Raw genomic sequence first — 72,089 nt, 5'->3', positions numbered from 1 at the left:
AACCAAAACATATATATATATATATATACACCCCAGAAAGAAATTCTACATTGAAAAATATAAATAAGTTTGCTAATTGCTATCTGTGTAACTTTCATTCTTGAAGAGAGGCTCTGCAGGGAATTTTTGGGAGAAAGACAAAGATGTGGTACTTCTAATACACTCTTTACCTATCAAATTCTTATTCTTCAACAGTCAAATTAGCTACTGCTTTGAAATAGCCGTATTATCCCAGCATTTCATCTGGTTATTTGTGTAGTTTCCTACATTGCTTTTTCACCATAATGGAAGGATTTATTTGCCATGAGCATGAGGATATAACAAAGTACTGGAAAACAGCATCTGAAGCTCACATGTGGTGGTAATAGTACACAAGCCTGGTTTAAAGGCTCTTTGGTGCGTACAGAATGTCTGCATGGCACTCAGTTGTGACTGCAGCATATGGAGCTCTAGCAAAATAGCAGAAGCCCAGGTTTGTTGATGCCAGTAAGAGATAATTATCAGTCAGGATTGGGTGCATGATGCTTGCACAGGGCAAGGACAGCCAGCCCAGGCCAAAGCCCTCAGCACTGGCAATGCTGGTGATACAGGCTTTAAGTGGATTAGAGCTGGCAAAACTTCTCCTGTTCTCTGTGTTTTTACGCTTCTGCTTAGACCAGGGACATATTCAATGCAATGCATGTGTGTACACAAACATATATATGCATGACCCCAGTGTCACTTCCAAGATCCTCACTGCCAGGTTGACTGTCAGTATGGTAATGTTATGATAATAGCAGCACTGAAAATGCTGTCAGGATTTATGGCCATTTTGATTCCTGTTTTGTTATACCATAATATAACAAAAACTTTATCCTCACTACTTTCAGATTTTTTTGTAGATCATTATGCAAGCTGATGGTGGGTCTCTTAACTAAATTTAGAGGTTCCTTATGTGGGTATCCTAAATTTTAAAAGGATTATTTACTTATTAACTGGTGTAAAGGGGAAAATATTGAAAGTAGACAGAATGTTCTGGATTGAAGTGATGGATAAACAAGAAATCAAAAGACTAAAACTATTCATGGGTTACAGATGAAGTTTCCTGTATTTAATAGAATAAGAAAGCCAGGGACTAGAGGAGGTAGGGAGATGAGCCCTAAAATTCCTGATAGGAAGAAAATGAGGTTACCATTACAGCAATAGAACTAGAGCCCTGGGCAAGGAAGACAGGTGTGCAGACAGCAAGGTTGCTTTTTCTGGAGCAATGATCTCCAAGGAAACTGTGCCCTGGGGAACTTGGGGACAAGCAACGCCAGGTGGACTGGAGCTCTGCAACATGGTGACAGTGAGAGTAAGATCCACCCAATATAGAACCCTCCTTCTACAGTGATATTTTTCAGGGGACTAGAACTGTAACACAAAATGATTGCCACCCACTTCAGCATGTCTCTTTCACTGAGGGAACAGAAATCCAGACTGAAGTTCTCCCACATCTACTCAGGACATAGGCTAACTGAGGGGGGGTTGATAGCACATGCTTTTGCTATTTTCTGCGTGAAGGGGTTTGTCATCCTTATCACCATAAAATTGACTAAACTTCTAGGCTGTGGGATTCTTCAGTGAGAGCATTTCCTGCTGTTCAACTCCTTTGGAGCAAAAATTGAAAAAGCCAGGAAAAAAATTTAGCTAAATGAAAATTCATTCTGCCTTTGTGGTTATGACATTTGAGTGAGAGCTCTGATGAGAGGGATCCTCTTTTTTTCTCTCTGTGCTCCAAAGACTGCTCTCTATTGCTAGGCAAAAGGAGCCTGTGATCACTTTGTACACAAATGAGTAATCCAAACTCTGCCTGTGCCAGCCCAGAACAAATGGAGACCGCCCTTCACAGGAAAGTTTGTTGGTTAGAGTGTGCTACACAAGAGCTGAGACCATGGCCCCTCCAGTCCTTTTTAGAGGAGGATTTTATTTCTGGAAGCCTTGGCTTCCCACAGGCCTCAGAGCTGTCGACACCTTTGCAACCAGATGTTTGGGAATGAATGTTTGAATCATAGCAAAATGCAGACATTACATTATAGTTGTTCACAAGACAACTCCTTACTTTCAGGGGTCAAAATCAGAAATGGCATTGGAGCAGCTGAGAACTTTGGTCCTAGCCACACTCTTTTTCTCTGCTATTCTAGGTCTTCTTAATGAGACTGTTCTATAGATAATGAGTCAAAGAGCTTTTCTGGCATTTTATATGTACGCAACACTTTGAGCTGTCTCACTGTAACTTGGCTTTCTTCCTTGGCTGTTCCTAGATCAGATTTTTTCTTAACTTCCCTTGCTTGAGATAGTGTAATGCCTGTACCTTACATAATGCAATGTTTCTGACAATGCCAGCAAGAATGCGAGCGTGCCAGTGTAAGCTGACATCATCACCATAAAGACACCGTAACCATCTGTACTGCTCCTGCAGGTCTGCAGGTGGCATGATGGCAATGTGTTCAAATAATTTCTCATGTGTAACAGAGGTAAGAGATAACTTCCTCGAGTCAAAATTTTGATTTTTCTTTTTAGCTCCTTCAAAGTCTTGCATTTGACTGAGAGCAGTTCTAAGTCAGGATTTATCTAACAGGGATGTCAAGGTGTCAGATAAGAAGGCAATTATAACAGCAGTGCAAATGCTATCCAGAAAGCCATCAGATCATGTCTTGAACCCATAATGTACATGTTAGTCTTCCCTCTAACCTACTCACTGCAGAAAAGGATTACCCAGAGCCTTTTCTGAAAAAATCAGTGCAGAGATTGATTAGCTGTTGTAGTGTGTAACCACTCATACATGGTGAAAAAAATTATTTCATCTTATCTAGTCAAATATTCTGCCCTTGCTTCATAGTACTGTAATGTGATGTATTCTCCATTTTTATGATAAAGACAGAAATTATATAATAAATTTGCTTTGTGCAATCTTGTAACATTTCTCCCTTGTCTTCCTCCTCAAATTTAATGTTCTAATTAGTAAAAAACAGGTACAGAAAAGCACAAACCTTGCAATGCTAAGCAGTGACTTGATCAGATTATGAGCTTCAAGAACACATGTAGGACCTTCACAAATCCAATTACACAGTTTATGCCAAGAGGAAAAATTTGTTCCCAGCACAACCGTTGCAGTCATGAATTCTGACATGAACCATAAATCTATTCTGTATTAACTCTAATTCTGGTTCATTTAACAGCAAATAACATCTCATTTATTAAGAATATGTTAGATATTTTTAAATTACTTTTTATCCATCTAAACTCTTTTCCTTGTTTTTCTGATAGAATGTGAAGGTACTCTGATTATTATTTGGTTCAACATGTAATTAAATTTCTCCTCCTGATTCTAAATTGTTTACTTCTGTACCTTCAGTGGAAGGTCCTTTTTTCCTTGTCTTATGGAAGCTAAATGGGTGACACTTGGCTGACCTCCTGACACTGACTGTGAGAGGGCTTTTCTATCTGCTCTACTATTTTTGAGTTAGGACATGTCTAGTGGCCAAAGAATAAAGCACTGCAAAAAGCCATCAGATGCTGTCAGAGAATTATGTCCCTCAAAGTTCATAACCCTATCAGCCTTGGTCTGATCTTGAGGTAAGTAGCCTTGCTCCAAGAGTTAATGAGATTAGGTATTGAAGCCTACTGACATGGGATTCCAGACCCAAACTCATCTTTTATTTACAGTTCTGGGACATCTCACATGGCTCAATAAGCTTGACTTCCATCATTACAGTGAAATTCACCAGTATACAAAGGAGAATTACACTCTTCCCTGTGTAGGACCCTGCCTTCTGCACCTGAGGCTTTGCTGTTCAAGTTCATTTGTCTCTTTTGCTTGGTGTTTGGGTTAAGCTTAGCAAGTGACAGCTACACACATCCTTCTGCTCCTAGGTGCCAGTCAGAGGACATCCTGTCTAAGTGGTCAGTGAAGATCTTGAAGCTGGGTGCAGACAGGGCCAGCCCTATCTGCACAGACTACATGGAGTGTCCTCAGAGAGCAAAGGCTGGGCATGTTGGACAGTGCAACAGGACAGTGAAGATGCTACCACTGTCCCTGTAGCAAAGCTCCCAGAAGCTGATTGCTTTTGCAAAACTGCCCTATTGCAAAACTGCTGTATTGCAAAACTCCTCTTTTGGAGATAAGTTGAAATACATAGATTTTCATCATTGGCCCTTTCCTGTCCTCTCCCTTCTACAGTGGCACTACACAAGAAAAGCCACAAACACTCTGGTTGCAAAAAAGCTGTTTATCTGGGATAATTTTGTTTTGTTCTGCAGAAGGTGCTCAGTAGCAGCCAGTGCCACAGGCTGTAACTATGTTGCAGAGACTGTGCTGCTCTCAAATCTGGATTGCTTTCTTGACCTTCCTCAGGTCAATCTGTGCTGTTTTCTGGGCTGCTCTTATCCAATACAAAAAGTGCAAACAGTCCTGGGAGATCCCAGAATCTCTTCAACCCTGCTAAATTTTTTCTATCACTAGGCTGCTCTCACTTTCTACTTGCTCTTTCTATGGGAATATTAGCCTGTGGCAGAGGAAGGAAGGAAGAGAAGTTTAACTGTGTAGATGTGAGAGGATTCTTGCTGGGAACTGAGATCTTAGGTCCTACAGATTCTGTCTCATGATCTGGAGCAATGTCTTATCCTTTAATTGACACAGAAGCTGAGTACTTTCCAAGCCTGTGTACTGTGGTATTTCTTTAGAGAGACCCAGACTACAACCGATGGTAAAAGGAAAGAGCCTGCTCATTGTCCGGGGCGGGGGAGAGGGGGATTATACCTTTATTTTCCCATCCTCGCTGGTGCCAGAAAGAGAGCCCCCCCGGCCTGTCCGGGGGCCTTTTCCACGGGGGGATGGGCCTAGAGGCAGGGACAAGCCTCTACCCTATCTGGGATAAGGTGGGAGTGGAACAGGGTTGAGTTACATTCCAGTGTGGGGGATGGGCGTGGCCGAGCAGGGACAAACCATGTGATACAGTTTGCAAGGGGAACAGGGGCAACATTACAAATCCATGAAACACAATATAACCCCAATTAATGCATTACAACAATGTACCGGTTAAAGGATGCCAAAGTGAAGCACAAGAGAATGGGTTTAGTCATCAAGAATCTGAAACACATGAATTTTCATGTGCCTTTGGAAGTGATAGGTTTTCTTCTGAGGCCTTAGTGCTTACACTTCCAATTTAGGCACACTAAACTCACTGCAGTGCGTCTGCTTGCACAGCTCTTGATCTGTCCCCGTCAGACAAATTAGCTTTGTGGCTTGCCCTTCATGATCTTATCACTGACTTGAAGGGAAAGGGACCCCAGACCCTTGAATTTCCTTGTTTGTTAAAGGCTTTACGATGTCTCTTTTGGAGGTGACTTAGAGAAGCTGAAGTCCTAGAGGCCTCATAGTTCTCAGAGAGAAGAATATATATAACTACAAATACTAAAACAAAGGAAAACAAAACAAAAGAAAACAAAATGAAATTAAAATCCTAAACAAATAAAGCAAACAAACAAAGAGACAAACAGATTGCAAAATATTAATTTATAGAAAACACAAAAATGGGGCAAAAGTTTTGCTCCAACTTAAACAATACCTCAAGGTTAAAACTTGGGGTATTTCTTAGTCCTATATCAGATAAGAAAGAAATCAGCCTATATTTGGCCCAGGTTTATCAGCAGTAGTTACTGAATAATCAATTCAAACATTACCTTGTTATTAAGCAGAAATATTATCTTCATCCTCCAGTGCATTCTAAGCCACATATTACTCAGATAACACTTAACATTTTGCAATATTGTATTGTCATAAAAAGCAGATTTTTGTTGTTTACCTGCAAACTGGTGCTGCATTCTGCTTTGTTTTTTGTTTTTTTTTTTTTTTTCTCCAAACCCATAAGAAGATAATAAACTCTTATTTCAGCACAATTTAACTGATACAGAAGTGACCTTGAAATATTTTCTGTATTTATTTTAGTTGATCATCTGTATTTTTCACCAGCAGAGTGTTTTTCCTAAATAGGAGTTCAGGCAGATTTTAAGATTTGAATAATGCCTCTCAGAAGCCTTATTTTCCTGCAGAGAGGGGTTCTTACAGCCTTTTTCACATCATGTATCACAGGTAAGAATGTAGCCCTCAGCTATGGAAACAACCTGAAACATTTAAAATAGTCGAAATTGGAAAAGTTTTTTCTTCAGCATAATAATATTGTTCTTCTTCAGCCATAATATTGTGTATTTGCCTTTATAAATTCCATACAGTTGTTACATTACTGACAGAAATAGTCTGTTTAAATAAACACTTGAAAAAACAGAATGGGTGACCAACGCTGTACATAAAGTTCACCACCTTCTCATCTACATTGGTGTATAAGCATCTGACTTTCTGCAGTGGTATGAAATATATTTTAATAATACTAGAAAATGCTTTTCAAGTGGTTAAGATTTCAGGTTAAGTAATAGGTCATCTTAACATATGGCCAGTAAATGCCATAATTGCTCTAGCTTAACACCTCTGATTTGTCTGGCTTAAACCAGAACACAGAAAGTTTTTACAACAGCCCTTTGAACTAAAAAGCCTGTTTATTAAAAGTAAAGTTTATTTTTAGCCTTTTTACCAAAAATAAAACATTCTGTAATAGTGGAGTCAGCTGGATGGGTAAGACTCAAGTCTGTTCCCATTTTGTGTGTTTATTAGGCTGCCTGTACTGATTGGAAAATTCATTCAACATTATTATCTGCCCTTCCTCCTCAACACCAAATGTGGGCTGTGTGGCAGAGTGAAATGTTGCTTCTTTTATTATCTGTCCTGTACATGTTAAATAAAGTGACTGTTTCTATTGATGGTACTTCTGATAGTTTGGTTTGCATATTTAATTTGATTTTGTGGAGTTTGGTTTTGTTAATCTTGAGCTGTTGGAACAAAAGTAGATAAAACAAGCTGCAGCAATGAACATTCTACAGAAAATGGTTAATTTGTAGTTTTAGTGTCTTCCCTAACTTAAAATATCAGTTTGCCTGGTAGGAGCTGTATAATGTGCATGCAAGATATTTGCCCAGGTGTTCTGGGCATCTGTAGCTTGTGCTTCAACCAGACAGTCTGATCTCCCACCCAGAAGAACAAAATCCAGTTTTGCCCCTAGACATGCGTTCCAAGCATGAAAAATCACATCTGCAAAGATACTGAAAATGTGACAGACCTAGATGCACTTTTTGGATTACCAGTTATTTGGGTAGATAACAAAGTTTCAGGTAGCAACACTACTTTTTTCCCTTTTATTTTCTCTTTGACCTAAGGTGTGTTTATAAGGAAAGCTATCTGAAGCTGGTTTTTCCATAGATGAGACCTTTTTCTGGCAAACACTTCAGAAGCAGAGCTGTACTACCTGACTTTCTGCAAGTGAAGAGTCTGCGGTGGAACTGGTTGTTTTAAATGGAAAAGGTGAGCCAGTGCTTCACTGGACTGTGACCAGGACACTTGAAACATTACAGAACTCAGCTCCTGTTCTCTTTGGTTTGATATATTGTCAAATTCAAAAATGTGTCAGCTGTGCAGCATGTTTGTAGTACAATCAAGTTGCTCCATAAGAAGCAACCAATAGCTGTCTTTTATATTCGTAAGAATTTGTCGAGGACTGATTGAGAATTTCATGTGGAAACATACCTAATATTCAAATGAGATATTAGACAACAAAAAATTCCATGTGCTTTTGACCACTTGTGATAATCTTAAACATATTATGATTAGTTTGCTTTTAGAAATGGGAAAAAAAGTATTTCTTTCTGATAGCAAAACTTACGATTTTTGAAATATATATGCTTACATACCTGTCTGTGGTATTTTTGATTTGGAAAAATATGATCAACCAGAATGCCCTGAAGTATTGCATTCCTTTGCTAGAGAGTGCTTGGAAGGCAGCCACCTTTAAATAACATTGCATGACTCTGTAGGTAGGAAAACCTGAAAACAAGTGAAACTTGAAATGAGCCATGCATACTTGTTTTGGAACATCAAGGGAGTAAGGCGGGTTGCTAGTCCTCAAACTCCATATTTTTGCAGTCATCTACTTTTATTTTCTCATCATAACTCAAGAAGATTTGAAAAAATCTAGGAAAAAACACCTCTGTGGCTAGGAAAACATGCTAGAAGTGAGACAAAAAGCTGGAGCAATTCTTCCAACTCTGTTACTCAAAACCTCTGACTTCTGCATAGCTTTCATTTCAGGACATGTTTGTGAATACTGGTAGAGGAGGAGCTAAAACATGCAGGTAGAAAATTCTTGAGGCTGGCAAATGAGGTGAAACTTTTGGCATCTCTTTCTCATATGCTTGCTATGCTGGACAACTTCCTACATAACTGCTGCCTTATTTGGAAAATGCTTAAACTGTTTCTTGGAAAGTTTGAAGGTCAGGGAGAGGGGGTTTTTTCTGTGTTTTACAGTATTTATTATTACATAAGAAGGTTGTGTCCTACTTCTCATAGAGATCTGGTTAAAGATTACTGATATGATGGAGGTATACTTCCTGACACAATAGAAACCCTGCTGAAGACAGTAAAAAGCAGTACTACCTACATATCCCTGTACCTGCTACACATCCATATTTACATATAGGAAATAGGCACTCTAGAATAATCTTTTAAATCTCCCAAATATTTATGCACTGCACAAATTTTTGAGCTCAAAAATGTGGTCTCTGATAACACTGCTTTGGAATCATCCTACTCTGTGGCAGAGATCCTCAAGAAGTCTCTCCTTTTGACACATCTCAGAGGTCTTCAAAAGGTGGCAGAAAATAATGGTAAATGCTGTGAAGATATAGGCACAAGGGAGTAACAGGATGCTGAGGGTGGAAGCACAAATCACAACTGGTCAGCAGACACAACAAAGAAAAAGAAATACATATACCAGATGTAAAAATCCTGTATGTGGTGAAAACACAGAAGAAAACAGGGAAGTGTCAAGAATTATCACAACCCCTAGAAGGTCAGGAACATAGAGAAAGGGAAAAAGAATGGGGGGGAAAAAAAGAGAAGAATTGCTCCACTCTTGTCTTCCTCCACTAAGGACACCACCGATCTTTATTCACGTCTACTCAACCTGAGTAGATAAGAAGGGCTGATTTTTGTCTTGTTATTCAGCATATTTTGTCCATGTGAAGTGTCTCTACTGTCTCACTGTATAATGTAAATTTCACCCCTACAGAGCCCTGTGAGTGTGTCTATGTGTGTATACATGTGTGTGTGTGTGTGTGTGTGTGTGTTTCCCTACTTCAGCCTGCCTATACAACAAAGTGGTTGATGTACAGCACTGAGCCAAATTTAAGCTCAGAGGCAAAAACGCACTTGAATGAATGAGATTTTCAAACCTCCTCTCCACTCTCTTCCATAGCTTCTTTGATCTCCTTTTTAAAATCTCACACTGTCAAAACGTGAACACATGTATGCATTTATGCACAAGAATAGTCCCAGTAAAGGCAAGGAAACAGTGTTCTGCCTACTCTCCCATTTGCACATTTGATGGAAGACAAACCTTTCCTTTCCTTTGCACTTCTATTCTTGCCTTACCTGACACTGGATTTGTTCTTGGCCACGCATTTTTACATTGCATAGAAGAGTGCAGTAACAACCCAGTTAATTATAATTAATTGAATTGCAAGAGAAGCATGTGATTCAAAGAGCAGCGGTCCTGCTGTACAGAAAAAGAACAAAATAAAATAAGGAATAAAAAGTTCCAGGGTAGGTATTAGTATTTCTTTTATGTTTTCTCTTTTAAGGTTAGGGTTGTTCCAGTTTTGTTCCGCATAGGCATAGATTTCTGGGTGGAAGAGAAACTGTTTATACAACAGTGTCTGGATACTGTGGTGTTCTTAGGTTTTGGCAAAATGTCTCCAAATTATTTGAAATGTTAGTTTAAGAGTTGCTGAGATTTGGATTAAAAACAGAGATATAATAATTTAAAAAACACTGACTTGAGTATTTGAGCGTTCTGATAAAAACCCAAAACCAACCAACCAACCAACAAACAAAAAAGCCCTTCCTTTTATGGCTTTGAGAAGATACAGTGTGCTTGCACACTAACCGCTCTCCTACATCACCACCGTGCTGCAGAATTATAGTGCTGCAGTTCTGAGGCTGTGCTAATAATTTTACTTTATGTTTACCTATGGTAGAAGTTTAAAGCAGCCTTTGCATTTCTCTGAACTCAGACTGGAAAAGCAGTTGATAAACTGCCTAAAGTTCGTGGGCAGAACCCCAGGTTACTACATTAACTCCAAATTATGTCCCTGGCAGACTATAAACATGATCTTCAATCTAGTGGAACAGTATCATCACGTATCTGCCCCTCAGCTGGAGGTGGTTTCCCCCATCTTCTTAAAATTGCTATTACTAACAGTGGCGTAGGGGGGGTGTAAGTAAGCATAAATATGAAGGCAATGTGTAGTGCAGACACTCAGTTAAAAACAAAAAATAATTACTTTGGTGTGAATCACCCCCTGGGAAATTTATTGTTTTTGTAGTATGCAGGCCAGGCCCTGCAAATGACACAATCTGATAAATTGTCACACATGCCATATGTTATGGCCTTGCTTCAGAAGCTCCCCAGAGGCAAGTTTTGTGAGACAGACCATTGCAGGACTGGATAAATTTCCCTTTTTCCAGTTCTTCATGAGTTCTCAGCAGACTAAAAATTATTTGCAGAAGAGGGCAGAATTTGGCAGTGGCCATAGAATAAAAGCACTCCAACAAACACAACTAGGGAGCAAGAGCCTCTTTTGCAATAAATTACGCTAGTTATAATTGACCTTTGCCATCTTGCTGAACAAATGCACATTTAATCTGAGACAGCTTTAAACACCAACCTAATTATATTCCTATGATGAGCAGCATGACAAAATTAAAGAAAAATGCATTAAAAATTCAAGACAAATCTACTTCCTCCATACCTTGCTCACTTTCTCCCTCAAATGTCTCTCCTGCACACTCTTTCAATCTTTACATTATTCTCTGTAAACACATTGGCATTGAACAAAACAAGGCGAATAATCTATTAACTGCAGAGATGAAACTAATATTCATTTTGTCCTTGACTTGGGTGTAATTGCTGGGAAAACATGAAGTTGAGATATTCTAAACAGCTGTTGGCTACAACAGTGTATTAAGTGATATAAGTTACAGTGAAAGAAACCAGTCAGACATTCTTTCAGGTCTTGTCAGTTCAGATTTAATTCAAAGACTTGTACTAAACCCCAATATATTATTACTATATATTACAAAGGAAATACTGGGTGGGATGTTTCTCTTATAACTTTATTTTTTATTCCAGAATGTTGGGATAAAATACCTTCAGGCTATTGGAGCATTCATGAAGATGAACCATATGAGAATTTAGAGAATGCCCTTCAAAATTACACATTGCTCTTTTTTTAGCAATTTATTCACATTACAGCAGAAGCCAGTAAGCTTAGTTTGATGTTAATGTGCAGGTACTAAATCAGATCTGAGGCCTAATCAGTTGAGTTCCACATATCTTAGAGTGCCCAGATGCAGAAGCATTTGATAGCTGTACGAAAGCAGACTGGTAGGAAGAAATTTTTTTCTGCTGCGTTAGGTCTTTTCATTTATCTCCAATAGCAAAAGAGCTGAATTCCTGATGTTAAAATTTAAAGAGACACTGTTGGATGATGGTCCTATTACCTGCATGAAATCCACCACTGTAAACCTTCCTAAATTCTCGGCTTCACCTCTGGAAATGAATGTGTACAAAGCTTTCTTTAATGAAATTTATTAACAGCTGTGTTCATTCAAAAAATAGGAAAAATGCACAAAGGAATCTAAGCACTTCAAAATTTGCAAAATGGGGAAAAGCGAAGTAATTGACATAAATTGCTGTCATGTAACATAGAAAACACAAGTAATTCTTCATGTCAAATTTTCCTCAGAGGTACTTTTCAAAAAAAAAAAAAAACCAAAACAACTTCTCTTTATTTCTTGACTAATATAAAGAACATCTTCTGTTTAATTTCATTGTACAGTTGTACATTTGAGTGTACAATTTCACATCTATTGTCTGTCTAGTTCTGACAGACCCCATAAACTTACTATGGTATCTTACTTAGGATTAAGCAAGAGTGAATCCCAGAAACAGTTTTTCACTTCTATATCCAGTATCATTAATAATGAATTATTGCCTTTTAAAGGTACATGAGGGTACATGAAAAGTACATGAAATTTAGTTGTTTTTTTTTTTTTACATTTAAAATTAATTTTAAAGGTACATGAAAGGTACATCCTCCTGACGATGATGATGCTAAGCAGATGATGTGCTAGAGTTAATGGGTAGAATACAGGTGTTACAGACACACTTCCGAGGGCAGACCTAATGCTAACATGAAATCAAAACTTGCTTTTGGACAGATAATTATCCTGGTGATTATGTGTGCCTAGCCAAACTTAGGCAGCTTGGATGTTACCAGCTGAGCCTAGCATAACAGTCTTTAGCCTTGTCACGTTGTGTGTTAGGAGCAGGTTTGCAGATACAAATCTGCTCCTGTATATCTTCCTAAAGGGAAATGCTCCAATAGACAGCTTGTTTAGCAGTTCATGTCCAGCCTGTGCTACCTGGTAGATTTCAGAAAGGTGAAGGTTATTTCCAATAGTCAAGTAGATTAGACCTCTAGCTTCAACAGAAGCAAGAGGTTTTATGCATAAATTGCATGTGTCTGGATTTTCAGTGTCTAAAATTTGGTCCAGTACAGGTTTTGGCAGCTGGTGGGGACACCTAAGTTGTCCCTCAGCAGCCTCACAACAGAGAACTGTATGCAGTGATCCATCCACTGGGGTCATAAACATCCAAGCCCCATGCCCATGTCCCTGCATCACCTCATGAGGCAGAAATAATTAGAAACAAATTAAAATCTGGCTTTCTTTAGGCAAGTATGTAAGCTGGTGGGAGCAAGGTGGACTAGAGGGCACCTGGAGCAGGTGACCTTGTTATGCTTAACCCAGCACCATGGGCCCATGTTCATCTCTCTTAGAAACAGCACCTGGTGGTTCTGCCTCAAGGGCGAAGGTGTCTGCTTTTCTTGGCACCATGTCAGTGGGATGGATGATCTGAGGGGGAAAACTGGTTTATTATCTGAGTAAGTGTCTTTAAAAAAAAAAAAATCTCCTTGTTTTAAATTAATTGTTTTCTTAAAGCAGTGAGATAAAGTGAAAATTTTAAATAATTTTTGAAAAAACATAAATACTGTAGGTGGCAGAAATAATAGAATCTTGTGTTTCACTCACTGCTTCCTCCTCACATTTGCTGTGGTAGGTGCATCATGTATTCAATTAAAGCATAGGGTCATTAGGCCAGGGGCTACAGTCTGCGACTGCTGCTTCTGCTGGTGATTAGATTACATGCAGCCAGGAAACCAGTACTTTTAGCACAACCTAATCAGAAGGCTGTACCAAGAAAGCAGTCAAGGTTCAGAGTTTTATGTATTGCTCTACTTGTACCCATGGAAACCAGCACACTTAAACAGACATTAAATATTTTAAGTGGGGTACTGTGCTGGCTTGAAGGCAAAACCAGTGAGAAACTCTAAGTCAGAAAAAACAATTTAATAGGAGAGGAAAAAAAAAAAAAGGTAAAATGAAATGAAATGAAATGAAATGAAATGAAATGAAATGAAATGAAATGAAATGAAATGAAATGAAATGAAATAAAATAAAATAAAATAAAATAAAATAAAATAAAATAAAATACAGGCAATAGTACAAAAGATCACTGACAGAATCAGAATACAACCTGAAACCGTGGTGGTAGCAGTCCAGATGAAGCGGTCTTGTTGAAGCAGTGTTCCTGCAGAAAGGTCTAGTAGCTCTTGTCCCCTGGGAATCCAGTGGGTAAGGCTGCCTGTGCTGTCCCAGATCCCAGATTATATCCAGGTGGGAATGCTTGGCTCCTCCTCCTGAGCAGAGCATCTCACAATGGGCCGACACCATTTTATCAGTCTTGCAATGGGTCCTTGATTGCCCATTAAACAGAGATAGCTCCTGGAGGGAGTTACCTATGAGTCATGCAGGAAGGCATTGATGGGCTATTGACAGAAGATAGTCTGGAGGGAGGGGGCAAGGGAAACACTGCCCAACCTAGTTTCAACATCTCATGTAGATGGTGATAGAATACATACTTTGGGCACATCTTACATTGTAACCTAGGACAGGTACAGAAAGTATAAAAATACGGGAAGTATAAAGCACTGGAGTCTTTGGTTTATTAACATCATTTTGCATTCCTGATTTAGGTATTGGGAGATTGATATTGCAACCAGCCTGCAAGACCTGGTTTGTGACAAAAAAGAGTGAGAGGCAAGGGGGAGCGGGCATCAAAGGCAACACCATTTGGGGTTAGGACATTTCCACGAGGTCCAGAAGCACAGCACCAGCACCCTCAAAACAGCTTTACATGTTTACCCCCTCACCAAGCTTGCCTGGAAATGTCTCTAAGGTCTTCAGCCTTCTTCAGCAGTATGAACTACCTGCATGGTTGTGAGGGCTTTTGCAGCTTGGTAAAATTTGTGCAATTTTCTTTCTAAGATGTCCTGCAGCAGAGGCCAAGCGGTTAGGAAACCACTTTCAAACATTAAACCTAGCACTTCCTACCAGGATTTAGGCTCTTTGCATTCTGCCCTGACTCTCACAGACCAAGAAACAAAATTTTTCCTCTGCCCCTTCGCAGCTGCCTTTTTTGTTGTGCTTCCTTCATGTTAAATTAAATAGTCCTATTTCATGCAGTCTTTCCTTGCTGAGCACATTTTCTAGACCCCTGGCTACTCTCACTGCTCACTCCTGGGTATCCTATAGCTTCTCCCCATCTTGTAGGAAGTGCCTTGCCCAAAACCAGATACAGCTGCTCATCTGAGGTTTACCAGATGCTGACAGGAGTGGACTGAGTTCTGCATGAGCCCTTTAGGTTAATGGTTTTGTTTGTATGATCTGGTAGAGTGTTATCTGTTCTAGCAACAGCAGCAGATTAACTCCTTGTAGCTACAGATTCACTGTGACTCCCACAGAAATACTATCCAAAAACTTGACTGCCTAAGCAGTGGGAGATATTGCCCACTTCTTGAACAAGAAGAGAAAGGAAAAATATGAGTTTGTCATGAAAATTTCAAGTGTTCCTGGTTTTCACCACTGGCACTGACTTGTACTTTTTACTTCAGTCCCTGCATTTCAGTTGGGTTTCTTCCTGGTTCAATATCCTAGTTGCTGGAAATACTGATTTGGACAAAGATAAGGACTTAATTCACAACTGTGTTTTTGTGAATGGCTGGGCACTTTTCTGGTAGGGTTCTCCAGTTTTGCTCCCAGACAAATGTATTTCATCCAGTCTTGGTTTGCCTAATTTATTTATAAAAAGATCACATCAGCCAATATGAAAAACATAATGAAAGACAAAAGATCACATCAGTCAGTACCAAAAACATAATGAAAGACAAGATTTATCACTTTTATTGTTTAGTCACAAGCCTTTAACCTCATTATAACCTTCCATAAAGGAAATGGGATTGGTTGAATTCAATTTTGTTCTCATTAAATCCTTGCTGACTGCTAAAAAATTTTGTATCATATAATTTGTTTTGTTTCAAAAAAAAACTTTGAAGCTTTTGGTATTTTATCTTAAAACCTTGGTGATCAATTAATGTTAATTGGCTAAAGCCAACTTCTCTTATCTTGCACGGATGAAAGTACAGACCTATGCACAATACCATATGGTATAGAGAAGGATATGGAAATTTCTGTTGCAAGGCATGGCTAACTCTAGAGGAGGATGACACTATTCGAATTATTTTAAGGAACATATTCCTAGACATGGGATAAAATAATGGCCAAATTCCATGCTTTATGATCAGCAATGAGTCTGAACCTTATGGTCTTAGGAAGCAACTCACCTAAGGTGAATTACAAAGGCTTAGAAAAACTTGGTTACTTTAGTCAGTGTAATTTGGGTTGTGAATATCAACAGTGACTACTGTTATTAAAAGGTATGACAGGATTTTTGGAAAGCCATGAGTAACTTAAACTCAGTAACTTATATCAACAGTAGACTCAACAACAAAACCCCAAATGGATACAGCAAACATGTAAATGTTCCTCACATGTAAATCATGGCTGAATATACAGGGAGGAGCAATAACTATTGATGAGCCCAAATAATATTGCTGCTGGAGTACAGGAATATAACTGAGGGAAAGCCTGTGTGTTGAGGAAGGTACTGCTAGCTATGGCAGGTATTTCATATTTGTAGAGTACTGAAGTGTCAGCAATCAGTCTTTTGAGCCAATGTAGCAATAGTGTTCAGAAAGGAATAATGACAACCACTGCATACATCTTTAATATTTCAATGCATCATCCCCCTATGCCTTTAGTATTTCTGTGACTGGGCTGTCCCTGCAGCACTGCTGAGAAGGAAGAAGGTTATGTTTTATAGAGGAGTTGTGATGAAAATGGGCAAGGAAGAGGGGATAAGTTACACACTTGGAGTGCCAAAAGTGCACTCCAACACAGAACCCTTAGTGGATTTCTTTTGTTTTTATTTTCCTGTTGATGTTGTTGGTGGTGGTTTTATTGTTGTTATGGTTGGTTGTTTTGGTTTTTTTTTTTTTTTTTTTTTTTTTTAGATCTGATACAGAGTGACTAACAGTAGTCGGCATAAGAAATCATTGAATATGACTAGTTTTCCAAATTTTTTAGTGCCACGCTCTGGTCTTTGGGCTACTTTTAATGCACAGTTTTAACTTAATCTCAGGGACTTCTGCACCCTCTCACAATACAAAACCTAATAATCACTATTATTTTCTCTTACACCCATTAAAAGAAGCCAGGGATAATTTAAAGTTACATTTTCAAAAGCAGTGAGTGTATCAGGAGCTGTGGCTTAGAAGGACTTAGAGACAGCACCTCTTTTAAGGACTGCAGCTATACCTAGGGAAGCCTTCTGCTGCTCCAGGTCTGCCTAGACCACCAGCAGCTGCTGTGCATCGTCCTGGCTCTCCTGCAACCAGCAGCACAGGATGCACATATCATGCTAGCCCTGGGGAACAGGCTTTTCTGGTGCAGCCACTAACCTTTCTCTCTTGTGGATTTCAACTCTTGTTTTACAACTGCTTGCTTTTATCAGAGTCAATAAGTTTTGTGAGTAAGAGCAGTATATGGATTGGTATCAAGCTGGGACACACACATCATCCACTGTTAGAATTTCTCTCTAGTTTTTCTTATGACTGCTAGGGAATCAGCAGTAAATCAAGAAAATAGCACAGCACAGGATATCCATGACTGTTCAGATTGGCAACATGAAGGGCACACTCCTGCAAATGCTGTGGTCCAAGACATTGATAAATCTAATTTTGTTTCCTGGTGGGGAAAAAATATTTTTAGCAACTAGTACAAGATAAGCGAGTCATGAATTAGATAAAGTAGTTTCCCTGACCTACTGCTTTCTTTTATTTGCGTTCTTTTCAGTAGAACCTACATATCATTCTAGAAACAGGAATGAAACAGAAAATCAGTCAGTGCAACAGGCTTGGCATGGAAATTGGTTACTTTGAGGAAACACTAGTTGAGACCTGCCAGCTCAAAGGTGAGTGGTGCAGTGCCAATTAGCCATGAATACACGCCTCCAAAATTGTGTAAGAAGCTGATTGCTGCCCGGAGCCAGTTCAGAAGCCACCACTCTCACAGGCTCAAAGAAAAGACATCTACTCTGGCCTTGAGTTACTTTGACACACTGACATACTGAGGGCACAGCATGCTAGTTTATGCCCTCTAAGATGTCAAACTAGCTAAAAAGATCTGTTCCATGGTAAAGGAGTTGCTTCATGGTGCACAGGAAGTGTGGGAGATGTGCCATTCCCTTATCTGCCCACTCCCAGGGGGACAGCAACTATTCCTGTCCTACTCCTTTGCCTCCTGCCCCTACTGTAAAAGCAACATCCTGGCTCAGAAATGCAACATGAGGCCCCTAATCTGCTTTCCTTGTCCACACTGAATTTGCATAACCTGCAAGAGAGCCAGGCCAAATCTGGTTATTTATAATCCAGCAAAACTTGGCCTGTTGTCTCCATTGCTCCAAAGGGGGTTTCATGAAATGCAGAAGAGTGTGATGTCCAGCTTAGTTCTTGCTTTAAAAATATTGGTGCTAAAAATTATCTATATAAAATGTAGCAGTATTGTTATAAACTACTAAAAACCTGGGCAGGAATGAGTAAATAAAGTTTAATTAGAACCCATTAAAATTACAAAGCAAAGTGAGGGGGAACAGCACTGGGAGCTTGATGGGACACCTTCTGCCCACTAGAGGCTCAGCTCATAAAATGGCATCTCTGCCTTTTATAGTCTGAGAGTCCATCAGCCTCATTAATATTCATGACAGCCCTTATATGTCCTTCTGGCCCCACCCACAGGCCATACCTTTGTCCATACATGTATACTTGCTTCTGCCCAAGGCCTGTCAATCAGTCCTCCAATGCTTTTCATTGGTGGAGCCCTTCTCACATCCTGATTGGTGGTGTGATGTTACCCTGCCAGGCCTCCAGCAACAAGTGTCCCCCTACTCCCCGATGCCTCTTACAAGGGGCAAATATACTCCCTCCCCCACATGTTTTTACAGCCCTGTAAGCTAGAACTGCCAGACTGTGACCACAAAACGGGAGGGGAGCATTGAAGGGAGAACAGAAAAGGGTTCAAAACGATACTGGAATAACAAAAGTACATGTCAAAAGAGCTGTAAACCCCAACAAAACTCCCCACTATACTCAACAACTCCTCCTCATTTGCATGAGCCAATCACCACACCTTATTCATAACAAATATGATCTAATTTAAATATTTATCTTGTTCTCAGATATACCTACCACTCAGATTATAGATAGTTTTGTTCATTATAGAGTCAAAAACTCTTATGTAGATTACCAGTATTTAAATGAGATGTTCTGAAATTATCATCTCTGCCTATCCCTTATAGTTTGTTATTGCTGTGATGCCTCTGGATAACTATTTCTCTTGGTTTTGCATGATATTCCTAATATAACACATTACATAATATTTTCTAGGGTTCAAGACTTTAAGGTTAACCAGAAAACATTATGTTCTTCTCCAAAGGGAAAAAAATAAAGGATATGGGTAATTATTCTCTCAGTCCTCAAAAATCCATTTCCTTAACAGCACTCTATCCTCTCAAAAAAGAGTTTATACTTATGGGGATGATTTGTTAATGGGCTATGAGGGAACAGGTTCAGTGTTTCATGTTTGATTCCAAGAAGCTTCCTGAAGTGGGTCCACCTGTACCAGTCTGAAATAAACACAAAGTCATATGGTTTTCCAAAGTAGGAACAAACCTTGCCTTACCTTCTGCTGGACAGAACATTACTGCACTATCCACAAACAAGATCGTGTGTTCCATCACAATCTGTGATTTGAATTGCTGTTCACATTTCTGATATGAGTGTTTACACGTAGAATAAGTGGGAGTGTAAAATAAAAGGGTATTGGCTTTGCAGCACAGGAATTAATGCAAGAAGAGTGAGTTTCTGTGCACCTTGTGCCTTCCTTATGGCCCAGCAGGACAAGACCTGTTCTTGATGCCAGTCCCAGGTTGTTTTTATCTTTCAAGTACATTAGAGCAATGCAAAGTCCATTAGAGCGTCTGGAGAAATCTGAGTTTTCAGGGAACCTGGGTTCTGACTCCTTTCTGTGGCCTGTAATCCCTAAATCAGTAGAAAATTATTCACTATCTAAAAAATACCTTTTAGCTAATTAAGTGTTGTTTAGGCCAGTCCTAAAACTTCCCAGCAGAAGTTAACTCCCTATCAGAGCAGTTCAGTCCATCAGGAGGAAACATTACAGCACAATCACCTTGTCAATAAAGGAAACCCATCCACAATTAGAGAGGTGGACTTAAAATACATGGAGAGCTTCCTGATCAGTAGCAGCCAAGCACCCCTGAAAGGAGAGAAAACCTGAGGTTTGCCTTTCAGAATCCCAGGGTGGGTAGAAAGGCAGGGGTGGTATGCATGGGCAAAGTCCACCTGAGGAAGATTTGACTACCCCAAGCAGAATTATGCCCTTTTGCTCAAACTCTGCCTGTCTGTAAGAAGTGTCAGTGACACTGTCTGGGATATAAGAGCTGAGCTCTGCAGTTTCCCTTACCCAGCTGGAATATCTGCCTCACAAGTGCGTCAAAAGTTTTGGGTCATCCCCATGAACCTGGTTTTGATTTTGTTTATTCAGCCAGGTAATTCCACTGGAATAACTCAGCATTTACCCCTTCATGAGATCAGTTGGATGGTTTACTGTTTCAAAATCCCTGGGTTTGGCATGTGATTTAGTCAGACAGTATCCCTGGATTCTCCTTCTATGGAATTTACTGGAAATTAGAATATATACCATTAACCATAGAAAAGGCTTTGATCAAGATACCTCTTTTCTGCCACAGGGAGTCATTCCTTACCTTCCAGGTCTTTGACCATCCTGCTTTCTGGGACTGGGGTAATCCATCCCACTCCTCTCATTTCTCTTCAGCAAGCTTCTCCCCAGCCTCTGGACATGTGTCCTGTATTATCATGGATTATCAAATCACCTGGGGGCTGTTTCTTGACTCACAGCAGCTAGACTTGGGCTTTTCTGGCTGAAACTTGCTTCTTTATGAGCCTTTGGGCAAAGGAGAACAGAGCAGAGACCTCTAGAAAGCACTGGGTCTCTGGCAAGGTGGGAGGTGGAGTACCCAGCTTTGCACCCCCTTTCCAGTGTCCATCTCCTCTCTTCTGGCTTCAGAGGTTCAGATCATTCAGTAACAGGACAAGCAGCAGATGAAACTTGGGGAACAATGCCCAGTTTCTTCCTTCCGTTCTCATATGTGATCTGCCAATGCTGTGAGCTTTAACAGTTACAGCAAACTGCAAATCTGTTAAATTGAGGTTTCCCACTGAAAAGCGCTACCTCAAATTGCTCATATTGAGGTATTTCAGAGTGAAACGCATGAAATCCCTCTCTTCCCCCTTTGTTGATCAAACTGCACTTTTAAATAGTAGCAGTTTTGCATTTTATGTAATGATTTCCTGTCATGGCTGGCTTTCCAGAATCTGACAGAAATGTTTCCTGCTGCTACAGTTAAGTTGCTAATAACTTACTGCTCTTTATTTACAAGCACAGCATTCCTCCCCTTTCTTTTTTTTTTTTTTTTTTTTTTTTTTTTTTTTTTTTTTTTTTTTTTTTTTTTTTTTTTTTCTCCACATGCAGTCCTGTCCTCATGCCACCTTCCTGTGAACAGTGCTGCCAGCTTGGGGAGGCTATCAAGAAAACACCAAGAATTTCTCAGACTTGAAAAGAAAGTAAATGGACTGTGAATTTATTAGAGAGTGCAGGTGGTTTTGATCAGCATAGAGGAGTCTGTGCCAGAAATATTACAGCTCCTGAGCCTTCCAGGGGAGTTCAGCAGGCAAGGCTCTACAGCCACACCGCTGACTCATGGGCAGAAACTCACCTCTGAGCAAGTGGCAGTAGTGGGGAAAAAGTGACCAAGCCAAAATGACTCACAGGGGAGCAAAGGCTCCAGAGCAGAGCTACCCTGGCAGCCTGCTGAGATACTTAACTCCAGCAGCTGCCAGTACAGCCAGCGAGGAGAATGATTGCATAACTGGTGAGAAAGCACACCTAAATGTAGCTGTAAAACCTGTGGCAGCCAAGTTTGAAAACAGAGCAGTCATTAGGGCTTGCTGTCCAGTAATTTTGTTGCAGAAAGCTGGATGGTATGTGGTAACTTGTCAGGATTCAAAAGGCAGGGACAACTGATTGATGAGCAGAAGCCAATTTATATGGTGTATCATGGCGTTTATATAGGATTTCTTAACACTACAGTCATCCAATGAATTTAAACTTTGCCTTATATGGTAACCTACCGTCGTTCTTGCTTAACCATTAAGTCACAGTTCACCATATATGGATATCTCTACCTTTTCTTTACCTGAGTTACTGTTTGCTGAACTCTGAACTGGTCATCTGCTAACACATCCTGCTTTTTTTGTCTTGTGTGTTTTATCTTATATCCTGTTTCCACAACCTGCATCTGCACCCTTGTTTGCCTTTTTCATGGTTGTTCCATCAGTTGCAAAATGTCTTTATTACAAGGAGACTGATCCTGCTCTCTGACTTCTTTTTCCCCCACTCTGCAATAAGTCTTGAATGGATGGGTACAGAGAGTTTTATTAGAAACACACAGTAAAATCTAAAGCTGAGAAAAGCAGCTTTGGGGAAGATCCAGTGTTGAATGGAGAAATTATATCACAAAGATCTTTCTGCACTCATATTTGTCAGTGGGAGTCTGTTGAGATCAACAAGAGACTTGAGACTGCAAAAAACACCTGAGAATACTGGAAAAAAATGGACGAGAAACCACCTTGGCCCTTTCATCTTGAGGATGTGTCCTGGAAAATAGAAGTCCCAGGTGCTGTGACTTTTTACAACTTTTGGGATCTGTTTTAAGTTACACAAAGTAAATTTCCGAACAAAACTATTATCTGTCTGGACAGATTCATGGATTTAACTTTGGACACGTGCAATATGAAACAGTGCTGTGCAAACAGGATACTCTTCCTTTGTATAAAACATCAGCTGTTGGGTCACATCTCTTCCTCTGGAATCAGCAGCTGGAAAATATTAGATTAGTCACTAGAATCCGGGAGCTCTGAAAATCAGCACACACCAAGTGACATATAGGGTGAAAGCTTTAAACCCACAACTCAGGGCATCAAATCAGAGCCCTCAGAGCAGGAACAGAGTTAAGCTGCTCTGAAATGTTACAAATTGACTGGGAGGATGAAGCTAAGGTGCTCAGACAGCATCAGGAATGGCAAGATAGAAATGAATACACAAAGAGCATGAGCAACCTTTTCTGACTTTTTTCCCCCAGTGAGTGCTGATTTTGCAGATACTCTGCTTCCTGAGACAATTTACACCAGCCTACACAGCACCTTGTGCTCTGGCCATACCCTGACAGACAGATGGTAGCTCTGGATGCACTTATGAAATAGTTCAGATGGATAGGTTAAGTCAGCAGGATTCCAGTGTGCTAGTGTGCTAAAGATTCTAGGCTATGTTTATGTAGCAGTTGAACTATAAATGCAGGATGTGTTTTCCTCTTCTCTCTCTCTCTCTCTCTTTTTTTTTTTTTTTTTTTTTTTTTTTTTTTTTTTTTTTTTTTCCTCGAGCATAAGCAGGCAGCATTTCAGTATCCAAATACTGGCCTCTTTCTTCATGGTACTGCAAAGTACAGCATGTCTGCTCTGTTATACCTGCATACTCCAGGACTAGAACACAGACACTAAGTGTGGTGGCCACTGTCTGAATGTCTGAATTTTGCCAAGCATGTTCATGAGCAGAAAAAGTGCCAGAATCTCAAGATCCAAGCTGGGATAAGCCTGCATCCTGCCTTTGACCCAGCTGACTGAGAGTCTCTTGTGCTGCTATATCTTTTTTCCAGGGGGGATGCCAGCCTGCCTCCCCCTCCCCCCCCCCCCGCAGCTCCTCACTCACAAAATTTGGTGGGGAAAAAATTACTGTCACATAAAACCAGGGTTTCTTCCTGCGTGTTTTCAACAGGGCATTTCACAATTCTGCATCTGTGAAGGAAAATAGGTGTTCCAAACTGTAATGTGACACTTGTGTTTTCTCTCTGCAAACCTTTCACCTCTTGAGCTCTAGTTCAGATAGGCTCAAGTTCTGAATTTCTTATTTCTCTTAAATTGCTTGCTATATTTCTCTCCATGTTTATTTCTTTTTATTTTTTCCCCTCTTTTTCCTCCTGGTCTTTCTTTTCTCTGCACTAGAATGTAAGTTGTTCATGTTTTCATGGCTGCAGCAGCAAAGCAGAAAGTTCCTGCATTTCTGCTTCTTACTTACACTAGAACTCAAAATGAACCTCAGTAAACAAGGATGTGAAGATCCACAAAAAGGGGTCATGTGCTTTAGCACATATATCATGGCCTTTTGGACTCATCCTGTAGTAAGTGAGTGGGAAATGAAAGTCTTTTGTGAACAGTTCTGGAAGTGTGTGGGGCCACACTGTGTTTGTCAGAGAATTTTTTAGGAAGCTATAGAAAGACAGAAGTTTCTGATTCCAGACTATCTTTACTTCATTATAGGAAAGTCTGGCTTTGAGTTTCACATGATACAATTGGTAACAGAGCCAACATGAACTGAAAAGTATCAGATGAGCACTTACAGTCTCTCCCTTGGCCACTTCTGAGCACATTCCTAGCCTTCCACCTTAGAGCCTTTTTCAAATAGTGAGATGTTTCCACAGCCTCTTTTATGACTCCGAGCATAGGAGTGCATATGCATGAAAAGCATAGGGGTAGAGTGAAGGTCTTTAGCTTCACTTTGGACTAAACCCGACTGTTTCAGTCAGTCCTCATCAACCTCGGTCTCTATCATCACTCACACCACTCCTGCTGCTTTTCCCCAGGCTCTTGCCACTGTGCACCTGTGAAAAGTGCATATTATATGGCTCTATGCAAGATATTTACTATATGTATTATGTTGTATTAATTGTTAATGTTGTATTAATATTTTGATAGTATGGTAAATGTAGTTTTGTAGTTAAAATGTAGTTTTTATGTACCAACCACAGGAAAATGTAAATCTTGCAGAGAAAAAGGAATTTCCTACTTCCTTATTAGAAGAGACCAACTTCTGCCTTGCTCAGCCCTGAAGATGCCATAGAGATTAAAGGGAAAAAAAGTGATACTAACCAGAGACAGTTCTTTGTTTGAATGGAATTTATGCATCATGTATGAAATGTATGAATATTCAACAGGCAATTGCTTTTAAGAGATAATCCTTTGTTAACAGGGGTCCTTCTCCGGAGCTTTTTTGCCTGGGGAGGCACCCAGACGTCTGTAACTTTGTTTTTATTGTCTCATATTGTCCTAACCCTAATTGTTCAAATTTTTTTACTCTAATTCTATTTTTATAACCATCTTATTTACTATTAAACTTTCAAAAATTTAGAAACAAGTGATTGGCGTTTTTCACAGTAGCCATGTTCTCTGAGCTGGACAGCCCAAGGAGGATGTCTTATTCCAGCTGTATCCATGCCATTGCTGAGTGGTGCTAAACCGTTGCCTCACTTGCCTTGCTGGTTATATTAATGTTCTTTTTTTCACTCACAAGAACATGATGTTGATGCAACAGATCTGGGCTCATTCCATTCTATTTAAATTTCCTTTTACTGTTTGAAATTCTTATGTAGAATATTGATTTTATTTTTTATCTTTTGTAATATGGTAGTACAGCTTTAATAGTGGGAATTTAATTGGAGTCTGGCACTACAGTACTATTGATTTAAATTTTTTATGATTTTCCCCCTTGTTTTATGTGCTTGCAGACAGAATTTAGCTAACTTCCAATGAATAAAATTATTAATAAGGGTCAGATTTTTAATACACATACTCAGTATGCTATTGGTAGCACAAACTCTAAGGTGTAGGGATTAATGTTTTCTGCATTTGGTAATTAATGATGCAGCACTTTTAGTATTGGAATTTAATTGATAACACATTACTATTCTGACCTACTCTTCATTTAAAATATCATGCTCAATTGTAACAAGTTAGTTCCTAACTAGTGATTTTGTCTGTGCTACTTAAATTGCTTTATGAAAGCAAGTATTCATCACTATTTGTATTTTTCAGAATTCATCTTTGGGGTTTTATTTTTTGCTTGATTTGCTGAGGGACAAATATTGATTTGCCAGATTCTCCATTATATGTTATAAAAAAGTTTGAAGTTGGAACCAGTGTTTCCTGAATCAATGTATTTGATCATAATGCTTTCAAAATACTCTTACTAGTCCATTTCACAAATGATTATTTAATGAGATAGGTAAAAAGTAGCAGGTCATTGTGTTCAGCAACAACTGACTGTGAGACATATACACTGCATTTTTTTCCACAATGCTTCTATTTATATAAGCTTATACTTCATCCCAAAGGTGAAAATACCTGTATTAGACCCTAGAGGCATTCTTTTAAAAGGCCATATGCTTTTTTTTTTTTTTTTAATGCATAATAATTATAACGTTTTTCCTTTTTAAAAAAATCTTATAGAGCTGACGCTATGTATGTGCCAAGGCCACTATTGCAGATGCAGAAATGTATGCCATTTTTGCTGATTCTGGAAGCTTCTATTAATCACAATGCATATTAAATAATCTTTGTCTCTACTATATCTAAACTATAATGGAACCAATGTATGTTCTAAAACTTAGCAATGTGTTACTTTTCCACCAATTAAAGTGTTTTTAAGAGAGGACTGAATCAACACTGTTTTAAACCAAATTACTCACATATGTGAAATTACCATTTAATTCAGTCTACCAGAGATGAAAAATGAAACATATCATATTTGCCATGCACAGCCCCAGTGTCCTCCTGAGGCTATTAAAAATGGCACCAAGTGTCACATCTGACCCAGCCACTCATGAGTGTGGGAAGCCAATTATGTGACTGCCATTGTCCAGCAAGCTATCATTTCCCAGATCCAGGTCTGGCATTTAGGTTATCTTGATAGCTATTGTTTACCAAGCAGCACCAGATATTTCTGAAACAAACCTCAGGAATCAGGAAAAGAGCAGGTGAAAACAATTGGTAACAGAAACCCTGCCCTTATTGTAATAAGGAAACAGACACATCACAGCTACTCTTAGAGCTTGCATATTTATTGAACAAATCTTACTAAAATAGCTAAAATACATTGGGTACTTGCATTATTAAAGATCACATTGTTACAAAAGCCTGCATTTTCAGCAGTACACAATTACAACTATACATAAATGCCACAACTGTTGAATATTACTTCTTGCTCTATAAACAGCACAGCAGACCTCTCTATTCTACTGGAAATTGAAGTGTACAAGAATAAAGATACAGAAGGTAGGGAAAGGAAAGAAATTTTGAAGTGCAGTGCATGCATTCGTATTTAACAGTCAGAAGCTAAGACAGTTCAGAACAAGGCCTGCCCTGTAAAAGGAATAGCTAAAAGACAGTTATATAAAAAATTAAGGTGGGCTTTCAGACTGTGTCTAACACAACAACACTCCATGAGTAGATGATACTGCTTAATTTTGTGGTTTGTGTTATTTTGTATTTATAGTAGTTTGGGAGCAAGAACAAAAATGTAAAGTCCACAGGTTGACAGTACTGTGGAAATGTACTCTTTCCCCTTTAGGACTTCTCTTCCCAGAAATTTGCTGTATTTTTCTTACTATATCCCCTAGTTTACGGATTTGAAGAGGACATTAAAACTTGTCCCTTCTTTAAAAAAGGCTTGTAAGAAAAAAAAGACAAAAATCAAGAGATTTTGAGAAGTTAGTGGAAAATTATTGCTCATCTTTCTCCATAAGATGGATAGGAGTCAGAAAGGAGATTTTATGAAAATTACAGTTTTGTGATTGCTCCCACTATAACTGCATGTTTGTGAGTGGACACTGATAGGGAATCAGTTCCTCACTTGTATTCTGTAAGTAGTTACTCACCTACAGCACTGAATAAGAAAGCCACACTGAAGACACAAGTAAACAAGTCAGTCCAGTCTAAAGAACAACATTCAGAAAAACAAAGTACCATCACCCTCTCAGAACATGGAAATAAAAAATAACTCCATCAGAGCTACCTTGCCAAGGAGCATATTTAAAGTCCAAAATAGCACCATTCATCAGTGTCTCAAATCCCGTGGCAGCATCACAATCACTTACCACAAGGAAACCATGAGTTTCATACTACTTCTATACATCAAAAGAGTACATGGATAAAATATTGAGATATACAGACAATCAATGAAGGCTTGTTACATCTAAATGAAAAAAAAAAGGGGGACTCTCAGCCTCTGCAAGAAGCAGTTTGGATTGGTGGAAACGGAGAGAGTGGTTTACCAATTGTGTGTGAGCTGTGGAGTTTGAGTAGTGAAAGATGTTGCTGTGATAGAACCAGGCCTGAGGGCCCACCTGTAATGTTTGTAAACATGGATTCACAGTGTGAAATTCTGAGAGCTTTCACTTGAGTTAGAATGTTAAAAACTAGTTTTTATGGTACACATTTGTCCATTGTTATTCTCTAAAGCAAGGCTCAGAGTCCCATAGTTTCTTCTTACACTTGATGATTTACACAGAAACAATTTGCAATATATAACACCATGACCTTATCAAAACCATACACCATATGTAATATGTATGGAGAAATTATGTTTAAAAAGAGTAGAGGCAATTGATTTTGATGAAATGTTGTCCATAGACACTTGCTGGAACCAGGCATGCCCCCTCCGCTTCACTTTTCTTGCGATTCACTTCCTTTGAGATGGGGAGATTTCCCTGTGGAGAAGCATAAGTGATATTAGCTGTGCCTATGTTTGGTGTGATGCTCCCTTCTCTCATCTTAATGTTGCTGTAGTTCCCTAGCTTTAGTTCTTCTACTAAACATGACTGAAGCACCTTATGCCACAGAGAACAGGTTGTTTGAAAACTAGGCAGTTCTTGCAGCATCTGAGAAAAACTTTTCACTTGGGCATGAATGAAGGCATCCCTCAGTAGCAAAAAATGCAAAGGGTCTAACATAAAAGTGCATCTTATTTATGAAAGATCATCTTAATACTAAGATAACTTTTTCCAGTTAGACCTCTCATTTTTTAAAAACCTTAGTGTTTAACCAACCAACATACACTAGTTAGACTCTTCCCCATATTAATCAGTCAAAAAGAGTGCACAAAAACCACTGCATTGTTTTCTTGTTCTGAGTAGATAAAGAAGTGGTGTGCCTTATGGGCCAACTGCCTCAAATAGATCTTTGCTAACTATACATACTAATTGTGCCTATAAAGAAAAGTTTTTTAAATGGCATTTAAATAAGATTCATTTTAAGCCACAGAATGAAGCCTAAAGGCTAGGCACGTGCCCAAAGTACTTCACTGATGATCTGTCACTATGGGATCTGAAACAAAAATAATTTGTTTAGCTAGTAATATATATCGTTAGGAAAAAAAATTTTGTGTTTTTTGGTTTTAAGAGTTGTAAAGGTGTTTCATTGCTCATATTGTTTGAGATGTGTTTGTCACGTAAGCTGAATGCCTCTCTTTGTTTAAGAAATTGAAGTTATCTATTGCAAGTTAATTTTTTTTTTCTGATGTGAAGGTTGTGAATTTCTGAATTAGGAATTAGACACATGGCAGTTTCCCAATGACCAATAAAGTGTAATTTTCAGCAATTTTCCCTTCTTGGCTCTTCAAACCCAGAATTTTCCCTGGGATGTTCATACTTGCTGAATTTACTTGTGTTGGGAATGAAGCCATCTCATGGCTCTCCCACTGTTTTTATCACAATGGACAGGATAAATTCTGCTTTTATGTAGATGAACTCCCCATGGGGTTCTGCATGGCACACAAGAGCAGTTTTCAGGCTGAGCACAGAGCAAAATCCCTTCCTGGAGATAGCTAGTGGTCTGTTTCTTTGGGGCATCAAGAAATGGAGGAAAAGAGCAGATTTTGGTCAGTACATATGCAGAAGGGTAAGGAGTTGTAACCTGTGTTTAGTAGAGCCAATATGGATATTTTTGGTTTAGGAAGGACATTGAGATGCTTGAGCACATCCAGATGAGGCAACAAGGCTGGTGAGGGGCTTGGAACACAAGCCCTGTGAGGAACGACTGAGGGAGCTGGGGTTGTTTATACTGGAGAAAAGAAGACTCGAAGGTGACCTTATCACTCTCTACAGCTTCCTGAAAGGTGGCTGTGGTCAAGCGAGGTTGGTTTCTTTCTCAAGGCAGCAACTGACAGAAGGAGAGGACACAGCCTTAGGCTGCATCAAGGGAAATACAGGCTGGATATTAGGAAAAAGTTTTTTACAGAAAGAGTGAAAAAGTACTGAAATGGTCTGCCTGGGGAGGTGGTGGAGTCACCATCCCTGGATGTGTTTGACAAAAGACTGAATGTGGCACTTGGTGCCGTGGTTTAATTGAGGTGTTAGGGCATGGGTTGGACTCAATGATCTTGAAGGTCTCTTCCAAACTACACATTCTGTGATTCTGCAAGAATTTCAAAATGAGAAAATAACATTTGTTAACATTTCCTCACAGTACTCTAGAAAATTCCATCCTCATTATAGTATTTTTACTTATTTTTGTTTTATTAAATATGCTACTTGTATATCATTAGAGGATATGAAGGGAAAACTAGAAACTTACACATGCAAATAGGCACACCACACAGACCAAAGTCTGGGCAAATTTCCAAAAGCATTATGTTGGGCAGTTCCTTTTCAGCTGTGAAAACAATCTCAGTCCTGAAATTCTGCCATACAATCATGAGACATAAAGTTCCATGTGACCCTTCTAGGTCTGAAAATAAACTGTTATTAAGAACTGAAGCCTTTTATATTTGTTGGTTTCATGAAAATAATTTGGGAAAAAAAAAAAAAGAAAAAAAACCCAAACCCAACACTTTAATCTCAAATAATAGTTTTTTTTAAAAATCTATCAATTTTACTATATTTTTTCAGAAGTTCAAGCTGTTTAGCATTGACTAGATAAAAGTGCTCAGCTGGAGGACTGAAAATTTTCTGCAGATTTTTTCACCAATTTATCCTGATTAATTTTATAGTACAAATGAAAAAACATTTCTGATGATGCACAGTTTCTCTTAAAGATGATACTCTTCTTCTGGAAGCCAGACTATGTGCAATTAATATTTAAGGGGGTTTTGAATGTCAATTGTGAAATAAAATTTGGAGTAAGTTCTAAAACTGGTCTGTTGTACCAGAACATGCCAAATATCTGCTGAAGAATTACATAAAGGCTAGGAGAAATGTATTTTAAAAGCAAGAATCCAGAAATTTTAAAGGGAAAAATATTTATAATATGCTTTGGCTAGTTGAGAAACTGTTATCCCTTCTGAGAAACTTTTATTTTAAGCTATGTGCAGCATAAACCCACAGCTATTCATAAATCCAATATAATGCAGCACTGTTGCTATGCTGCACACAGTGCACAGCTTCATTCCTGTGCTTCAGGAGAAACTTTGTTTAATGATGAATGACAACTTACTGAAAGCTTCTAATTTTTGAATAAAAATCATCTAGTTAACACACAGCTGATTCATAAAATTAGCAAATTCATTTGATATAAGTATGACCCTATAGAGCACATTAATCATGCTCTGGCGCTGCTACCAGCCTTCCCAGCTGAACTTTTGGAATGCTGTGAATGCTAAGAATGACAGTACTGCAACATATGCTAGTTTAAAGACTGGCAGGTTGGCACATAAAGGTGCAAATAACCAGAGTTCCCTTGTAGAGGAAAAAGTTTAGATTAAAGTATAGCGTTATCCATATGGACAGTAGCAGTTTTGTTAACAGGGAGCAGAAACCTAGTTAATAACTGAAATTTAATAATTTTCCACGTGTTCTCTTCTTTACTTACCTACTTGAGCCAGTAATTGAAAGGGAATATGAAAATAAAATATGTACATCCTGTGGTTCTGTGTAATCTGTTATCTTTCACTGAAATTTCATGTCCAGTTTCATATTTATTAAACCAGTAATGGTAACAGAATAAATCTTATTAATGCTGTCTGATGAGCACATCTTCTGCCTTTATGTTGTGGTACTTCTTGTCAAACTCAGATGAAAATTGCCATGCTTTGTATACTTGTTACTCAAGCCAGGTAAAGCACAAGCAAGATACTTAATAAAAGATAACTCAGATCCTCCTGCTGCATTATCACTGACTTTTTCAAAAGCATTCAAAACTCAGATGTCAAGCTTGTAAAATCATGAGACAGGCTTAAGAAATATGAGCCTTTGAAAATTAGTATGTTTTCCTTCTGGTGTGCAGCCAGCAAGAGTCCATGTTTTTTGCAAGCCTGAAGGCTAAGAGCATAATTATAAAATGAAAACTGAGATCTTCAATTAACTGCATGGTGCAAGGAGCCAAGGCTTTAAGAAAAACAGAGTAACATGGGACTCATGATGAAATCATGAGAGCTGGCTATTTTCTTGAAGCTGTTGTAAGAGAAAATCCATACAACTCAATTTCATTTTTAAATTTTTTTCTTTCTGAAAATTTTCATTTTAGAAAACTCTTTACTGTATTAAATAAATCACATAAATAACTTTACCTTTGGAAATCCCCCATGTCCACAGCTGGTTGGAAAGATCTTCTGGCTTATCCAAATCATTGAGCCTGGCTGATAAACCTGTAGTGATATAAATATATACAAGGTCTTACTAACAAAGAGAGATTCACTAAATGCAGTGGTGTTCATGTGACAGACCACATCACTAAAATAAATCTAATGTCTAATGCTAATGGAGCTTGGCCCCGAGTGTTTAAAGTTTAGTACATTTTTTTTTGTACCAATGACAAGATCTGTCCCTAGAGGATTCCAGCTATATTGTTTTATGTTTATCTGCATTCAACAGGCACTTTTTAAACAAAAATAATTAAGAATATGGGATGGATTTTTAAAAATATGTCTAATAAATTCTTTATAGATGTCTATACTAACGAACTTGCTGATGATATTGTGAGAAAACATGTCCACTCCCTTCTGCCAGAGGTTACTGGCAAAGAGCTGTTTAATGAAGTTTGGTATCTTTGCTGATGACTGCATGTGACAAGAGCACCATGCCTTTGATACCCTTTCACAGTGAGTGGTGAACTAGAATGTGTAATTTTGTAAGATCACTGAAACAATTATAATTCCTTGTTAGCTCCCTGTATTTTCCACATTAAAGAAATTACAACACATTATAAAACACATACAATAAAATAGCTGGCAGCAGGATTTAACAGTTAAGGTGCTGTCCTATGATGTCTAGAGGAAAATTTTTCTATGTAGAATGGGTAAGATCCAAAGCTGGGCATTGTGGAGGGTAAAGTAAATAAATACCAATACCTCTCAGCTTCAAGATGAAGGTCAGAATCTTAATCTCAGTCTCATAAACACTGAACTGTCAGGTCAGGTACAAGTTACATACAATGCTGAAATTCTTAAATTTATTTTCTTGCTTGGTGTTTCTCCTGGGCTCTTGGTGTTTGGTGAACTGAACTCTTTCTGCATGATGCCAGGACATCAAACTTTCAGTGTTTTCAGCTAATCATTATAAATTACACCATTCAGATTTGTTTGCACTTTGGGAATGAAAACTTTTGTTGTCAGTTAAGTAAGTGCTGGGCCAGTTTTACTTATCTGCTTGGTGCTGTGCATTCATTGAAACATGACAATAGTTTTCATTTCTGTGGAGGCGAATGTTGACTATTAGCTATCATAACTGGACTAGTTCTATCCTAGAGAAATTATTGGAAGATTATGTAAAATCTCTCCCCAATAGAAAATACTGAATTCTTCTATAATGCAGGACACAGAGAGGAATTAAAACGCAGAGCTCAAGGCAGTCCCTGCTTTATGTGTTGTCCCATGCTTTTCTGCAGTACAAACCACAGTGCTTTCTACTGATTAAAGCAACAGATTTTTTTTCATATCTGAGATCTCAGACAAGCCAGTTCAGCCCTCTGGCTGTGTTTGACATAAAATAACCAATGTGTAACACAATGCACTCTGTGAATTCAGTTAATGTTCACTCTGAATATTTAAAACAATTGAATGAAAGATAACAAGCAATCGCTGAGCTCTTCTGTTGCTATTTATAATCACTGGTTACCCATTCTGCAATTATGTCTTGATTTTATTGTGTAGTCATACTTCTGTGTGAAAACTCATGGTGGGAAATAGAAGAGCAGTTCAGCTCTACCACATGACATGCTGTTCACCCTAGAAAAGTATACAAAATGTATATGGGAGGATCACATAAGCATCAGAATACAGAAGTAGTCATAATCATGAATACAAACGTCTGTGTTTTCAATGGACTGTGAGATGTATTTAGGTTATATTATAGGCCGTGTTACCCTTTAAATAACCTAATAGAAATAAAATAAGCTCCTGAAGTTAGATGAAAAAGAAATGAGTCCTCAAACTAAATTCATAAAACTTTGAGGAATTGCAGTTTGAGAATGGATTTTGGGAATGGGGCAGGAGGGAAAAGGTATAAATTGTAAAATGAGCTCACAACTAAGTTTCAGTGTTGCTATATTCTGTTAGCTTTCTGAATGTTATATTTTATAGTCAAATTTTCTCACAGTTGTAACATAAACAAGAGTTGTTTTTCACATTCCTTTCTGATGAGGGTCAACTGATTGATTTCTAGCCTGGCCAGTGGGATGGAGAGGTGGTAACCTTGTTCTCCAATCCCTGGTCATTGTCCAGAATCTATATATGCGAAGTCATCATAATAAAACTTCTTCTTCTTAGAGTCAGAGAGTGTGAATATCATTTCTTTTGTGTCCTCTAGTGACATTCAAGGGCTAAAAAAGACAAACTCCAAAAGCTACCATCACTTGCAAAATACTTCACATAATCCCCAAACTATTTTTCACAGTAATTCTCAGGGGGGAAAAACAAACAAACAAACAAACAAACAAAAAAACCCAAAAAAAGGTACCCTCTTTTCTTCTTCAAAAACAAATTTTGTGGCCCATATTGGTAGATATTAATCACATGGACCTATTCACATGAAGTTACTGTTCTGATATGACTGTACCAGTGTCCTGAATGGACAAAGGACTTTAGGGTGCAATGCTGAAAGACTGGAGAATCATGGCTTAGAATCTGGTCAAGTGGAGAAAGATTCTGGAATGGAAAAAAATATACCGGTGTAGAGAAGTTCACTTAAGATTTACTGTAATTCACAAGGGAAGAAGAAAAAAAAAGAAAAGAAAAGAAAAAAAGAAAAAAAGAAAAAAAAAAGAAAAAAAAAAAAAAAAAAAAAAAAAGGAAGGAAGGAAGAAAAAAACCCCGACACCTTGTTGTGCTTTATAAATGCAGAAACTACTTAGAAGCTCAAATATACTGATAATTAGGAATTAGAAAAACATATAGAACATTAATTCAGTTACAGCAGCTCAAAATTACTGATATAAATGTTGCAAGATGAGCTGTGAGACAGAGAAAAGCAATGTTCCATTACAGAGCAGATGTAAGGGTTACAACATTCCAGCTGTTAGCATGAAGCAAACACTTCTAAATAAATGCTTCCACTGATACACACCAAATTTTAATTTCTTAGTACTTCCTGTGTAACTGTTATTCAAGTGCAGGCTTGGCTTAAATAACCAAAGTATCAGGATTCAGAATGGAATTACTGAGCTTTAGGGTGGATTGAAAACTACAGTTACTGCAAGTCTGCATAATGCTGACTCACACTGATATCCTCAGTATTTGATCCTCATTAGCCAGACAGTTAAGCCAGGAAGCTTCATCCATGAACTCTCAGATCTGGGAAGAGCGATGTGAGACACTGCTATGCAACAACATGCAATTCTGCCTGAAACATTGAGGCCAGCATGAGAACTGGGAATTATGGGTTCTCTATGAGTATGCTTTCAGTTTTGTAGCCTCCAGGCTCCTGAAAAGATACAAGTAATACAACTTAATATTAGAGAAAAAGGAAAAGTGGAGGAAAAGAGACACCCAGTCTGTTCACCAGCTCTCTGAGATTCCAGAACTACTGATAGTTTTCTGGGTTGTTTCAGTTTGTTTGTGGGGTTTTTTTCAAAACCAGGAGGATTAAAAATCAGTAGAGTCTACTTTACTCCTTTGGCCAACAGACTGAGAAACTTTTTCGCTCTTGCTCTGTTTTACCAGCATTTCAAAATTCTAATTCTTGGATTTTTTCTTTTTAAGCCATGCTTTCTTAAAGAACAATGGTAAGGAGCACGACCTTTTGCCCAGCCTTAAAACAGATAAATAAGATAATTTTAACACAGCTGAACTAAACATACTCTATTAGTCACATCAAAATGCTAAAATTTATTTGGTACCCACTCTTCATTCCTATTCACTAAGAGCATCTTTCAAACATTCAGATAAATCATCAAGAGGGGGAAAAAAACCCAAAAAACAAAAAAAACCCACCCAGATTTATGGCATGCTAAATTTACTAAAATGAGCATACTCCTGTTAGGCATTCCCAAGGTTTTTATAGTTAAGAAACAATTGAGAAGCCCCTGGATTTTTTTTTTTTTTTTTTTTTTTTTTTTTTTTTTTTTTTTTTTTTTCCCCTCATGTGAACCACAACTGAATTCTTGTAATCAAGTTGCATTCAGGACTTACAGTGCACCCTTGATTTCTTAACTAAAAGTTTGTTGAGGGGCAACTGCTCTGAGGAAATCAGGAACCACCTTCTAGAGAATCTTCAGGTAAATTCTTTGTCTTATAAACCAATTTTGAGGCAGGGAGGAATGAAACCAAAAAGGAAATTATGACAAGTACTGTAGATCCATGTCCAGCAATTCTACAGTAGCCTACAAACAAATAAACAAACAAACAAAAAACTACTAAGAATGGCTATTGGATACCTATATACTACATGGATTAGCAGTGTAATAGCAGACACAAATGACCACAGGCTGCAGAGCATAGGAGTAGAATGATAAGAGGTGTGTATGGAAAAGAAGGAAAGGAAGAGGCATGCTTCTTTTCTCTGTAGCAATAAAATGACATTTTATTCACAGACATGTGTCTGTGACGACTGAGTGCCCTGTGTACCTAATCCAGAACAGAGAAAGGGAGAGAGGCCAGCCTCCTCCTGGAAGTGGGTTGTATAGCCAAAAAAGGAACACTGCTCCTCATTTCGGTATCCACATTTCTTTAAAATTTCTTAGCTGCCAGCTAGTTTGAGCTGTAGATTTACTTTTCCCAGCATATCCTATCATGTACTTCTCAATTCCCCCAAATGCCTCCCACTGCTGTAAACATTTTCTTTCTAACCAACATCCCACAATCACAATACAAATGCATAAGCAATCTTACTGTACCACTGCTCAAACACTAAATAAATAATTTTGTGAATGAAAACCTCACTAATTCTTTTTAAACCAATCTGGAGGGCAAGCTTGTGCTAGGATCAAAGCCTTTGCTTTGGTGCAAGCGGTAAACAGATGCTGCCATCCTCAGTAATTTATTTTTAAGTAAGGAGGGGAATGTTATGAAAATATAAAATACAAATATCCACTGTGATCCTAACCTAGCACACAAGATTTAATATCTACAGCAACTCTCAGCTGAACAGTGGCTGCTTTTTAAGAGATTAGTTGGGCAGCAGTATTCTATCACTCACAGCTTTTATTTTCCAGATCTTCTGGAGAGGGCAATGACAAGGCTACATCAAGAGTACTCATCATGACTCCTTATTTCAATGAGTCCTTGAGGTTCTGATAAGCCTTTGTTATATTTAAGAAGCTGTACTAATGATGAAACAGGACACTGCTATGTGATAGGCTGACTCTGCAACAGGCTCACTGAGGAAGTTTTCCCTATGGAAACAGCAGAAACCAAAACTTGCCCAAATTAAAGTGCAACTTCATTGCCATAGCTTATTAATTTTAAAATGCTGTGAACATGTAATTTAGCAGATGTGAGACTTAACAATTTTGTGAACTTGTTTGCTTTTTTGAGTGTCTCTACCTAATGAGTCTGAGCCTCTGAGCTTGAGGTGCAGTGACAGTCATTCCAAATAACCTGACTTCAAGATTTCAGCATCCTGTCAGGGCAGCAGATTTTTCTGTTATTGCTGTTTTTCATATCAGTGCCATGAACATTAAAAAAAAAAAAAAAAAAAAACCACCACGGTGAAAACCAATAATTTACATTTATTTCACTTCATTAGTTCCACACAGTAAAGAAGGTTAGATAAATGGCTTGAGAGAACAGATGAAGAATCACATTATGATTCTGCAGCTGGGATTGCTCCAAGTGGCACACCTTTCTGTAAGACTTTACCTGCTATTGCAATGATAATACTTGGCAGTATATCAGCAGAACATGGCAAGACAGCTGTACACCTGAATTTGCCTTTGACTTCTCAGCATCAGCATCTTTTGATGCCTTTGCCTTCTCATGGGGAATATGTTACTTCTACTTTTTAGTTCTCCCCATCTGATGACTCAAACACACAACCACATGGAGGTGAAAAGGCCTAAATGAGACAAATATGCTTCTCCTTGCATTCCTCTCTGCACACTACAAATAAATTACAAAGTTTATTTATTAGGCATTTGGGGATTTTTGCAGTCCTTTTGTATCTTTTCTGCAATTTCTGTCAGTTTCACAGAATAGGATGTCATTTGCTCCTTCCCTACACCGCATAAGGAAGTGACCTTGAAAATATTTTTTAAAGATTTTAATGGAAAATCTTCTATAAACCCATTGTCATCTGTTGTTTCCTTTGTTGTTCTCAAAGCATCTCTTCTTGAGGTTACACTGAAGTGTCTGCTCCTATGCAGTCTCCTACCCTGGCTTATCTGTATCAGCTTGTTCAAAGGACTCATTCCTGTCCTCATCCATATACAGGTTGCATGTTTTATATGTGTACTTCCATGTAAGACTTCTGTCCAATTCTTTATCCAGTTGGAAACCCTCTACAGAAACTTTAGCTGTATTCTAACATGTGTGATTGAATGAGGTTAGTTACAGAAAACACTTTCTAACTTTCCCTGGGGAGGAATCCACTCCACACCATCTGAATGTAATGCAATTATTAGGAAGAGATCAATTTTCACTTTTCTGCATCAGTTAGGATCAATCCTGCTTGTGTCCTACAAGTGTTGTCATGCTGCTTTTTTACTTAATACACAAAAATCTTTGCAAAACATTGTTAATATTTACCATGCATACAAAGAGTAAGAGAAAAATAATCAAGCAGTACATTGTGAACATGGTCATAAATACTCCTCCAACTTCTTAGTGAATTAATGAATTTTACTAAGATGCTCATTACCAGAGTATTGCACTCCTCAAAAGAAAAAGAATACATTTATTTCAGAGAAAATAAAAAACAAATGTATATTATGTGGAAAGTTCCATCAAGCAATAAAATGGCTGCAAATTACTTTGTTCCTCCAGTAAATTTCTGTGTCTGTTCTCCAAAACTGGAAAACATCAAGAAATCAAAATAAGCAAATCAGCCATCCAGAAAAACCAAACTCAGAACCCAGTACAACCCCATATATTTCTTTCGTTTGTCTCTGTACTACAGTATTTTTTGTTTTACTTAACATGCAATACACAGAAAAACACCAAGAGCAAGGCTGAGAATTGAAATAATACTCTAGTTGTCAGTTAATTACATAGGATTTTGTAATTTGCTCCTCAAGTGCAGTAAGATAGAGCTTAATTAGTAACTATTTGCATCTACACCTAATGGTGACTGCAGAACAAAATGCGTAAGCATCTTGTTGTAAACTCAGGTGGACACACAGCATGGCAGCAAAAATCCTGAACCAAAGGTTGCATAATCATTTTTCAGAAGTCTCATACCTAACGTGGACAAATTACTTGAGCTACAGAGGAGGAAGAACAGGAGCATGGTCAGAGGCTGACCAAAATGTCTATTTAATCCAGTGTCCTCCCTCTATTGAGTTTTAATCTTAAGGGAAAATCCAAGAAGAACAGTGGCCAGTAAGTGAATCCTTAAGAAGAGGAACAGAGACAGACCAGAATAATACTTCTCCTGTGTGCCCTCTCAGACCTGGCCCTCTACTGCTGGGGTACACAAAATGTATACACCAAGCAGCCTCCCCAAAAAGGTGTTTATTTTTAAAAAATTACTATGTGCTTACAAAATTAATGGCCTGAATGCTGTAACTTATGGAAGACTCAAGAGACTGCTTTGGACTACAACAGCTTTTGTCCCACATACCAAAAAGATGAACAGAAATCCAACCAGGGATGGTGTTCCCCAAGTGCAGGCAGCGCTTGCTGCCTCTGTCAACTGCTTTCCCGCTGAGCCCAGCCACGAGAGCCTTTCTTTCACCTCAGGAGGTGCCAGCCCCATGCCCAAGCAGCATTTTGCAGGCAAGTATTAAAAAGCCCCAGCCACACTCTTGGAAATGGGAGAGAGAACCACATTATAGAGCCAGTCCTTACTTACCTCATTAAAAGAGATGTAATGAGGGTAGGCGATAGTTAATAAGTGCTTGAAAGCACTGTGGTATATTTACCTGAAGCCTCCCTATTACCAGCCTCTACTAGGCACAAAAAGCACAAAATGTATCATGGCTGCTCTGGAGGCTAAAAGTAATAAAACATCTGTGGGCACTGGGACTAATCCAAGGCGCTGTGTAAACTCATAATCTTTTGTGATGGAGATTTATCACAGATACAATCATTTTAAAGCAAATAAGGAAGACTTGTTCCTCTCTAATATGACCTTTCTAAGTGGCTCTGTGGTGTCAATGTGTGCCTTCTAAACATCAGTGCTGGAAGAGGCCAGGGGCTCTTTCTTAAAATGTGTATTAAGCCAAGGCTTTTACCACCTCCAGTGAGGATGCACAAATTTCTTATAACCTTTTTCAACTTGCTCCCACATAAGTATGCCAAGCTAGTAGAGATAATGAGATTACTGTTAATAAAATTATCCCAGAGACACTTCTTCTTGCAGAATGAGAAAATCCTACTTATTCTGAGGGTAGGTTGTTTTTGCTTGTTTGTTCATTTTAATGTAGTATTTACAGAAGAAAACATCAGGAATCCTCCCATCAACATGTAAGTAGGGATTCATTCAATAGTGCTATTATGAATTTGCCAGACAGAAGTCCAAGTCTAATTGCATGTAACACTCAAACAATGTTTCTACATTAAACATTTGAAAATAATATTTTTTGCACCTTTGGAGATTTTGCCCTCAATCAATATGGTTTAATGAAGTGAATAAATATTTGAAATAAAACCAAAATACAAACAGTTAAAACTATTTTTATTAAAATATCCTGTCCCAGTCAATGATGCCAACTGAATTATGTTTATGAAGCTGTTCTAGAACTATTAAGTGTCATACTCTTCCCATCTCTTCAGCATATACAAGGATCAGAATTCAAGTATAAAGCAACAATATAGCAAGGTCAGGAAAAAAGTAAAAATATTGTTAGGGATCGCTTTAGATCCCAAGTCCTAAAAAAAACAGTGTCATATCTGTAATGTTGCTAGATGTATATTCTTTACTCTGATTTTCCAAAATTTCAGCCTTTGAGGAAAGCAATAGTAAAGATTTTTCCTGGACCTAGTATTACATAAACCTCCCATTCCATGTGTCAACACAGTTTGGTTCAGACAGACTATGCTGGGGCAGAGTAGCAAAATTTTAGCACCCAGAGCATATTTCTGACTGAGTAGAAACAAATATATAAAAAGCTTTTGTCTTTTCATGTGCATATGAACCGTACCACTGAAATGTCCACAGTATCTACAGCTTTGGGCAAAAATTACTTTTTAAACTCCTCTTTTCTACTCATAATCAAGTAAAAGTTTGTTTTCTGCTCAGGTGAACAGGTGGCATGACAAGTATTGCAAAAACTGGTCTATATTTCTGCTTACAAAATTTGTAAGCTGGAAAGGCTTTAATTTTCCCTGAGTTTTCAGCAATCAAGTGGCACTGTGCAAACTACACACAATGTATAACATGCACATTATATAAGCACAATAAAAAAGCACAATACACATGTTCAGATGGCCAAAACTATTTCTCTTTCATCCTTCACCATTACTTCTCTTGACCAAATTCTGCCCATGCTATACATGAACAGAACAAGATCAACACAGTCCTGCAGGTCCTGTGTGGCTCTGACTTACCATAAAGGAGACTCCAATCCTGGTTCCAGTACCAGGCTTGGTAATAATCAATGAGGTATGAGTTTTCTCATGCCAGACCAAGAGCTGCTTTTGTCCGGTGTCTAGTAATAGCCTGGACATAATGTCTCATTTCATTATCTTACTTTTTTTTTTTTTTTTTTTCCTTCAGCGCATACAAAAGGTTCCAAATGATGCCTGCATCTGACAGATCAATTCGAGACTCCATTCTCCACAAATAATCCTAAAATTATGAAGAGCAGTTGCAGCCCAGGGGCACAGAAAATTACAGAATGTGTAAAGACATCTGCTTGTAACTCCCTGGAAAAAGGTTAGTAATGGCTAAACTGGAATGAAATCTTAAACACAAAACTTTCTTCATAAATATATTTACCTAATGTAAATAATATTATAATTTTCTCTATAAACTAGGGGAAAAAAAAAAAAAAAAAAGCCCACACAAACAAAGAACTAAATGGGATGGTGAGTCTTTTCTCTTCAAACAATAGCAGGCTGTCTTTTCTTTCCCTCTGACTTAACAAATAAGGGCTTTACTCCAAACTGGTTTTGCCCCTAAAGGTAATCATCCCCTATTTCTCTTTTCCCCCAAGTAAGACTATAAAATGCAGGTAATGTAAATGACAAAATATGACAGAATAACCTCAGAATTGATGCAGTTCAGGCAAGGATGCACTACAGGAAGCATTCAGCCCAAATGACCTACTTCCAGAGGCTTTTTACTCTGGGATGCCAGCTGTACTGTACAAGAGGCAGCCCAGAGACTCCACAACAGTAAGAAATGCTGACAAGAAAGCAATCTCATTGTGGTAAGCCAGGAGCAAATTAATGATTGACTCTAGATTATCTTCTGTTTACTTTCAGAAAAGACAAAATTAAATTCTTAAGGACCTATTTACTGATATACACGTTTATTAGTGTTGTTAGTTTAAATTCCTTAAGCACCAGCACTGTGAGCTCCCAGAACTAAACTTAAAATCCACAAAAAAAGATAAAAAAGGTGCTTTGGAAGCATACCTGAGTGCTTCCAAAAAACAGACCACTTCTCTAGCTGTCTAAAATGATGGTCTGATTTCTTTATTTAAAAACTAATATTTACCATAACAAGGCCAAACAAACAACATAAAACCCAACCCTTTCCTGGTTTTGGTAGGAGCCTTCTTTGAGATCACAGAAAAATGGAATTAAGACTCCCTTACTCCCACTCTTCTAACATGTTCTTTTATTTAATTATTGGATTACTTTCAATTATTGGATGGGGCAGAAAATTTTTTAAACAAATCATTTTTTAAAAATTCTTTTTTAGTTAGAACTTCTCCCCCCCTCCCTTGTTAGCACTAAAATTTTAGTTAATATTTTATGACATTCAACACTTGCTTTGAAGGTAGTATACAGAAGTTCTAGCATTTCAAATTAAAAGACTGCTTAAGTCACTCCAGGATTTTATGCATTGCACATAAATATAAAAGGTTCTTTCTTCTTCAGGCAGACACTTAAGGAAATACGATATACAGCAGTAAGGACAGATCTTCAAATGGCAAATGTTCTTGTGTAAGATGGCTCAAAATGTCCATGAGTTAAAATTATAAGAATAATAGAAAATTCACTCTTCTGTTTTTCTGTTTCTCTTAAAATTGAAGATATTATTATTAAACAGGTACAAGAACGACTGATTTAATTGATCAGGTTATTCTAAGTCCAGGAAAAAGAGAAGCAGCATTGAAAACTAATGAGCTAAATAACTTGCTTTTACTGTTTAAAATGTTTAAGAAATATTTTATGAGAAAAGAAAATTAAGAAACTAAGAGGGTAAGATATTGAAGTTAAACCAAGAACTCATTTGTTCTCACTTAAGAAATTTATTCTAGTCACTTCAAATTTTACTCTAAGCCTAGCTAAATAATTAATGAACTTTTAGACTGGCAAAAGAATAAGAAGGCCATTTCCCACAATTTTTTAGGTCTAAGTCTACTGAAACACAAGAGCTGAATATTCACTGACCAGTGAGAGCAGGGTAGAGCCTTTGCATATACTGTGATATTAAAAACAAAGTAAGCATTTTCATCATCATGTTATTTCAGTGTGTAGAAAGTATTGATATGCAAAGAGTATTTCCTGCAAATTAGAATGGTTAGAGAGATACTTGCAGTTAATACAAGAAGAAATATGCCAAAGACAAGTGTGACTACTACTCCAAGCAAAGTATGTCACTGGTCTAAGTTGGAATGACATTCAGTGTTAGTGTGCCAGAAAAGAAAGGAAGGGGGGAAAAGGGTGGTGGTAAGAGAAGAGATTCTGCTGAGTATCACATCTTAAACAAACTTGCAAACTGGGGTAAAACCTAATAGCACATTTTAACTTTGATCACAAAAAATAAGTGGAACTTTTAAAAATAGCTAAATGAGGTTTGTATGTTACACTGAAAAGCAAACAGTGAGAGTAGACAGGTGGGTAACAACATTTTTATTATTTGCATTTGGATAGTTTTAAGTTGTATTTTATGTTCTGGCCCAGAGACTGGCTTTACAAAACTGATTTTATTGGATACTACAGGAACTTTGCTAGATCTATAGAACCATCTGTTGATAGAAATCAGTGGCTATTTTATGCCTGACTAAACTCTTTTGTTCCATAGATAGGCATATACTGCATATAGCAGACTGTATAACATCTAAAATGTGGGCTGATTGTCACCTTGGTGTTGGTAGGAAAACAGTTTTCTTATCCAATATTCCACAGTTGTGTGAACAACATGTATTTCAACATGATTTCTATTTACAGTTTAAGTGAATCATTTCCCTTTTAATTCCCCACCCTCATCTATTCATTTATACACAGATGAGCAAAGTACTTTGATGAAAGTAGGTTCCAGAATAGACTAAAACTCCAGAATTTGCAAGTTTATTTTTGTAGATAGGAATGATATAAAAGAAGGAGCCAAAAACAAAGCCTTTATAGAAGAGTACGTCTTTGCTTATTTTAATCATTCCTTGATGATCACCCCTCCCACATATCTAAACAACCCCAAAGAACCAGACATGGATAATATTAATGCAATTGACCCAATCTTCATAAGACTATGTCCCTCAGAACCTCACACTGGGGAAAATATCCTGTGCTAATGTATACAATATGCAATGCTACTTAAAGCATTGTTCAATACTAATTAACAGAGGTTTGATCGTGATTTTATTATGTAGCATCCAAAATACATCACATTTTTGCCAGCACATGTATCTAGATATGCTTCTGAGATAGGGGCATCCTCAACTAAGAATGCAATAGGATTAAAAACTAAACAAAATCTGCCTTCTTTGAGCACTTTTTTCTTGAAAAATACTGTTACCTTTGCCCTCCTGATCCTGAGACAGTCTCCCTCAGAGAATGCCATATTTACATGCATATCCTTAAAATCAAGAGTTTGTCAGCAGAGGTATCTCAGAGTACAAAAAATGGGTTTTAATCAATAAAAATACAAACACAATTAGCACTGAAGGAAAGAGGTTGTTGTTCATTAAACATATTCCAAACAAGTGCCTGTAAGTTCAGTCAGGTTTGAGGCCTAAACATTCTTTTTCTAGAACAGGTCTGTCACAAAGTATGGTAGTGTTTTCAGAAGGTTAACCTAATTTAAAAAAATTAGTTTGCACCTTATGTACTTTCCTGACAGACTAATATTAAATCTTTTTCACTCACTAAGTGCAAAGACCTGTTTCTTCTTTTTGGGATAAATGTGTCAGTGTTGGCATTGATGGATATTGTTTTATCTGCATGTATTGCTACATGTGTTATGATGTGTAATTTTCAAAATAACTTAAATATTTCTTGTTTCAATTAAATAAGCCTTACTTCACAGAGATGGATTTCAGATTTTTATTCAAAAAATGCAAGAAAATAAAAGATCCAATATAAGGAGCTTTTCAGATTACATCAGTTATTGTATGGCAAGTCCCCATAGCCTCAAAAAGTAAGTTGTTCCTATTTATAAATGAGTATTGGGAAGAAAGAAATAAGGTTTGTAGTGACACAAAAAATTTATACTCAGCTAAAGCAACTAATTCTTACCATTTTAGGTTCTGTTAAGTCTTGGAATTGCAGTTTCCCTCAAGTAGCACAAGGAGAACAATCTGAAAACAATTTTTAAAAAATTAAAAATTAAAAAAAAAAAGGTAATTCCACTGTCTCAATAGTTAAAAGGTTGTTTTGTTTTGTTTTTTGCCAGCATAACAGTGGGTGAACCAAGTATAAGCTTCAGTGGTTAAGATTAAAGTCATGCAAATTATTCTAACCACACATATGCTTATATATCATGCATCTCTGCACTTCAGTGGTCTGTAGGCTTAAATATAGGACAAAGGAATCCCTGGTACCTAGATTTGCAGAACCCTATGCTATTCTTAGCACTGGGTATATACCTGAAGAGCCCCATAAATAACAGTTAACATACATAAAAATCAGTCAAGAGGACAAAAAACTGTCAGTCTGTGTTTACTGTAATTTGTGATCCATTGTTCCCAGACGTAGTACTAACTGGGGGGTTTTGCAATCAAGGAACACCTATAACACAATGTAATGGCCCACAGAATAGGTATTTTTGGAAATGGCACTGCATTACATAACCTTCAGTTTTCTCCCTCTCTCTATTCTACATACACCTCCTATTTTAAATAGAGAGGAAAAAAAAAAAAAAAAAAAAAAAAAAAAAAAAAAAAAAAAAAAAAAAAAGAGTAGGTCCTACTTCATTTACCTTAAATTATCATTTTCTTAATGGACTGAATTGGTAGCATATTTGGTAGCATATCTCCTTTATCGGCTTTCTTATAGAAATAAAAATTAAAACTTATCTTCTATTGATTACATATTTCTTACCTGTAATGCGTATGTATGAAATTAGGTATGAATCATATGTTTACACAAACACAAAAATACATATTGGATTTAAAACTGCAAACTTATATATCCATAAATGTACACAGAAATATTTGGAAAAAGCAGCACGTCACTGCATGTTCAGCAAAGTATGGTTTGTTTTGGTTTTGTTGTTTTGTTTTTCTCAAAAGAACAACCCAAAATTTAACTGCTGCACATTCAAAAATACAAAAGGCTGTTGCAAGAATGACTGCTTTCTAAAAATAAACCCCAGCAGCCTGAGAGGAATCCAGTGTCAGGGTGGAGAAGAGGGAGATTCATTTTACAAGGGAGAAGAAATGAGATGATAAACCTATCCTCAAGCCTTGCATGCATGCTAACAAAGCCAAGTGCATTAGGTTCAGAAATGTATTTTGATGTTTGCAGAACCCAGAAAAAGGAAAACATTTTAGATAATCCCTTCTCATCTCCCCTTCCATGTGTGCAGAAAAATCCCCAGCCTAGAAATCCAGCCTTAAAGCACAAAGACAAAGAGTTAGATACATATACTGCACACTTTCTCGTTTTCCTTAAAAAAAGCCTGTTTGGAAACGTACACCGAGAAGGGAAAGCCAAGATGCAGCAAAGTCTGCCTAAGGGCAGAAAGAAATCAAAAAGAAATGAAAAGAAACAGAGAAACACAGAGATAATAAAGCAGAAAGGGAGGAGAATGAGGGAGAGAGCGGGAGAGAGAGAAAGAAATTTAAAAAAAAAAAAAAATCTGTGGATTGGAATTGAATATACTTACAGACAAAAGCCCCCGCTCCCTGCTCACTTTCTGTCCTTTCTACATGATCTGAAACACAAATGTGGATTACAAAAGGGCAGCATGCTACAGAAGGGAATTTATAGTTGGGGGAGTGGAGAGAGGGTAGGGGGTGTGGGTAAGAATGACTGCACCTCTTCCAAAGTGCAGCCTCAGAGGAAAAAACAAACCAAAAAACCAAACAAAACCAAACAAAACCCCAAACAAAACAAAACAAAACAAAAAACCCAAACCAACAAACAAAAAAACCACCCCAAACAAACAAAAAACCAACCAACCAAAACAAAACAAAACCCCAAAACAAAACAAAACACGGGTGGGGGTGACTGGGGGCAAGTCTCTCTACACCCCCGTTCTCCCCCCGTTTCCTCTCTCTGGCTGTGTTTTGCTTGCTTGCCAGCACTGGTTATATTGAACAATGAGCTAATTCTGATGGTAGCTGGTCAGCTGCCAGCTCCATCCCCCCTTTACACACACACACACACACACACACACGCACACACACTCCCCCTGCGCGTCCGCCTCCCCCCGCACGATGCTGCAGCGCCAGACTGCTTAGTCTGCAATAATCCGCAGCCCCGCGTTCCCCCCGCTGTCTGGGAGCCACAGGGCAGAGCCCGCCTCGCCGGCGGCCGAGCCCCGCCGGGGCATCGCCGGGTGCGGGAAGCGGGTTGCGGAGAGCGGGCGCGGTGAGCGGAGCGCGCTGGCTCCGGGTCGTGGGTATCCCGCGCCCCTGGGCGGTGGCCAGCCCTGGCGGGGAGCGCGGCCAGTGCGCTGCGCAGCACGGAGGGACGGGCGCGGAGGGGGGCCGGCAGAGTGTAGCTATGAACTGTAATAATAACCCTGCAAAGGGCATCTGAGGAGAAGGGGAGGAAGGCGGATGCAGCCGCCCGCCCGCCGCTTCGCCTCGGCCGTGCCTGTCTGTGAGGGGAGAAGACCGTGGGCGGGGAGGACGGGGAGCGCCGTGGCACGGGCGGGCAGTGCGTTCCCGCGGGGCCAGGGGGGCGGGCGGTGTCCTCAGGTGCGAGCGGGGGCGGGGACGGGTGCAGGAGTGGAGGCGCGGCCAGGCGCAGGGGCAGCGCGGGATTGCGGGGTTGTCACCGGTGCTGTCACCGAGGGATCGCACAGGGTTCGAAGCAGCGGGGTCTCGCCTTGTGCCCAGCTGTCCACAGCGCTGTGCGCAAGGATGGGGACAGACGACACAAAGACTCTGTGAAGGCTCCCGCTGTGCAGGCGCCGGGGAAAGGGTAAGGTGAAGGGAGAGCGAATCGGTAGAGAGACACAGGGGAGGAGCGTTGCTCCACAGGGTCTCTCCCTCAAATGCTGTACAGGGATATACAGCCAAAAAATACAGAGAAACAGGTGGTAAGAAGCAAATTTCCTATTACCCCGCAGCATGTGAAGGGATCTCCCTCAGAGTTAATGTTCAGAACTAGAGTGATTAAAATGGTATGAAATCATTCATGATGCAGGCTAATAGAAGATTAAGCCTTCTCTATCATGCCTAGGTTATAAGCAACTAACCTTGTTTTTCAAGACAACCGGTATTTAACTCCCTAAAAAACTGCATTATTCTATGGTCCGTATTGGATTTCCATTTGTTGAGTGCAAGCAGTTGACTAGCACGTCTCTGCACCTGCCTGAACAGCTACAACATCACTGGGAGTGCTTTACAGATCTGTCAGCTTCAGGAAAATTCAGCAGCTGGAAGGGAGAAATAACTAGCTGGAAATAATGGCTGGAAGGGGCATAAACAGCTTCTGATATTTAAACCCCTGGTAAGTTGTGATAATAATTCTAAGTTTAGTGAATTAGGATCAGATCATTTGCCTTAAATATACAGCTACTACTGTTCATGTCTGTTCAGCTGCCTATCTCCTCCACAGATTTCACCCATCAGCTGTTAAGACTGAAACACATCAGAGTTTGAATGTTTAAACTTTATCTTGAGAGAGTGATTTGATTGTTTAGGGTTGTTGTTTTTTGGGTTTTTTTCTTCTGAATAACAAATATGGGTCCAGTGCAGGTAGCAGGCCATCATGGCACATGCCCAGGTATGAGCAAGGGTTCCCTTTGGCATTGGGGCATCTTCTAACCTGAAAATATATGTCCTAGCTAGCGAAATGTCAGGGATTTGCCACTTGTTGAGATTTGGCACCGTGAAATGAAGCTAGACACCAAAGACCTGACTGTGGAAGGTGGGAATGTTGTCCAGGTGAAGCCCCCAAGAGGCTGAAGTGGACAATGCTGTCCTCCAACATGGAGGAGGGGATGAACAGATTCTTTTAGGGATCCTTGGCAGAACAATGGTTGCACTAAGTCATAGCTGCAATTGAAGGTTTTTATTCTCAGCAGAATAAAGATGACATTCTATATTATGATTCTTATGGCAGAAAATTTATTGCAATCAATAAGAAGAGTAATAGAAAATTTCTAATACAACTTAACTTAAATTTTTTCATCATCTAGAAACAAATTTCACTTGTAATTTCTATTCACCTGACACTCTGCAGATAATTTCCTGAAAGTCTGTGGAGAAGAGAGATATAAACTCCCAGCCAGAGCTGTTGTGTCTTTCTCCATTCTCTGCTACCTCACAACCACATGTGTTTCCGTAGTCTATCTGCAGTCCATCTTCTGCAGGCCATTTCAGAACCTACTCAACACCCTAAAATTCCTTCTGGAACCACCAAGGATGGTTGTGGATAAGTATAAACATCCCTCTGAGCCGTTTTAGCCTTCACTTTCTTTCCAATGACCTGGTTTTGTATCATGGGTAAGCAACCTGCTTTGCTGTGCTGTGTGTATGTGACTGCATGTGAAAAGTTATACCTGTTTGCTGCCTGTAACAAGCTATGTTGCTAGGATCTGCTCTAAGTCTGCACTCTCTAGTTTGGGTGTACTGTCTGCAGTTTCCTTTTTCTTAACCAGCTTCCCTCAGCAGCTCTGATGGAAACTGGAAGCAAAGCTGTTAGGAGGAGGCAGAGGCCTGCATGGGAGAACAGAATGAGGCAGTTTGGCCCCATTGTGAAGCAAGGAAGGGGTTTGGACGTGCAATTACCCTTCCAAAGAGAGGAACACAGAAGCCTAACATGGACCTCAGACAATGAGGGAGAAACCGAGAGAGGTTAAGGACCAATTCAAGCAAGCTGCTAATATTGAACTAAAGTATCTTTGATAAAAACACTTTACTGAAATCATTAGTTAAGAAGTAAACTTTTTATATTAGGTCTTTATCAAATTGGCAAGAGCATTAGGATGCTGAGAAACACCCAATAGGTGAGCAGCCTATTTAGGGAAAAGTCCTTTCTAAAATGCTCTGTTGTGATGTAGTGGAAATGTCTTTGCACCTGCAGTTCTGGCCTTCAGCCTGGCTGGGAGTCCGGTACCAACATTCCAATGCTCTTTTAGTCTTTGATCACTCCTCTAAAACTTCATTTTTACAAATATGCCACTCAGGTAGATTGGCCTGGTGTCCTCAGGAAGATAGGTTTAACCTCAAGCCTGATTGTTACACCCTGTGGTTACAAAACCAGTCTGACTTTGTTTTGCAGTCAGTTATACATAGGGAGAAGAAGTTTGTTCCTTTTATTACCTCTCATCTGTGACAATTCCCTTTGATTCCTTTTCTCTTTATTTCTATCTTTTTTTCTGACTTATAATCCCTAAAATGGATAGAGTCCTGACCTACAAAGTATTACTGTTATACAAATAACCTAAAATGGGCCTGCAAAGTGGACAGAGTAGAACAGGCTGCTGTTGGCGTTTTGGCCTCGCTACCTCGGAACTAGGCCAGCCAGGAATAATGTAGCAAATAAAAGGATAGGTCAATTGGATTGCCCAAAACAAAAGAGCTTTAATAATGGGTAAAATAACAAAGGGATAAGCTGTGTGTTGTATAAGGTCAAATCCAAAAGGACCCAAAAATGGAGGAAACACAATATTATATATCGAACATTGGGGGTACAGGGTCCAATCAAAACTGAGACTGAGACCTTATATGTAAACCTAACTTAAACAATCATGAAGAGAACTGGAAACATAACCTGATTTTTAACAGTCTCATCTGCATAAAAATTCCTATTACTCCTCCCTTCTCACCATAACGTGGACATATATTTCCCTATTTCCTATAGGAAATATACTCCCATTTCCCATGGCCCCAGGTTGATGCCTCCTGGGCAATCAGTTGAGGCCAGGCCATTGTCCATCCCAACTAGTTGAACTCTCGCAGGCCGTTGTGGCTGAGGAAAAGGTAAAAGCAGCAGAACAAAATTTTACTGTTACAAAGCAGCTGAGAAATTCCATGGCTTGCAATGAATAGATCTAAAACAGTCACCAGAAAATCACTCTGAAGTTGTCTTTTCCAATTCTGACAGGAACCAGAGGAACTATGAGCTGCAATTCCCAGTCTTATTTTCACCTCTCACCTTCAGCCATCCAATTCTGACACTGGATACAACGCACAATACAGGCAAGACTCTGGTATAGAAATCCATCAGACTCAAGCCTACTAGAGGTAATTGAGAACTGCCTGGTCCTGCAATTAATTGGTTTTGAATTGTCTGGAGCACCTGAAGAAGGAAGGTGGTTAGAAGGTGCACAAAATTCTGGGTGAGGGTGGTATCTTGGCAACTGGAGCCAGGTCATGCACACAACTCATTGTAAACCCATCCAAACCCCAAAATTCAATTATATTTGTTTGTAGCTTTTATGAATATGCAGTTTCCATTAATGGTATCTTCATCACTCCATTACTTTCATGGATAAGTTCTAAAAGCACCACGAGGAAACTCGCCATGTGAATGTAAAGATAGAACGTACATTGACAGCTTTCCTTTCTTTCAAATTCTTCAGTCACTTGTGCTATTCATATTCTTAAGTTCTATTCATCAACAAATAAATTTGAGGAAGAAAGTGCATTAAAAAATCTTTGAAAGATTTTAAAAACCATAAAGGGACAATGTGGATTATAAACTAGGTATGACAAATTATGTGTGATTATTTTTGTGGCAACAAGATGGAAGTTAGTGGGGAAGATTGTCCACTAGCTGGCATTTTAAGAAGACAAACTGCGGGTTCTATTTTCAGGTTAGTTTTCTGAGAGCTGGATTCAGTAAGTCAGTTTTTCATGCATGATCTCCAAATTTATGAAAGTTTTGTTTTCATTTATTTTTATTACTAAACAAAATGAGCTGTGCATAAATAATGGAAGAAATCAAGTTTTCTGGGAAATTTCCAAATAAGATTAGCTTGTCATTAAATAACCAAATGTTCAGGATTTTTTTACTAGTGCTCCATCAGAGGACAACTTGGATGGAAGGAACAGACATCAGCTGCTACATGAACAGGTTCACATTTAACTACATGAAGTTCTTCACACTTCCAGGATGAATTCTTGGTTTAACCTGTTGTAGTTCCTCTGCAATGATGACTGACATTGGACACTTGATAGGAAGATGTGATCTGAAACATGTAGAACACTTAAATAATACAGAAAAGGAAGGAAATCAAGGCCTGTACAGTCAGATTAGTCTCCTTGAGTGCAGTGAGGCTACCTACGCATATAGAGTTAAGTACCCTGCAAAGGTTAAGCCTACACAAATTAAAGTGAAATTCTATATCCACTAAAATTCAAGGGAACTTTGTTATGGACTGAAATAAAGTGAGTTTTTCCTTTAGACCAGACAGAAAAATAATTTAAGAGCATTATAGGAGAAAAAAAACTGTATGATTCAGGGTCTTTAGAGGGGAAAAAATTGAGAAATTTCTGTCCTGAGATACAGTGAAGTGAGTGGATCTCCACTAATTTACTCCAGTAAATGGCTCAAAGAGCTGCTGTTGAAGGGAAGAAAAAGATACTAGTGCTAACTGTGTTTATTTTTTTCACAATCAGTACTAGTTCATGATGCCCAGCTTTCCAGTTGTGCACTTGGAAAACAGCAGCCACAGTACCAGTAGGTGCCTAAGAATTCAGGTAAAGTCCTTCTTTGGACTTGCAAAACAAGAAGCAGAAAAGAGTGGCTATATTGTCTTGTTTGCTGGGTATTCTTACCCTGTATGTGCTCTTCCCGGATCCTAATTCAATCATGGTCTGTTGATCACTGGCTTTTACAAATTTTGTCAGTTTTTACTATATGGAAAAAAAATGCTATGTCTCATTTTATATCGCCTCCCTGACAAGTCAGTTGATTATTGTGGGAAATCAAGGCACAGAAGTTTCTCAAAATGCTGTGCATGTAGGTCCAGCCTTAGAAATGAATACAGGATCTTAGAAAAGCCTTGACCTGAGATCTTAGAAAAGGCTTCCAGATACATAGTTCATAAGCAAAAATGTGGGTTTGTAGTTTAAGCAGAAACATGCTAAGTACATAGTGGAAAGTTTTAAAGCTTTAAAGTGTAGATACAGAAGTAGTTACAGAAATAGTAAAAAGTTTTAAGGTGTAGCAAGTAGGTTGTAGCAAGTAGGTTTGTGTGTCTTTATATGATTGATTAAGAAGGTCCGCATTGCAGTGAGACATGTGAAAGAATTTAATTAGTGATTGCTGTAAAAATAGAAATATCCTTTGTGGCACTAGTTTATTGTATAATTAACCTTAAAAGATCTTGTAACCAGTGATCTTATGACCACTGACCACTGACTATTACTGACTTCTGACTTGTGAGGTGAAAATGTTCTCACCCATCATAAGACTGTAGAAGTCTTTAAATCATGTTTTAAGACATTTCTCCATGGTCCCGCTTCTTTTAAAAACCTGATAGATTATCACCTAATTCTTATGTTGGAGTAAAACAGAATAATGATTCTCCAATCAGGGTTCCCATGGGTTTTACTAAAAGTTAGGGGTTTTTTTCCCTAGAATCAGACCCAGAATGCAGTGATGGACAATTATCTGAATTAGCGAATCATGTAACTAAGCCCAGCTGCCTAACTTAGCTTTTCAAAGCATGTGCACGTTACCAGGACACTGATGTATTTGTTATCAGGTCCAATAATACAAATATTTGTACCAAAATACTAAGCACTAGTAGATAAAAAAAAATCTATTTATGGCCAGTAGATTATATTTTGAAGAAACTTTGTATATTTAGCAACAATTGCATAAATAAATATTTAGGACTTAGCTTGACCTAGAATTTGTGTTTTTCTATAAACTAAGTCAGTCCTTCAAGTTGTTCTGCCTGATTGCTGGAATATTTAAAACAGTATCTGCATGAAGGGAACAGGGAATCTCCTGAATTCCCAGAAGACCCTAAAGGGTGGTCAGTCTCAAGAACACAGCTTGCTTTGTTGTATGACATTGCCACTCTTGTGACTGAGTGTGACAGAGACACAATTAACTGAAGTTCACTGGAGCAGGGAGCAATGCCTAATTTTCTTGCAAGGAAATTATGATAAATTACTTGAATAAGACAGAAAGATTCAGAAACTTGAGGGGGAAAGTACAGTATGGGCTAGACTCCTTGCAGACTCAGGTACTTTGGTGTGGGAAACTGTAGGAAATCAATCAACACACACACATGCAAGCACACACACACACATAAACATATATTCATATATACTTGCAATGTTGCTATGCCTGGAATGTTTAAGAGACGTGAGTGTAAGGGCAGCTCTTAAACTTTCACTTCTAAAGTAGCATTTACTCACATTAGTGACCGCACAGATGTGTTAATTGCTGTTCCCAGCAATAGTTCAAGAGACGAACCTTTCAATTCAAGGTGATTCACTAAATGCAGTATACTTAATTTAAATTCATGAGAATTTGTTCAATTAAAAATGCACACTACGGTTTTTCTATTATAGGCCATGCATTCAATTATTCTCAGCAATTTAGTGAGAACCTGCAACATTACCTTAGTCAACACTTCATGAAGTTAAATCAAACTTAAATTTGGCTATAAAACAGAGTTTAATTTATTCATTATTTATTAACAAATTAAAGTTAAATTTAATTTGTCTGGGATGAAAGACCAGAGGATCAATTGCTAGTTCATCAGTTCTGGAAAAGCAGGAGTAGAAGATAGCAGTTTGATTTAAATCAATTCTATCAGCTTATTTTCAAATGTTTGTACTTTGATGATTTTTTTTTTTTTTTTTTTTTTTTTAACCACTATGTAAGTAAATAAATTCAATCAAGGAAAATTCATTCTAAATTGAGTAAAGCCACTCAGGTTCATACTGCCAATGATGTTGAAATTGTTGATGATCTGAGCACACTATATTACAACAACTGTGATTGTATTAAAAAACAAATATCCTTTAAATTTCTGCATCCAGACCTGGACCCAGGAGGGTTCTTGAAAGTAATCATAAAAGGGACAGAGTCTGGGTGGCACAGAAAGATAAATATTTGTATTTGGGGAACATACAAAGGGGAAAAGAAACAGTTATATAGCTAGGGAAAAAGTTAAATTGCCACAGCTCAGGGATCCTTTAATTCTGTATAGTAGGTTATAGCATTTCCTTTAGAGTGTTTCAGGACATGTATCAAGAAAATGATAAGTTGTGGAAGTGATGGGTATGGACTTAATCACAATTCTTTGGCTAACTTCATAGGCTTAAAACCAAAAAAACTCCAAAACTTTCCCTTTAACTAAAATTACTTATAAATTCCTCAGTATGGAAAGACATGGTCAGAATCTTATTGTCTCAAAATTTTCCTTTTTTCAGTTTTTTTCAAAGCATTGCTCTATGATGTCTCTCACAAATTGTATCATCATTTACTCTTTCTGCCTGCAGGGTGTATCTGGAAAAGGTCATGACTCTGTTCACCAACAGCACATCTCCCATTCATTTGGAAGAGACTAAGCTTCAGTCCTTTAGCCTTCATCCAATAGCTCTCTCCTTTTCCTGGTATTTCTCATAACAGTGGCCAAAGAACAGGCAGTAAAAGATTAAAGTAAATCTTTACACAGGCAGTAAAAGATTAGAAGAAAAAGTTAAAAGATCCCTTTTAAATTGGTGAACAGAGCTTCTTTCTCAAAGATATGTGTGTGTATATCTCTGTGTCTGTCTGTCTGTTGTATGCATTCACAGAACACTTTGTATTTTGCCACTTTGCTGAAGCCTGGGATTCAGCAATTCCAGCATGTTATAAAAAATAAATTGTACATTTTAAAAAGATAATAAATTAAAAGGAGTTGCAAATGACAGACTCCTTCCTAGATTTAGCACATTTGTCCAGTTATGCTGTACTTTACAGTGATTAATGAAAATCAAGTTCTTGCCTGGAGAGGTAGTTACCCCACCTGGTACCTCCCAGATATTCCATGTAAAATGTCAGACATGCTTTTCTTGCATGGGCGGTGTCATCCTAATCTGGTTTGGGTTCAATGGATTTTTTTTGTGGGACCAAAAGGCATCAGTCAGTCTTTTGTTCTTAGGTTATAACACAGCTATAAACATACAGTGTCCACCTCCTTTAATCTACTGCCTTGTTTGAATGACACATTTTTATTTTTATTTTTGTTTTTTGTTTTTGTTTTTGTTTTTGCTTTCTTTCTTTTTTTTTTTTTTTTTAATTCAGAGAAATTGTCATTAGTTGTTCTTAAAACTAGAACATCCCCCTCTTGAACATCTACAATTGAAGTATTGAAACCATGTGCAGATGGAGGACTAGGCAGCTGCATGTTACAATCTAGAGTGTACTCACCTCTGCAGATAGCAATTGTTGCTTGCTGTTAGGAAGTCAGTAATGCATTTTACATAGTTTATAGTGGAAGCTTTCTTGGTTTGTATCTGTCACTATTAAAAAAGAGCTTTGTTCATGATTGTCCTCTTGGTGTTGCCTTTTAAACCCACAAGTGTGTTTTACCATTTTGAAGGGCTGCTCCAGAAGCAAATCTAGAGCTCTGATGAGTGCTCACAGTTTATTGTTTACCACTACAAAAAACTTACACAGCTGAGGGGAAATTCCACCTTAAAAAAACCAAAGAGAACACCTTTATAAGAAAGTTTGGGGCAGAAATACAAAGGAACAGACTCAGAGCAGTGGAATAATATTTGACAAGCAGTAGGAAGGATGCAGGTTAAATGATCTATGTTAACAGTGTTAAATTTCCTCCTTTGGCCCCACTCAATCATTCATATGAAACATATCTGATTAATGTTCTGTCTTTGTGAAAACTCTATGATCACAATACAGAGTCTCCATCATTTGCAAAAATGCGTACTTGGAGAACTCTCTCCAGCAGCAATAGTGAAGAGTTCCAAAATTTTAAAGTTATTCTGAGTGTTATTTTTATGAACAACTAATATGAAACAGATCTGAAAACTAAGCCCGTTAAACAAAACAAAACAAAACAAAACAAAACAAAACAAACAAACAAACAAAAAACCTTAAAAATTTTTTTTCTCCCAAATGAAAAATATATTTCCCTTCAAATCTCAAAAATCTCAAAAATATATTTTCAAATTTATTTCCAACCTTTCTTGGGGAAATGCATCTTGGGTCAGAGACTGCACATGAGGATCAAGAACAAGGGTAGTGTCGTCAACATCAGGCTTGTCATGAAAAACAATTACTAATCTGCAGGATGTTAACTGCAGAATTTTCAGTGCAGCTGTGGACTCCATGAAGCTTTGCTTTCCTTCTGATTTTGTAAATGCCTGGCTTTAATCATAATTGATATTTTGAAAACAAAGAAGCATAGGGATGGCAAGCTGGAAATTAAGAATCGAAGTTCTTTGTTAAGGATTTTCCTGGGATGTCTAAAGGATTTTTTTTTCTTGATTCCTATGCTGCCACTGAAGTACAGAGGTAGCACACAGGGACCTGAAGCAGCAGAGAGCTGCCAGAGGCAATGGGCATGGCTGTCACCAGCCTCTCCTTGAAGAATTGTGCAGAGCAGGACAAGCTCCTCAGCTAAGAGGGTTTGCATGGCCAGGTTTTGGTAGTGGGGGTGCTACAGGGGTGGCTTTTGTGAGAAGATGCTGGAAGCTTCCTCCATGTCTGGCAGAGTCAGTGCCAGCTGGCTCCATGATGGAATCTGTTGCTGGTTAAGGCTGAACCCATCAGCAGTTGTGTTATACTTCTGTGAAAATATAATTAAGAATAAGAAATATAAAAGTTATTGTGCAGATGTAATAATTGCAGCCAGAGAAGAGAGTGGTGACAGCATGTGAGAGGAACTGCTCTGCAGACACCCAGGGCAGTGGGGAAGAAGGGGCAGGCAGTCCATGGTGAAGGTTGTAGGGAAGCCCCTGTGCCCCTGGGGCCTCTGGAGTAGCCCAGGCCAGAGTAGGGAGATGCCTGAGAGAGAGCTGTCAACCTGTGGGAAAACTGTGCCAGAGCAGACTCGTGGAGGGGAGCTGCAGACCCATGGAGGGAGGATTCCATGCTGGAATCAGATTCTCTGGTAGGACTTGTGACTCCATGGGGGACCTCCTTTGCAGAGGTTATGTCTCAAGGACTGCACCTTATGGAAGGGTGACCTATGTTGCAGAGTACTGTTGCCTGTGAGATGGACTCCTGTTGGAGAAGTTAATGGAGAATTGAAGGGACCTCAGTTTGGCATCTCACCAATGTATTTATGTACCTGCAGTGAGGGTGCAAGGACAGGGCAAGGGTCTTTCCAGTGGCACCCAGTGACAGGACTACGGAGAACAGCCAGAGACAGAAACACAGGAATTTGCTCCTGAGCAATTCAGTATGGATGGATAAGAATTTACACATGTAGTTTTTCTTGGCCTACAAGAAATTACATGCTCATCTGCATTTGGTCATGTTTTATCTAAGGCAAAAAAGACATATTTTAAAGGAAAGTCTTTGCTTCAGGGTGGGTGGGGGGAGGAAAAAAAAAGGTATATTTGAAAGGCAGCAAAGAGCAATATTTATTTATAGGTTATGGAGGTCTTTGTAGGTTACTCTTCTTGAATCTATCCAGACTATCATCTGACACAAAGTTAACCACTGTTTGTGAAAGACTTGGTTGATCAGCTTATTTCATAATTGATATTATTTCACCCAGTGCTTGCACTCAGGGATAACTGGCATTTTCACTTCCTGACACCCTAACAAGGTGGTGGACTAAAAATCACTGCAGATAAACTGAGAAAGTCCCTTCAGGTCAGTGCTGTGACATTGTAAGCTATATGGAAGGACACGTAACCCTGTGCCTTTTCGTTTTGCATCATCTTTCAGTATGTATACTGACTGTCTTGTCCTTTTCTATTACTCCACTACATATCATTAGATATTGTATTATGACAATAAAGGAATTGGTTTCAAACTTCAAATTAAACAGAGAATACATACTGTTGTATGTTTTCACTTTATGGCTAGTGTTTTGGGGTTGGGGGGGCGGAGTTGGTTTGGGTTTTTGTGGGGTTTTGGTGTTTTTTTTTTTTGCGGTTGTGTTTGATTTTTTTTTTTTTTTAAATAAATGCTTTCCATAGCTGTTCAGATTCTGCTGCTTGATCCTGTAGTGAAGTCATAACTCTGAATTTGCATATCATAGTCTGTTGCCCTGTATATTGCTAATGGTGAAGTTCAGAATTTGTATTTTCACACAACAGCAATTTAAAGACACATTGTATAAATGAAAATCTCTTTTTGAATGCTTAACAAACATGTTAAATATCTTCAGGATGACCAGGAGAAATAACATGTTAAATCACACGTTTATAAGGAACATTAAAACTTCAAACCTATTGCAACATAAAAACTACAATTAATTTAATTTAGATCCCAAGTTAAAAGTGAGTAGCAATCTGTGTATTTTCTAAGTTCAGCTTGAAATTAGTAACAGTATAGTTACATTTTTATGAGAGACAAGGTCTTTTTAGGATTGCTCAGAAGTTCCGGGTAATATTTTTAAATCTGCAAAATTTAAAAACACCAACCAAATAAACAAACCCCAAATGTCAATTTTTATTTGTAATATTGCACAGCTGAAAAAAGAAACAGTAAAGAATATCTTAATACTTTTATTTTTAAGCAAATTAACTGATTTTTCTCCTTACAGGTTGTAACCATATAAAAATAGCACATCATAAGAGCATATTTTTACCAAAACACATCAAAGCTCATACTGACCAAGTACAGACAGATTTATCACAGATGCATCCCTCACATTTCCCATTTAATCTGGATCTAAATATATGGCTGTGAGAAAAGCACTAAGTGGTTTGACCTACATTACTTTTCCTTATAGTGACATCCACGATGCAGCTTGATTCAGCATCAGCTGACTTGAAAGCTGGGGCTTTTAATGAAGCTTTTAGCAAAAAGACCTCCAGCAAAACAACTTGAGGTGTCTGCCCCTCCAGCTGCCTGAGAATGGCAGGTGCTCAGCTGCAAATTCACACTGTTCACACATTTGCTTAGTTCGAATTCACACTATATGCAGTGGAAGTCCTGCAACCTGAAAGGTGTAGTGGTGTCTGAGTGCCCAACTAATGAATGGTTCATTATCCTTATCTTAGAATAATTTGAAGGATTTTACTGGAAGAGTAACTATACCTTGAATTTGAAGGCAACCATAGTGGCTTTCAGTACTTCACAGTATATATGAGCCAAGTGGCTGCCTTATCCCTAAATGGTCACCCGGGGGGCTTCTGCAGCTCTGGCTCATTGAACTCCAATCTGTTTCGCTGTTTATTTGGTTTTGAAAAGACCTGAAGGCTTCAGGCAGTGCTTTCCACAGCAGTTAACCTCTTGCCCAGAGTGAACTTCTGGCTTTCTCCACTCCTTAGATTTGGTGGTCTGTATTTCCGCTTCCAAGTTATAATTCACAATTCCAAATTTCAACAAAGTCTGGCTTTCTGCAAGTGTTGATTTCTCCAGAAATTTTCCCTTGCTTCCATGTTTCTTGTCCATGGGCAAGGCATGCTTGTACTCACAAGGACATTGTGTCTGTTCATGACAGAATGGTCACGCCCTGCAAACTGTTTTACTTCATAGCTGGATAGAACCTTCACAATGTGTCCATCAGGGCATGGTGTGAGGCACCTCTAATTAAATATTTATCTTGCCAGCCTGGCAGGGCATGGGGATGTGTTTGCTGCTAGCAGATGACTTCTTCATATTTATGAAATTTTGGCAACCTCTTCCATTATTTTTGTATCTGATCACATAAGTGCAAAATAATTCAGGCTGGAAAGGACGTCAGTAGATCTCTATTCCATCCCTTTTCTCAAAGAAGAGTCAACGTCTGATGTCAGACCAGTTTGCAAAGGGCTTTTTCCAGTCAGGTCTTGAAACACTGAAGGACAGACACTACCTAGCCTTTGCATAGGTTCTGCCACTTAATGACTGTCCTCATAGGGAAACTTCTTCTTTCATCAAATCTGAACCACACATTTCCACTCATGTCCATTGTCTTTGGTCCTATTCCCATATACCACTAAGTGTATGGGAACTTCTTATTTGATTGTTTACTCAGCCCTAAGACTTCATTATTCATTTTACCATGGGCAAAGGAAACCAGCAGTGTCAGAATCATAATTCTAGTATGATTCTAGTATCAGCAGGATACTCACACTTCTATCAACTGAAAAATAAAAAAATATTTTGTCAAGCAAGATTACACCATGCCATAAATTTTACCACTCTGTAAAATCTAACTCAGGTTATCTGAAAGATATTTGATTTGTAGGCACTTTTAGTCACCTTGAGGTCTTTCAGTTATTTGTGCTGTTCTAAGACTGTAGAGTTGAACAACAAAACCTTCATCCTGCAGAAGAGTCAGACTCTGGTTTTAATGTCAGAAGAGAGAACTGATCATTCTGGATCTTGTCTAGATAAAATATGAAAACTCAGATTGTGCTAAATAAACAACAGAAGATAGTATTCGTCACATCTAAAAAGGAGGAATAGAAAGATGATTTTCAGAGTTGTTTATACAGACTGAGTAAGTTTTTGGAAAAGCTCAGTGTTGTTACTCAAGAGAGTAAGTAGCTACAAGTGGGACATACATTATGATTTTACCTACCTGGGCTTTTACAGTCTAATAGAAACATTAACAATAATTTATTTACATACTTCTGAAAATAAAAAAGTCCTTAACTTCCTACTTTGCCTAACCATACTGCAGTGTGTCTGAGCAGGACAGCTGACTCGATTCTTTCTGCATATCCAGTTCTGAGGTGTGGGCCAAAGCAGCAAGACTTAACCAGGTCATTTCCTTGGTAAGGAGCCCAGGAAAATGCTCATACCTCACCAGCAGTCCTTTGGCAACAGAAGGGCTTCACGCATCCAGCTGTCCTGTTGCAAAAGTTCTTGCAGGGATACAAGTTGGACTCCTTAGGAACTGATTTAGGGTATGCTGTCCAAAATGCTGTCTGTACTAACATCAGGTACCCTACTTTCTACATAGCTCACTCTATCTACAAGCCACCGATGGATGGAAAAAATAATCTCTAATTGAATCATAGAATCCCACAATTATTAAGGTTGGAAAGACTCTCCAAGATCATCAAGTCAAATTATTAATTTACTATGCTATTCATCCCAGTCAGCAACCAAATATTAATGGAAACTGTATTTGGACTGGGAAAATAGTGGGGCTATATCCCTTCATATTAATAAATATCTTCACTATTTTTGCTAATTTTAAATTAAAATCTAACTATAAAATATTTTTCAAAAAATTATGAATGGTCTAGCCCAGTCTATTTGTCAGTCTGTTCCTGGGAATTTTCAGATGATTTATAACCCCTGGGATTCCTCTTTTGAGTTGAACCTTCCAGAAATCGTCAGCTTATTAACCTTCTTTTGAAGTAAACAAGCAGCATTGCAGTCAAGTATACACCTCTGCAAGAATATACACCTCTGCAAGAACAGTTTAAGACATCTGGGTTTCTTTGCATATTTTTGCTCACAGAAATCTTTGAGCACACATCTGCCTATCTTTGAAATGGAGAAAAGTTACATTCCATGAACAAAAAACTTGGGATTGAGAATTAATGTGGCAATTTAATATTTGTTTCAACTTGTTCTATTAGGAAAATATTTTCTCCACTTCTTAACAGCTCACAGGCTTGTGTACATCAACACATACATTAAAATATACACCTTAGCTGTGTCTAATAGTCTGGTATAAAAACTATGCAAAAGGGGTAAGGGAAAAGGGACTCATAAATATGCCATAATACTATTTGAAATGCCACTTCCTTGCTTTATTACCTCTGAGCACAATTCTGTTGCTATACTATTCAATTAAACATATTTTTGGAATGTCAGAAGAAAATAATACCTTTTTTATTTTTTAGGAAACATATCATGTGAGCATTGTTCTTGGCTTACTCTACAACCAAAAAGGATTTATGATAGGCCCCATGACACCGTGTGTGGAGCAGGCAGCAATGTGAGCCATGGAGGGGCTGCAGAATGGTGTCCCAGACACCACCGTGGCAGGGGCAGCTGGGAAGTGAGAGCTGTTGGGAGCAAATCGTCAAAATAAATTGTTCCAAAAGTTACAGAGTTAAAATGTTAAATAAATCAATGTTAAGTTAAAGTTCTAATTACCTGTCGTTAATGATTCTATTAATGCTATTCTAATAAAATCCCTCTTTTCTTCGGGGAGTGCCTCTGCCCCTTCCTAGGAAATGGCACCTGGAACCACAAGGAGGAGTGACATCAGAGCTTGTATGCAAATGAGAGGACATCTTGCCCAGCTCAACAAAGAAAACCCCCTAAACATCGAGCCGCCACTGAATCAAAGGATTTAAAGGACACTTATGAGTCAGGAACAAATATAGTTATCTCCCTAGACCTTTTTTAACCTCTCGCCCTAAACACTGTAAACGCTGACTGGAAAGGGGACCCCGGATTTCAAGTCAAGACCAGGACTCCTGGTGCTCCCGCAAGGACAGAAACCTCGGCTCTGCCTGCATACCAGTGGACAAAGCTGCATACCTCCTTCTCCCTGTCACTTCTGGGAGCGGCAATGGTGGCATGCGCATGAAACGTTGCCCCTGTGGATAGTGAAATAATACAAACTCTTGATTTGGGCGTTCGTGTGTTAAGTGTTGTAATTCCAAGTTCACCCATTGTCATAGTTACAGAGGTTATGTGTTCATATTAAAATGTTTACTGTTGTTGTTATTAATGTTAATTACTTGAACTAAAACCTTGGTTGTTACGTACCTGTATCCCTTTCCCAACGCGTACTGCTTCCACTGCTCCCTAGAGACTGTGCGCCCGAGGGCATATGCAAATTAAGGTATACAAAATGCAAAAGACCCCTAAAGACCAAGCAATCGTAACACAAAAGAACTGAGAGCAACACCTCCGACCTGGGAAATAAAAAGGGACCTCGGATCACCAACTAGAACTGGCTTCTAAGTTGTCACTGTAACTATAGCAGCACCCGACCAGAACGACACCCCTGGACCACGAGCCGGCAAAGGTCTTCCTGAGGACTCCCGCGAGGACGGAAGCCCCAGCTCTGCTTGGTGGCAAAGCTGAAACAACTCCTCCTCCGTGTCATCCACGCGAGCAGTGGCGGTGTGCGCGACGCCTCGGGCCCCCACCCAGAGCTGTCCTAATAAAGGCCTTTTCAAAGGAGCTGGTCTCCTGGCCCATTTTTAACAGACCCCTTCCTCCCCCCCCGCCTCAGAGCTGATTCTAATAAAGGCATTAAAAAGGAGCAGGTCTCCTTGTCCTGTTCATAGCAGCTGGGATTCATCTGGGATCACCACACCCAAGGAAGACCTCCGGACAGGATGGCCACCTGCCTTGAGGGGCCCTTGGGAATCGCTGGTGACCCCCAGACTTTAGGATCAGCGAGGGATCAGTGATGGAGAGGAATGCTGGATTGCTGAGAGAATCCAGTGGTAGGAGCGGGAGGTGAGTGAATGAGGTGTGAATGAGACGGGGGCTGGCAGCTCGGACCCCCAAAGCAAGTGTGGACCCCTCAGTACCGCAGTTCTGGACTCCCGCAAGGGCACCAGCCGGGAACAGGGGGAAGTGAGTGAGGCCTACCAAGGCCCAGCGAGTGTTTGAGGGCCCCCCCTCCGGGCTTGTGGAGGAATAGTGTGTGTGAGTGGCGCGCAACAGGCAAAAGTCCCGGCAAGGGTTCGGGCAGCAAGTCCTGGCATGAGTTCAGGCATCAGAACCTTATTTAGTTAATTGTAAGATTTAGGTTGCCTGTCACTTCTCATTTCGGGTAGAGACACCTTTGTGATTTCTTTTGAGGCCAAATAGACATTTTAGTTGTGAAACTTGTGTTGCCTGTAGTATATTTCAGTTTGGATAGAGGCACCTTAGTGATTCTTTTAAAGGCCTAAATTATGGAAGGGTGCTGTAGCAAAAGAACAAGATCCTCCAAGATCAAGGGGAAAGGGAAGAGGATTAAGAATATTCCCCTTAATAGCCCTCTAGGTGAACTATTGGAGAGATGGAACTCCTTAGAAGCCACAGAAGGATTAGATAAGAGCAGAATTATTCACTATTGTTTGGAAGTCTGGCCAAAGCAAGGAATACAAGGAAGGTGACCATGGTGTGGAGCCAAAGACAAGTGGATGTGTGAACAGTTAAATCAGTATTTAAGGACACAAGATGATTCTGACCCCGAGCAATTGCTACATGCAGCTTGTTGGCTAAAGAATGCCATCAGGGGTGGAGGCGTGCAAAGGTGCAGGGGAAGAAAGAGGGAAGTAAAGAGAAAGATGAAGGGGAAGAGAAGACCAGTAAGAGGTGGGATCCCCTAGACCATTTACCTCCTGCTGTGCCTTATGACTTTGGCACCTATACTTTGTTAGCTTCACCTTGAGGTATCTTCTCCTCTTCTAGTTCCCTCTGTGGCGGACCCAGCTTCTTCCTCTGCAGTCATCTCTCTATTGCCTCCTCCAATTACCACCACCGCTATTTAACCCACCTGCCGTACCCACAACACCTCCTCCAGTCCTCCTCGGCATGAGCTTGGGTTCTTCTCCCCCTCCTACTGCTATCCGCTTACCTCCTCCTAATTGGGACCCAAGTGCCCCTCCACCCTGTAACCTCTTACCATTGTGTACAGCTACTGATGTGCAGCAAGAAGAAGCCTCTACTAATAACTCTCAGACAAGCAGTTTTATGTCTGGGGATGGACCATTTTGTGGTATTCAATCTAAGACATCTAAAGTAGAACAGTTTTTCCCCCTCAGAGAAGTCCCCATGGGAGGAGCGGCTGGAGGGGTAGGATTTGTAAATGCTCCCTTGACAGCCTCTGAAGTAAGGAGGTTTAAGAAAGCATTAGGGAAGTTGGTAGAAGACCCCATAGGTATTTCCCACCAAGTGGACCAATTCCTAAGGCCAAATATTTATACATGGGGAGAGATGAATTTCATCTTAAATATATTGTTTTCCCCAGAGGAAGTCCAGATGATTCAGACTGCTGGTATGAGGATCTGGGAAAGGGAGAACAGATTGGGGCCCACAAGAGATCATAAGATGCCCCTAGTGGACCCTAACTGGGACCCAAATCAGGAGGAGGGGTGGAGGAATATGGAAGACTATAGGTCCTTGATGGTAAAAGGAATTAAAGAATCTGTGCCTAGGGGAACACTAAGCTAGCATTTGAGAATGCACAAGAGAAGGATGCGACTCCAGCAACCTGGCTTAACTGCTTGAAGCGGAATTTCCAATTTTACTCCAACATAGATCCAGATGGCCCAGAAGGTCAAGTCCTTTTAAAAGTTCAATTTGTCACCAAGTCTTGGCCTGATATTCAGAGGAAACTAGAAAAGATAGAAGATTGGCAAGAAAAAAATATTAATTTATTATTAAGAGAAGCACTGAAAGTATATTTGACAAGGGAGGAATAAAAAGCTAAAGCAAAAGCCAGGATAATGGTTGCTATAGCCAGGGAAAGTGTGAGAGCAAACAACTCAGTACCACCACCAAAAATAAATAAAGACAGATCAGGTACATCATCAGGAACGAACAATGATTCCAGGGAAAAGGAGAGACCTAGAGTCTCTTTGAGTGACAAACGCTGCTACTATTACAGAGAAACAGGCCACATAAAGAGGAACTGCAAAAAGCTTAGTTTTGATAAGGCAATATCTAGGGAACAAGAAACCTTAGAAAAAATTCTTAGGGGTGATGATTAGGGGTGTCAAGGGCTCTGTAACGTTAGGGGACCCAATAAGACATCAAGAGGAGCCCTTAGTAAACTTTGAAGTGGCACCCCTAAATGAAGAATTTGAAGTTCTAGTGGATACAGGAGCAGATAGATCTTGTATTAAAAAATTACCAGTAGGAATTACGATTGGTAAAAAGTTCTGTGAAGTATTAGGAGCAGAAGGGAAACCTTTTAGGACATCGGTAATGGAAGATATAGAAATAAAAGGGAACTCGAGACAGTGTAGAGCCAACTTTATTTATTTGCCCAAACTGGAAAAAGTCTGTTAGGAAGAGACCTCCAAGTTCATTTAGGAGTTGGGATTGTTCCAAAGGGGAGGATGATGGTACAAATTATGAAGTCAATTCAGGGAGACATCGATGAGATAGATCCAAGAGTGTGGGCTGAAGGACAGCAGGGATTGTTAAACATCCCACCGATAATAATAAAAATGCAAGAAAACACTTCACCTATACAAGTAAAACAGTATCCAATATCTCTGGAAGGAAGCAAGGGGTTAGCCCCAATCATTGAACAACTACTACAAGAAGGGATCCTAGAGCTGTGTATGTTACCACACAATACCCCCATACTGGCAGTCAAGAAAGCTGAGGGGAAGTACAGATTAATGCAACATCTAAGAGAAATTAACAAGAAGACTATCACCAGGCACCCAGTTGTACCAAATCCATATATTATCCTAAGCCAAATCCCTAGAGAACATGCTTGGTTCACTATTATAGACCTAAAGGATGCTTTCTGGGCATGTCCCTTAGCAGAGGAATGCCAAGATTGGTTCGCTTTTGAATGGGAAGACCCTGACACAAAAAGAAAACAACAGCTGAGATGGACTCATCTTCCTCAAGGGTTCACTGAGTCACCTAACCTCTTTGGACAAGCCCTAGAGACATTACTAGAACAGTTCACCCCTGAAGGAGAAATTCAGATCCTACAGTATGTGGATGACCTACTGGTGTCAGGGAAAGAAAGAAAGTGTGTTAAGACTACCAGTATTAAACTTCTAAACTTTCTGGGGGAAAAAGGATTAAAAGTGTCCCAAGAAAAACTACAATTTGTAGAATCAGAGGCGACATATCTTGGACACATAATCGGAGAAGGATACAAGAAATTGAGCCCTGAGAGAATTTCAGGTATTTTATCTATCCCAGCTCCTAAGACTAAAAGGGATTTAAGGAAGCTACTAGGCCTATCTGGTTACTGTAAATTATGGTTAGACCAATGTTACCCTGGTTTTTCTGAGTTTTTCTGAGCCTTTTAATTTTCTTAAATTTAGTCAGATCTTTTTAGTTATTGTACAATACTAAGAGCAGTTTTCTACCTTTCTCACAGATGTAACATAAACAAATCCTTTGTTTTTCATTCTCTGTCCTTTGTTTGCATATTTCTAACCTGAAAACAATTGTAACTGACAATTGGTCTGGCCACTGAGGCTGAGGGGTGGAAACCCCAAAAAGCCAGTCTTCTGCTAGACCCAGTAATGTATAAAAAGTAAAAAAATCAACAAAGGGGTCTCTTCTTCTCTCGGCTCACTCAGCTGTGAGCTGGGATCGGAAGGACCTCTGTGAAAATCTCTTGTCCATGTGTGACTGCTTTGTGTGTCTCAGTGACAGACCAATACACACAAAGTGTAAATTTTTATATGAAAAATTAGTAGCCCCTGAGGCCATAATTTGGACTGAACAAGATGAGCAACACTTAAAAAGTCTAAAAGATAAGTTATGTACTGCTCCAGTCCCAAGTTTGCCAGATCTCAGGAAAAGCTTTGATCTGTTTGTTAGTGTGGAGGGAGGCATAGCCTATGGAGTACTAACTCAAGAGTGGGAAAACTGTAAAAAAATAGTGGCTTATATTTCAAAATAATTAGACCCAGTAGCCTGAGGCTGGCCAGTTTGTTTACAAGCAATAGCAGCCACCGCAATCCTGATAGGAGAGACCCAGAAATTAACTCTGCAAGGGAAAATCAAAGTGCACACACCACATCATCTCAAGACAGTCCTGAGTCAGAGCCCAAAAATGGCTAATAGATGCCAGAATATTAAAATATGAGATTATTCTAATGAATACAGAGGATTTAGAACTGGTCACCTCAAAATGCTTAAATCCGGTGCAATTCCTTATGGGGGAGCCTGTAATAGATTTAGAACTGACTGCACTGAACTGATTAACTTAAAAACCAAAGTGAGGGAAGATCTAGAGGATGAACCCCTGGCAAGTGGAAAAAGCTTATTTATAGATGGATCTTCAAGGGTAGTGGATGGAAAAAAGGCCTCAGGATACGCAGTCATACATGGAGAGAATTTACAATCCAGAGAAAGTCGGTAGTTGCCTCCAAATTGATCAGATCAGAGTTGTGAAGTGTATGCCCTAAAGAGAGGATTAGACCTGCTAGAGGGAGATCAAGGGACCATCTATACTGATTCACAATATGCATTTGGGATAGTCCACACTTTCAGAAAAATATGGGAGGAGCGTGGATACTTAAGTTCAAAAGGGTTTAATTCATGAGAATTTGCTAAGATCAGTGCTAGAATCCCTACAAAAACGAGAAGAAATAGCCATAGTGCACATGAGAGGGCACCAAAAAGGGAACTCCTTTGAAGCAAAAGGGAACCAGCTAGCGGATCAGACAGCAAAAAAAGCAGCCTTAGAACCAGGGGACCCAGTAAGAATTTTTAAAGTGGAAGTAACGCCAGAAGGAGAAGTAAAGAAAGAAAAAACGATATTCAAGAATTAGAAGTAATAAAAGACCTAAAGTAACTTCTTCATGGGGAGTGAGGGGAGTGGCTAACAGCTGATTGACATGTGTTTTTAAACAAAGCACTAGCTCAAAGAGTAATAGCAGAGCTGCACAAATTAACCCACTGGGAAATTCAGGGACTATGTGACCGTTTTCTAAGAGACAAGTTGTGCATAGGCGTATATGACCTAGCCAAAGCAGTCACCAAAGGGTGTCTAATTTGTCAAAAAGTAAACCAAAAAGCAATGAGGAAAACGGTACCTGGAGGAAGGGAATTGGCCCTAAGACCATTTCAAAGCATACAAATAGATTTCACCGAGATGCCCACAGTGCAAGGATACAAACCCTTATTTGTCATAGTAGATAATCTCACCCATTAGGTGGAAGCCTTCCCAACAAAAAGGGAGATGGCACAAGCTGTGACCAAAATTATTTTAGAGAACATCATTCCCAGATATGGGTTAGTGAACAACATAGACTCAGACTGAGGTCCACACTTTGTTGCCCCTCCATTATAGAAAGTAATCAAAGCTCTAGGAATAAAATGGAAATTGCACACTCCCTGGCACCCCCAGAGTTCCAGGCGAGTAGAAGGAATGAATAAAACTCTTTAAAATGTATTGACCAAACTAATAGAAGAAACAAAAATGAATTGGCTCAAGTCCTTACCCCTAATGCTTTTGTGTATCAGAATGAGACCTCGGTCTGATATAGGGATTTCACCATATGAAATTATGTTTGGACTTCCATTCCTATTAACACCCTACAGCACAGGAGATTATTTAGAAGATACAAGAAGCTAGAAGAAGATATTTAGAGGCCATAGGGAGAACCCTAGAAGGCCTTAGAAAGAAAGGTTATCTCCCTCAAAATTCCCCTCTTGACACTAAAGTGCATAACATCAGTCCTGGGGATTGGATACTAATAAAATCCTGGAACCCTGCACCACTAACTCCTAAATTCGAAGGCCCCTTCAGGTGCTTCTCACTACCAACACTGCTGTGCGGACCAGAGAGAGATGACGGACACACATCACCAGAGTTAAAGGACCAGTTTCACCCCCGGATACAGGACCAGATCCAACAGGATCCCCCACTGACTCTCCTGAGTATATCATAACCAAAGGACCGAGAGACATAACCATTAGAAATAAAACCAAAAGTGACTAAGAATGGTGAAAAATCTGATGAACAGATAAGAAAAATTTGTTTACAGAGTTGTTATATACCTTAAAGTGTTCTGAGCAGTTCTGTGTTCAAAAGAGTTTTGTAAAAGTTGAAAATTTGTTTTGAGTTAAAAAGGTTGAATAAGTAATTCTGGTTATATACCCCCAACTTAGTACTTAGACCCCAGGATGATCTCTCATGGAGTATTCCCCTAGGAGAGAATAAATTTGTAAGGAAAGAGTGGAGAGAGGGTTAGCCAGAAAGGGAAAACAGAAAGGACTCTAGGGACTTTAAATTTTAAGCTCCCTCTAAAATAAAGTCCCCAGGAGGCAAGACCAGGTGGGTTAAGCGTGGGCGATGACTCATACTGGACTCCTGGGAGGGGCTGTAATGACGACCTTAGTTGCTTGTGGTGCTCTGGGAAGCTCAAGGGAGCCATGCACTAAGTGCTATCACCCACTCTGTGAAGAAGAAGAAGAAATAAGTTCCTTGCTGAGAGTCCATACCAATTTAAATCCCAATTGTGTTAACCTCTCCCAATTAATCCCCTGTAAGGAGGATGGGAAAGTGTGGATTGGATGACTCAGAATACTGCCACCTTTAGGCAGTGACTCCTGGGGGAGAGCCCCATAGGAGAAGTCTGGCTGTGTTTTGGACATGACA

General features: G+C 39.0%; 1 protein-coding gene and 1 long non-coding RNA gene across 4 annotated transcripts; one reads left to right on the top strand and one right to left on the bottom strand.

Annotated features, from left to right (window-relative positions):
- Positions 1-26,729: 26,729 nt before the first annotated feature.
- On the bottom strand, positions 26,730-47,870 carry NREP (neuronal regeneration related protein). 2 transcript variants are annotated; one of them, XM_058424035.1, is made up of 5 exons: positions 47,585-47,870; positions 47,433-47,480; positions 45,842-45,903; positions 32,192-32,269; positions 26,730-28,397 (listed from the first exon to the last, which is right to left on the bottom strand). In XM_058424035.1, exons 3-5 carry the CDS (start codon positions 45,842-45,844, stop codon positions 28,275-28,277), a joined length of 204 nt encoding a protein of 67 aa, XP_058280018.1. In that variant the 5' UTR covers positions 45,845-45,903; positions 47,433-47,480; positions 47,585-47,870; the 3' UTR covers positions 26,730-28,274. The 2 variants fall into 2 exon arrangements, with proteins under 2 accessions (XP_058280018.1, XP_058280017.1); XM_058424034.1 differs by having other exon boundaries at positions 47,433-47,869.
- Positions 47,871-48,538: 668 nt separating this feature from the next.
- Positions 48,539-64,998, top strand: LOC120765979 (uncharacterized). 2 transcript variants are annotated; one of them, XR_005704538.2, is made up of 3 exons: positions 48,539-48,697; positions 51,830-51,969; positions 63,981-64,998. It is a non-coding gene; the product is annotated as an uncharacterized LOC120765979 (long non-coding RNA). The 2 variants fall into 2 exon arrangements; XR_005704537.2 differs by having other exon boundaries at positions 48,539-49,228.
- The last annotated feature ends 7,091 nt before the right edge of the window (positions 64,999-72,089 follow it).

This window comes from Hirundo rustica, chromosome Z (genome assembly GCF_015227805.2).
Source record: "Hirundo rustica isolate bHirRus1 chromosome Z, bHirRus1.pri.v3, whole genome shotgun sequence".
Classification (NCBI taxonomy): domain Eukaryota; kingdom Metazoa; phylum Chordata; class Aves; order Passeriformes; family Hirundinidae; genus Hirundo; species Hirundo rustica.
This window is presented reverse-complemented; position numbering and strand designations above follow the sequence as displayed.

Excerpts from the sequence above, each read along its gene's own strand:
- NREP (XM_058424035.1), bottom strand. Across the intron at positions 28,398-32,191 it reads GACATGGGGGATTTCCAAAG|GGAAATCTCCCCATCTCAAA; the intron begins GTAAAGTTATTT and ends GCTTCTCCACAG.